This window comes from Salvelinus namaycush, chromosome 27 (genome assembly GCF_016432855.1).
Source record: "Salvelinus namaycush isolate Seneca chromosome 27, SaNama_1.0, whole genome shotgun sequence".
NCBI lineage: Eukaryota > Metazoa > Chordata > Actinopteri > Salmoniformes > Salmonidae > Salvelinus > Salvelinus namaycush.
The window spans coordinates 38,567,780-38,639,868 of NC_052333.1; the positions used below are offsets into that span (position 1 = coordinate 38,567,780).

The window sequence follows — 72,089 nt, forward strand, 5'->3', positions numbered from 1 at the left end:
TCCAGGATTAGGCATAATTTCTGTCTGGGAAACTGGCCTTTAATTATTTGATATCTACTAAAAACAATGGCCAACCATCCCTACCTCTCTCTTTGAATGTCAGCCTGGTATGCTCTGAGCCAAGAGTGGTACAGCTCTCTGCAAGATTTGGTGCAAGGGACACTCTTCCTTCTGACTATGCTGTGCCTCCAGACTACAACTACGCTCTTCCGTTGAGCCCCCATGCACTTTTTCGTGCGTATTTTGTTGTCTGGTTTTGTCCCTGACACAATTGCTGAACTGCTTGATGGGATCACCCAGGGACTTAAAATCCATCTCTAGTGTGTCTGCGCTGCTTTGAGCGCTGCAGTAGAGTTTCAGTATCTCTCACTCTGAGCTGGAGGAACTCAGTATTTCTCACTCTGAGCTGGAGGAACTCAACTCATGGCCTGTTTTTTCAAACCTGTCAACGGCAAAGATAAAATGATTAGGTTGGGAAGACGTTTTCTGCACAAGGCTAGTACAAAGGAGGGAAACTACACAACTTAATACATGCACTGTCTCTGATTGCAAGTTGATATGAACAGTCTTAGAAAAGTGTCATTATCATGACAGAATGTAAACTACATTATTTACAATACAGCCAACCATACTGATAATAAAGACATAACAAAAATCAATGCAAGGCTATTTCAAGTGTGACCCGCATTATAATTTTTTGGCACATACATGTAAATAGTCTATTTGCTGTAACCAAAGAAGGCAGGTAATCCACATTCCTCAGTGGCAAAACAGTATTGCTTTGAGGTACTCCGGTTGATGGACTTCTGCGCATTTGTCCGGGTAAAGTGCCTTGTCTCCTCTTATTGGGATTTCACAGACAACCCTCCCTGCTTCTCAGGCAAATTAGCTGAAGACATAAGCACTAATCTCATTAGAACCTACAGGGACGCAAACAAACCAGTGTAGGAAAGAAACAAGCGTCATGTCATGTAGTTTTCAATCTTTGAATTTGGTTAGTTTGTAATGAACTGTCAGTGTAGGTATAGTTATAGGCCTGTGTTGCCAGGTGATATTTCTGTTAGTTCTGACCATAAGTAAAGAGTGAGGGGGCAGACATGAAGACCGCATTGAGGCATGAATCACGGTTGTTTTCAATGTCAGCAAGGGGATATCCGCTTTTCTTTAGAATAGATGCCATTTGAAGTTGACAGTGACTCATTGACGCAGCCTTGAGCCATCAGCCGTCCACTACTTTGTACCCAAATAGCACAAAAGTCACTCAATCCCCACCACCCTTGATCATGTCTATACATTTTGACTGATGGAAATAAACTGTACAAAATCCAATGAAACGTATTTTCTGGGTTATTTTCTGTTTCTATAGCTAGACGTTTATTAAAGGTTAATTGTTCAGTTCACCCAGTGAACTTAACCTTAGTTTACTGGCACACATCTACAGATTCTGTATAGGCTTTGCTCTAGTTTTCATGGTAACAGATGGGGAAAAGAGAGGGAAAGCAGGCAGGGAGGCAAACAGACAAAGGTAGTGGCAAGATGAGTTACTGAAAGATGGATGAGGACCCATGACAGTAGGTACACCTGCATGGCTGCCAGAGCTGATCCTCCTGTCCTTGGCCCCTTCCCGTGGGTGACACGGCAGACTTTACAGAGAAGTGGCCATGGGTGAATCTCAATTCATATTTTCTTGGAAACCCTTTTCTACTCCTCTTCAAAACACATCGGAGGGGAACATCCGAGGGGAGGGACCATGGTCCTTCTCCTCTAAATAGGGTTGAGAAGGTAATTTGAGAGAGCCCATGTCCTAACACTACTCATCTACAGACTATTTAGGTAGCAGCAGAGTTGATGGTACAACACTACTAAATAGAGCAATAGGCCAGGGTCAGTCAAGGGTTTCCTGACATCCTTCTATATCGTTGGCCACGAACACACTACAGTCATTAAATAAATCAGGGTTCAAAGACACAGTCGAGTACTTAAGACAAAAACGCCTCCCCATAACTCAACCAACGGCGCTACAAGCCTTGGCAAAGGAGGACTTAACTTTAATTTGACAGAATCATACATCGTTTTATACATTTAAATCTTATACAAAAAAAAAAATGAATGTACAGGGAGGAGATAATAATAATAAATACTGTAAACCGGGTGCTGCTGTGTGCCTGTGGCATCGGGATGCCATACGTTACTATTATGACCCTGTGTGTGCTTCATCTCAGACCACAGGCCTGATACTATCACATATGTAAAAAGGCAGTCTGCAGATTGTGTTGTATGGGGGTCTGATTGTTGTGAGTGTCTGTCATTTCCCCAGACTAGATGAAGAACAGCGGAGAAAACATGTCCAGTTGTGAGTACTATTATTACATTAATATGGCATCAATCCCTCTCCTCAAAAGCATTGCATACGTAACAGAGATACAGTAGATATATTATATCAATAGGAGAGGCTATATAAGCAATACATGTGGAGTGGCAATCACTCATTGACGAAACGTGCCATTCGATTGGCTAACATTAGCCAAGATCGATAGCTGTGGCATGGACAAGAGTTTCCAAATAAATACAAGACAGTGCCCCTCTTCTCCAAGCATTTCACCTCAAATGAAGCGGTCACGATATTGGCTTTCAGAGCAAGGCTTCTCTTGCTCTCACTAGTGTTCCACTACACGAGGCCGGTCCTTTCCTTTACATGCGGAAGACTGGAGCTGGGTCTGGGTAATCTAAGGTTGGGCTAAAAACTCCTCTCTTGGTCATTTGCCTTCTGTCGGAGCAGAAGCCGAGAGGACTAAAAGGAAGGCTGTCTTTTTCTGAAGTCCTTCTGGTTTTCTAGCTGCCAGCATGAGCCTCTCTCCTAACTGTGGGGGCAGTACAGTAAGCAGGAGGAAACGGGTCCATGCTGTGATGAATGGCCAAAGGATTTCAGACAGACTGGTAAGGTCCATCGAATTTGGCCGTACCGCCTTAAGTGGTCGTATCGGTCTGCTCCACCTGAAAAAAATAAATCGCTCTATCGTTAAGAGTCTGTGGAGGTCCCGGGTCACCGGCTGATGTCGCGGTTGCCCTCCCAGGTCTTCCCCCCCACCGCATCGCCTGCTGTCCCCGATTCGAAGAAAGGGTGTCTGAGGGAGTCTGCCAGGGCCAGGCGTTTAGCGGGCTCGTATTCCAGCATGCTCTCAATCAGGTCAAACAACCGATGGTGCTCCTCGGCTTCCGACAACAGGTACCTCTGAGAACATACAGAGATGTGATCAACATAATGAAAATCAGGAAAATGTGAATACTATATTTGGGGTTAGGGTTCATTTCAATAATGTCTAAATAGAGGTTGATATCAGAAATCCCTAGTTAATCTGACATGAGGGGTTGAATGGGAAGGAAGATAAGTAGTGGGGTGCTACACAAGGAGGGAAAAGGAGCTGCTCTCTTACCCGTAAGGGTTTGCAGTTCTCCCTCACGTATCTCCCAGCTGACGAGCTCTCGTCCCAGTCCAGACGTCCACGGTAAAAATATTTCTGCTTCCTGAGTTAAAGGGGAGAGAGAAATTATTGCAAAGATTGAGGAAGAGCGGCATATATAGATAAAAACAGTGTGTGCGCAGGGGCAGCAGCATGGAAGAGTTGCCATAGGGTTCAATACCCACATACAAAGATCACCAACAGGCCCTTTGATGTGGCATAAACCCACAACTTCACTTTGATGCTCTGCGTCAACAACTAGACAAAGCAACACTATGGGTGTGTGTGATGGATGACTGTTTGACCTGCAACTACACAGATGCACCTGGTCGTGTGTGTATGTGTGAGCTCTGACCTCGTCTTGCGTATCATCCTGGAGGGCACCGGCCCCAGTATTCTCTCCATCATGGCCAGATGCTCCCTGTTATCATGAGTCTGAGGGAGGGATGAACAAACAAGACAGCAAAGGTAAATCGCTTTCAGTGTATAAAAATGGCTATACATGTAGATAGTGGATATCAGCAACAAGACCGATGCCAACACACACCATTATCAGGGGCCTCATCTATCGCAACAATTTGACTGATAGCACAGAGTAAAATGTGGCCATAAATGCTGAGAGCTTTGAATAGAATGAGCGGAATAGTATGAGAGTGCCATCACCTATGGTGTTAGCATAGCCAGGCAGAACTCTGAACACGGAGGACAACGTCAACCAAGGGTTGATCCCAATTGGATTAGCAGCTGTGCCTCTCTGCTGCGCTCTCTGGCACAGTGTGTGTGTGTGTGTTTGCTTATGTGTGCGCGAAAGCCATTCTGGGCTTCGTTCAGTCCTTCCTGTCAAACCTGAATCGACCAGACACGGAGAGTAATCTTGGAAGGCAGCTGTCGCCACAGACAGCATGGGATTGGGAAGGGAAGGGTTTTACCTGGAACAAGGTGAAGCCCAGGTAGTACTCGAACAGGATGCAACCGATGCTCCACACATCACACGGCTGGCTCCAGCCCAGCTCTACAGGACAAAACACCGAATGGGTGAATGTTTTTGGGGGTGGTTTCCCTGACACACATTAAGCCTAATACTGGACTAAAAGTATTGTCAATTGGGATTCTCCATCTGAATTGGTGCTGTGTAGGCTGGTGGAAACTAACAAAATGATGAAAAAGCTCAATGTAAGACCCTAGGCTCACACGCTTGCTCCAGTGCTTCGCCTTATCAAAAGCAACAACCAAAGTTTCGGCAGCAGCAGCTTTCTGCCTCCACATTGGTTGTGACTTCACAACTAGCATCATAGATCAAGAGGGTGAAGATTTAGTTTCTTTAAATAGAACAAGGACTCATACAGGCCACATAACAGACCATGGGGTAAGCTTACACATTGAGCTTTGAAAGTATGTGAAAAGACAATCAACTCAGCTCAACTCTGAGCAAGCACACTCGACTAATTGTCTCATGTACTGCAAAGTGAGCACAAAGCCAGTCAACTGTGCTAAGTGTCTGACTGTGGGTTGCTGTTCAGTGTCCACCTGACTGGAACCGAACTGGCAGATTATGGCAGTTCAAGGCCACTGCCAAGGAACACCCCCTCTGTTTTAGAATAGCCCAGACATAACCCAACCAGACAGACTATAGCAGTCAATTGTCAATGTAGTGGCTACACCACCCTTAGTTTTGATTAGTCCTCATCCAATTGTTCAGCTAACTGGCCTGAAGGAAGATAGGGCTAACTCTGGAACGTCACTCACCTAGTATGACTTCCGGGGAGCGGTAGTGTCGTGTGGAGACGATGGTGCTGTGGTGCTCGTGGTCAAATGTGGCGCTACCAAAGTCCACCACCCGTACGTCCGTGCTCTTCACTGTCCGCTCGTCGCGCTTCTGTAGGGAGGAAAGTGAAAAAGGACATGGCTTAGAACCTTATAGTTTTGTTAAAAATAAAAAAGGCAGAATGCTACTTTTTTCCCAAACCTCGTGAAACGTGTAAAGCAAAAACTTTTAGACGATTGGCCAGTGAATGACATCTTGATTAGTCCATTCCTGATATCTAGTAACATTGACATGATCTATTTTCATGCTTCTGACATTAAACCATACCTGTATCCAAACAAAATGATTCCCATTTGTTTTGGTACATTTAGGCCTAATCGTCATTTGCACTTCAGGCAATAGCTGACTGCATTTGCGATGACACTCAGCCTGTGTCCCAAATGGCACCCGTTTCCCTATATAGAGCACTACATTTGAACAGGCCCTGGATAAAAGTAGTGCACTATTAGGGAATATGGTACCATTTGGGATGTAGCCTCTGAAAGCAAAACAGGCTCTGCAGAACGCCTATTATCCCGAGGCCCGACTCCCCGTCTCACCTTCTCTACGTTATAGGTCATCGTGAAGTCGGAATTGACAAACAGGATGTTTTCTGGCTTCAGGTCTGTGTGCGTCAACTTGGTATCATGAAGAACTGTGAGGGGAAAATACCAGTTAAAATCCCAACAGCCATTCACATTCAATGGGGGTCAATGAAAAGAACACTCTTCTGATAGGTGTGTTTGAACCAACGATGCCCTCATGTGGCTAAAGGCTTCTTATTGCAAACAATGGTGGCCTTATATTCCAAAATCAACAAAAAGGAATGAATGAAGGATTGTGTCACGGTAGTGATAGGGGTCTATGTTGGGCATTGGTTGTTGGAGTGAGACTGTTCAAATTGTTAAAGAGAATGTGCTCTTGATAACTCATCTGGTTAAACAAAGGCAATAAATACAAGATAGTAGCATAATATCGGTGTGCACTTACACTTGACAGCCAGGCTGTGGAGTGACAATTATGACTAGTTGACTGCTAGTTTCTGCACTTATGTCGGGCCGTTATTGTGAAAGAAAATGTGTTCTCAATTACTTATCCGGTTAAATAAAAGGCAATATATTTTTTATATACAAGTAAATATATAAACTTACACTTGACGGACAGGCATAGCTGGTAGGCCATGTGTCGGACCTGGGCGATGGAATAGGGCAGGTAATTGTTCTCCTTGAGGAAGTCGAAGGTGCTGAGGGCCAGCAGCTCGAAGGAGATACACATGTGGCCGTGGTAGTCGAACCAGTCGTACATCTGCACACACAGGCTGGGAGGAAAGATGAGAGGGGTTACATAACTAACAAAGTAAACATAGGTCAATGAAAACAAAATGACACAGGGTCCTGTGTAATTTCTTCAGGATCAAAAAAGGGGGCTTAGGTGGTGGGTGTGGCAATGGGCGTGGTAAGCCAGGCTGAATTTCTGAGGCCACCCCATCTCAGTGATGTAGAGAAAGGTTTGCATTTATTAAGCCAACTTCATGCAAATCTACAGATTTCTCCATGGAGCCGAGAGATACTTTTGCAGTTTAAAAGCAAATTTCCTGCAATTCTACACAGTTGGCCATGGAGCTGAGAGAAAATGTGTGTAGTTTTAAAGCTCAACGTGTTAAACCTAATAAAATCAATACTGCTAAATTCATTGTTTTTGGAATTTTCAAGTCTCCTTGATTGTCTAGCTTTTATTTTGGTGATTGTTAGTTCTCAAAGTTTATATTATTTAAAAATATATAGGTCCATTATCTTTTCTACATACTTCATACCTGATTTTAGTCATTTAAGTTTACACTGAAAGTGTTTTTCCATTCCTGAAAATGAATGTAATTATACTGTTTGGAGAAAGTATTTCAATTGGAGAAAAATTGGAGAAAAATCCCTGGTAATGAACAATACACCGTAGTGGTCTGAGTCAGTAGTAGGCTACTCACTGTTTGTTTTCCGGATCTTTCTCATTGATTCTCTCCAGCACATTGATCTCCAGACGAGCTGCTTCCTTGTATTTCTCCACATTTTTTATGATCTTCAGAGCAACAGCGGCCCCTCCCCTGTAAGACACATACAGTATGAATGACAAAGACGTAACTAACCACACCACATGATGAATATAGACACAAAACACGAGGGAATACCTTGCGGTGCAAAGCTGTGATTCCCTAAATTAGGTCCATCTACATAACCCGAGTTAGTGCTGTTGCTTGGGAACCCGGTGTCACAGGTTTGGTAGCTAAAATAAGATGGATACCCTAAGGATAGCTTTTGAAAACAGATTTTTCAGTCTCTTTAACATGATACATTTGTCCAAATTTGTTGAGCCATGAAATTCCACCTTATTTCATACAAGCAAACTGTATTGTGATGAGTACATTCTATTCCCTTGTCCTTGCATGTTGATTATGCAACATGTTATGTTCCCAAAAAGAAGTTTGGCTTTATCGCGTTCAAGTTCAAACTTGTATTGTGCTTCAGGGGGCAGAGGCAGGGCATTAGCATGGAACAAATTTGCATGGGGTATCATTGCCCTGCCCGCTAAACTCAGAGCCCATAGAGAAGCACACAGACGTCTATAGTGAGCCTAAGTGCAGGCGCTAATACACCCATAGCAAACGGCCACGGCATGATGGAATAACAGGATCAGCCGAAGGAGGAGGGCTCTAACTCTAGAACTACTATTTGTAAATAGTAAACACCTAGTGCAGGTAGAGGGAACACTTTAAGAAAAAAAATAGGACTCCGGAGGCTTTATAAAAAGGGCCACCAGCTAACAGTCAGAGCAGTTGTTTTCATACGGATACATACCGACGATGGTCAATACATTGCATCACCCTCCCAAAGGTGCCTTCCCCCAGAGTGCTGACAATCTCATCTGGAAGACAGACAAAGAGATGGGGGAAAAGAGTGGGAAAGAAGGGAAGAGAAGAATTAGACATGTGCACCGGAGCAGGGACATCAAGGCAAAAAAAGTGACAGGCGTTTCAATACTAGCACCCATCCCCCTTTTCAGGTTGTGGACAAATGGGATGCCAAAAAGAATCTTTACTTTTACACGGTCCTAGATAACCTATGATAATTGGGGTCCACACACTACCAGAACAAATTATGGGACAATTTTTGAGTGCCCCCCAGCAGCCTATAGGAAGGAAAACCAAAAGTATATTCCTACAGATGTTGTGGTGGTGTGCCTATTTTAGAGCAAGGGCGTCGGGGGGAGGAATGTGTTGGGTTTTACTGGTTAACCTATGTAATTGAAAAACCCACTCAAGCAAAACTTCTGAAATAAGTGTAAATGTGCAGACTAAGCAAATGAATGTGGTTTCAAACTGGAAGAACATACAGGTCATGCCAGGGATACGAGCTGGAAATGGTAAAACTATATGTTAAGTGGGTGTTATGAGATCATGGATCATAATAACTGTGGTTTTTTTAAGCATACAAATCATGCTCTTAATTTACCACTACAAAGACTTCGATCAAGTGTAGCATTAAATAGATGCAACACTGTCAAAGGTCAAAAATGCAACACCGCAGACAACTTAAGGCCCTATGGATGTTTACTAGGTAGGCCTCATGTTAGTTTTGAAGGAAAGGGCTAGATATGAGGGGTTGCAAAACTATTCAAAACATAAACGTTCCTAATTGCTTTTCCCACTTAATGTATTACAAAAAAAATGATTTATTTTAGACCTGGACTTTAAACTAAAACGCAAGAGACAAATAAGAAGTTGAGGAAATGTTGTGTTAGGGGAAAACTCTAATATCTCTGATATAAAACCACAGCTAGATAGCCTCAACACAACGAGCAGTATTTATCTAAAAACCGATATCCTCAACATTTTTTGGTGTGCTATCCACCCTGCTTTTTGAGCTAGAGCGAACAGCATTCTACCATGGCATCATCATCAGGCACTCCCCTGTCAGTGAATGCTCTATGGTTTTAAATACTCATATGGAGAAGGGTTACGATAGAGTAGTGGCAGTGAGTACATCTCTCTTGCAGGACGTCCCCACTCCGACAGATCAGGTGCCCTTCCTCGTCGTCCCTCACACTCAGTGCCCGCGTCCGGCTGTCACTCCGCTGTTTGCAGCCCCCACAGCATTAGCAGGTCACGACACGACCGACAGGGGACAGGGGGTTTTCGGGGGCAGCCGTAGCCACGGCGATGGAAGGCGGCACAGGTAGAGGAGGGAGGAGGAGGGTGATGTTGTAGTTGACGTAGTGGTTGTAGGTGGGTGTGGTGGTCATAGGGCGATTCGTATGACACCACGTGAGGAAATATATAACGATAGGGATATAGTGCAAGGGAACAAGTCAAAGATCACATTTTGTCCTCTGCTTCTCTCCCCCTCTACCTTTTAACCCGTGCTATTACAAATAAGGAAGCAACCTGCATATCCATTCATGAACAAAAAGCCAATTCAGAAAATACCAAAAATATCTACATCAAACTATGATATTGCCCACTTAAAATGAAGCAGAGTACTTCCCAAGAAAACAAATAAAATGAGAGGATGATAAGGCAATCAAGCAAAAAATAGTTCAAGATTAAAATCATCAGTGATACATAGATACATGCCAGCCTATGGTCCTCTCTCTCATTTATGTCTACTTAACGCAGAAGGCGAGAATGTGGATGATGCTTTATCCACGTGGGTCCAAAAACAGTCAATGTCTCACTACACAACTCATTTTATGAGAAGACTGTAGAAGGTAAATCTGGATTTAAGACAACACAGCTACTCAAATCCTGCTGACAAAAACAAAACAAAAGATTGTACTACTTACCAAGTCCAGGAGCTGTGGACAAGAGAAGGTAATAGAGAAGTAGAGAGACAGAAAGACATGAGAAGAGAAAGATAGAAAGGAGCGGGAGGGTTAAAGGACAAGCTCGGGCCGGGCTGTACTCACCGAGGAGGATGGGCTATAGGACCTGGTTCTACGCCGCCTTCGTTTGTGCTTACGCCTGCTGCCCTTCCTTCGGTACGACTCCTCCCGTTCCCTCTCGCGCCCCCTCCGGTAGTCGCACATGCTCGGTGAGAAGTCACGTGCGTAGTAACCGCCGTCGGCTACTGCTGCTGGTGCACCTCCATGTTCCCTTTCCCGGTTTCCGCGGTCTCGTTCGCGGCTCTGGTCCAGGCGCCGGTAGCCCTCACAGTAGCGCCGGTCGTATGGCCTGCGGTCTGCCGAGCGATTATCGTAGCTGCAAAAGAGGCGCCCAACACAATGGGTTAGAGCAGTGGTGTCTCTGACCACCAACTCAGGTTACACGTTATTCAATGAATGCCATCAGAGCCCTTTGATACTGGTACATGAACCTATTGAGTTTAAAAAACATTTATACCAGAAACTATCATAAGGTATAAAAGCTTACATACCAATTATTTAGTTTGCAAGTACATAAATATAACACAGCCATACAAACAGACCTCCTGGAGCGAGCGTAGCTTCCCTCCTGTCGGTTTCCCCGTCCCCTTCTGTCCCGATCCCTCTCCCGGTCACTGCTAGAGGAAAAAGAGGGCGATCTGCGGTGCCTCTGCTTGCGTCCTCTGTCTCTGTCCCGGTCTTGATAGCTGCTCCGGCTGGCCCTTTCTGAGGACGGGTACCGTCTCGAGTGTGGCATCTGTGACAAGACATGTTACTTGGTATTTCATTGCCGTTGGTGAGGGGTTGGATTGCACTCAGTAAGGAAGGGATACAGAAAAGCTGCATGGTGGGGGGAAAGGAAGAAATCTAGTCAAAGAAAACCAGGTGAGGATCCATCCTCAGCTCTCCCATCAAGCCATTAAACTCTGGAACTGTTTTAAAGTCACCATTGGCCTCATGGGGAAATCACTGAGCGGTTTCTTTCCTCTCCAAAAACGGAGTTAGGAAGGACGCCTGTATCTTTGTAGTGACTGGGTGTATTGATACACCATCCAAAGTGTAATTAATAACTTCACCATGCTCAAAGGGATATTCAATGTCTGCTTTTTTTATTTTTACCCATCTACCAACAGGTGCCCTTCTTTGCGAAGCATTGGAAAATCTCCCTGGTCTTTGTGGTTGAATCGGTGTTTCATTTGCTTGACTGAGGGACCTTAAAGATCATTGTATGTGTGGGGTACAGAGATCAAATCAAATTTGATTGGTCACATACACATATTTAGCAGATGTAGCAAAATGCTTGTGTCCCTAGCTCCAACAGTGCAGTAGTATCTAACAATTCACAACAATACACAGAAATCTAAAAGTTAAATGGAATTAAGAAATATATAAATATTGGGACAAGCAATGTTGGAGTGGCATTGACTAAAATACAGTATAATCCATATATACATATGAATTGAGTAAAACAGTATGTAAACATTAAAGTGACTAGTGTTCCATTATTAAAGTGACCAGTGATTCCATGTCTATGTACACAGGGCAGCAGCCTCTAAGGTGCAGGGTTGAGTAACTGGGTGGTAGCCGGCTAGTGATGGCTATTTAACAGTCTGATGGCCTTGAGATAGAAGCTGTTTTTCAGTCTCTCGGTCCCAGCTTTGATGCACCTGTACTGACCTCACCTTCTGGATGATAGAGGGGTGAACAGGCCGTGGCTTGGGTGGTTGATGACCTTGATGATCTTTTTGGCCTTCCTGTGACATCGGGTGCTGTAGGTGTCCTGGAGGACAGGCAGTGTGCCCCCGGTGATGCATTGAGCAGACAGCACCACCCTCTGGAGAGCCCTGTGGTTGAAGGCATTTCAGTTGCTGTAGCAGGCAGTGATACAGCCTGATAGGATGCTATCAATTGTGCATCTGTAAAAGTTTGTGAGGGTCTTCGGTACCAAGCCGAATTTCTTCAGCCTCCTGAGGTTGAAGAGGCGCTGTTGTGCCTTCTTTACCACACTGTCTGTGTGGGTGCATTTCAGATTGTCAGTGACGTGTACGTTGAGGAACTTTAAGCTTTTCACCTTCTCCATTGCGGTCCTGTCGATGTGGATAGGGGCGTACTCCCTCTGCTGTCTCCTGAAGTCCACGATCAGCTTCGTTTTGTTGACAGAGAAGTTATTTTCCTGGCACCACTCTGCCAAGGCCTTCACCTCCTCCCTGTAGGCTGTCTTGTCATTGTTGGTAATCAGGTTCTACCACTGTTGTGTCGTCTGCAAACTTGATAACTGAGTTGGAGGTGTGCGTGGCCACGGAGTCATGGGTCAACAGGGAGCACATGAGGGTGCTGAGTACGCACCAAAATTAGGTACTCATTTAATCACGGTAAACACCAGTTGTGGAAAAAGTACAACAGCTTAGTAGAAAATTACTCAAGTAAAAGTGAGTCACCCAGTAAAATACTACATGAGTAAAAGTCTAAAACTATTTGGTTTTAAATGTACTTAAGTATCAAAAGTAAATGCAACTGCTAAAATATACTTAAGTATCAAAAGTAAAAGTATAAATCATTTAAAATTCCTTATATTAAGCAAACCAGACAGCACCATTTTCCTTTTTATGGATAACCAGGGGCACACTCCAACATCATTTACATACGAAGAGTGTGTTTAATGAGTCCGCCAGATCAGTGCAAGTAGGGATGTTCTTGATAAGTTGTGTGAATTGCACCATTTTCCTGTTCTACTAAGTATTCAAAATACTTTTGGTTGTGAGGGAAAAATGTATGGTGTAAGAAGTACATTATTTTCTTTAGGAATGTAGTAAGTGGTCAAAAATATAAAAGTACAGATAAAAGTACCTAAAAATATTTTTACACCACTAGTAAACACTTATTTCACAGAGTGAGGCCATGCAACTGATGTAACGTTAACTTGTTAAAACAAGACATTTAAGCTTTTCATTTTTAATTAATTAGTACAAATTTCAAAAAACATAATTCCACTGACATGATTGGGTAAAAATCTAAATTGAACTTTAAATTCAGGCTGTGTAACAACAAAATGTGGAAAAATTCAAGGGGTGTGAATAGTTGAAGGCACTGTTAAGTTGGGGATGGCCTTATAACTAACGTTACCTAGCAAGCCAACTAACGTACTGTACCTAGTTAGTTGATGTCGCCTGACTAAATGCAAACGTTAGCTAAGTAATGACGTGAGTTAATCACTGTGCCAGTTTAGCTAAGTGTGATAGCTAAAGACATGGGATTACCAAAAATGTGCAGTTCGACAACTAGTAAACTAAATATCTTGATAAATGGCAATTTGTTGACTCAGACTAGCTAGCACACTACTAGCTACGACATTCAGTCGAATTGGCTGGCAAACGTAAGGTGTTACTAGCTAGCCGACGCCATGATATTTCGCAGAAATGCAGGTACACGAATTGCTTTCGTGAAGAATTGCATAAATTGTAATTTTGTTCAAATAAATATGTTTGGTTAACTATTTCTGATATTTACCTAACGTTTGCTAATAGTTATTTAGATCAGCTGGCTAGCTAGCTCCCTAATGCTAGCATAACATTGGCTAGCTAGCTAATTTGACCGCCATTTTACCTAGCTACTCGCGTTCGTTAGCTTTGATGTTAGCTGACTATAATTGGACTCGCGTGGATCAACATATCATTGAAACCCGAATACAATGTAGTGCACACGTGTATTTCCATATTATTTTACCGTTATATCAGCCAGGCCTGTATGTTTATCCCACAGGAAATCCGTGTTTGCGCTTCAATTCCTAGTTTTCACTTCGCACTATTGGTTCAGCTAGCTAGCGCTCTAACCTCGTACAAACCATCCTGATATCGCGAGTTTACACTGTTTCGCTTTAGGGAAACAGAACGTAAGCTCGCGAGAACAGGATGGTTCGAAGCTACGAGCACTGCTCCCCACAAGTAAACAACCCCCAATTAAAACACTCTTCCAGCCGCAGCCAGACCACAGCGCTACTGTTCTGTCTTCGGCCAGATCCTTCTTCAGGTGCGAGCTGGTGCCTTTACATATGTTTAATACCTTAAAAGTTCTTCAGAAATAACTTCAACATTTGTGAATATAGTTTACTAATATATTCTGGCAGAACACATTTGCAGAATAAATTAGGAATGCTATAAAGAACATTTAAATACTTGAATTAATTTATTAAAGCACAATTTAAGAACTGTAATATGAACAAAAAAAACTCAGTGCATGATTAAAATACAAAAAAGTTCATTTTTTTATTGAAAAAAGGTTAAGACTACCTATTACAGTATATTCATACATTTACTGAGGCGGTGAAGCTGGAAGTAGTAGTATGGGCTTTCATAACTTTTCCCTGCACTCTGGATCACAGCGACAATTAAGGACTCTTGACGACCTTTTCACACCAAGCTCACATTTATAATCCCACGCCAGCTCTGTACCAGCTCTAATGCGCCTGAAAAATAAAAAGACAATATGATGAATATACTGAAGTGCATATTATAATACACATTTAGTCCACATGGGCATGGGCATTTATTATAGAGCCAAAGGCATGAGCAGACCCCATATTAATCCTGGCTTGGACTCTCAAAAGACCAAGCAATAGATATCATAACAGAAGGTCACTAACTTGCTGGCAAAGAACGCCACCCAGGGGAATCGAAGGTCATGTGTGTCCACAAAAACATTCTGCGCAAACAGGTTTGGTTGGCAGCTATGCTGTAGAGAGAAAAAAAGGAGAAGGTGTTGTCACGAGAATTTTCAATCCCAATGATGATAACTTAACAATTATCTAAGCTTTGACCAATCCGAGGTTTGTAAGACCCTGGGTTTAATAATAATTAGGCTAAGACTCAGCTTCTGCAAAAGGTTCGTAAGCTTTATTCAGAGAACGTTCTAAAGTAAAAAATGCAAAGACAATCATTTTATAACTCCCACCTCCACCTACTTACACGCACACAAACAGTAGGTGGGCTGCATCTTTCCCCACGGTGTGCACATTCCTCGTTTATCACTATTCTACCAAGCTGGCAGTTCCATGCCGTTTCCTTCCTCCCTAGATTAGAGGGACCTTGACAGGGCCTCTTTCCTGACGTAAGTTTTTCAGAGTTCCAACCAGGTCAGGTCATGTATAGTTCAATTGTCCTCTGTTTTCTCAGTCACACATTTCTCACGCTTAACTTATCTCAACCAAACCTTATTGGATTTTAGTCTAATTATTCTAATACATTTTACATAGTCTAATAATTACATTTCAGGGTGGAATTCTTTAGTCTTCTTTAGACTTTAAACATATAAATTCCCTTATCAGATGTATAGTTGGCGGATCTCTGAGAAGTATGGATATAGATAAAATACAGTCAGGGCATACTATCCAACACACGATATCCTCTGAATATTCCTCCTCATGACTCACATTGAGGTAACGACCCACATTCCCCTCTAGCTTTGCATCGATGACGTAGCATGACTCCTCCCCATCAAAGAAATGCCTAGTGGCGTTTGAGGCCTCCTTGTCAATTCCCTCTGCTGTACCGTCCTGCTGGTCAGAAGATTTGGCGTCAGAGCCCGATTTCGTCGCTGGGTCTATGAGAGAAGTGTCATTTGATTAGTCTGGAAACCAAAAAAAATATCATTTTTAAAAAATCAAAAAAATAGTGGAGAATTCATAAAGATGTTTGTCAATTTTTGTCTGTGCTTTACTTTCCTACAGTATTTTGAGAAACCAACATTTATCAAACCAAATAAGAATGAATCCTCTACTGAACCTCAGTAACCTTTTTAGTTTCCCTCCATGTTTGTTTTTTCTCTGAGTATACTTTTCTGTATATACGGTTTCCTCTTACCCTCCTGTAGTATTTTAGCATGCCTGCGGGTGACGTAGCTCCTCTCCATAGAGGAGACGTTGTGCCTGAAGTCATCATCAGAGCCGCCATCATCTTCACTGACATCATAATCCTTGTCCTCATAATTGTCCTCATAGTCACTGGGTTCTTCTTCTTCATCATACGAGTTCTTCATACGTAGCGGCTCTTTGTCGTGGTTTCCCTCTTCCTCATCACCACCACCTTCATCACAGTCATCATCATGTTCACTTTTGTCTTCTTCTATGGGCTCTTCTGAACCTAATGTAGAACAGAGGCCACAACATTACAGAGATGATCAGTTCTGTTGTTTCTCTTTGCACTCCGTGATCTCGGTGTCCCCACTGGGTATGTGCATTTACAGTTCATGAATTGACATGCAAATCCAGTGTATCTTTTTCACATTCATATAAACATAATACACAGATAGGGTAGATCTGATGCTATGGCTGCAGGTGAGGCCAGGCTCTGCATGTCTGTACCTGACTCATTGTCGGAGCAGCGGGCCTCACTCTCGTAACCCTCCTTGCTCTCAGCTCCTTCTATGTGGTTCAGGTTGACCATGTACATGTTGCCCTCTGTGCTCAAACTCTTCTTGTTCATGATTATCCCTAAGGGGAGAGATAGCAAAGGAAAAAGTTGTGAGCATTGTGTGGAATATAACAGGAAGAATGACATTGCAATAGTAGAAGGAGAGAAGAAGAGGGCAACACTACTAGAGGGCTTGTATTGAGCACTAAAATGATATATATATATATTGCAGAATAAGACTAATAGTGTATGTAATAGGGCTGTTCCCGACAAAAACAAATCTTGGTCGACCAAGAGGCGTCTGTTCTTTTGACCAATTGATTGGTAGAAATGTATAAACATGTTTTTCTCCATATAGACAGCCTATGTGTTTGAATCAAATCAACTATATGCACTGAGCTTGTCTGACGCTTTAGGCAAACTGTTTGATGAAATAATTAAGACACACAAATTACTAGAGGGAGTCCGACCGCAATTGATTTGATTGTGCCGCCTGGCTCAGACTTGCTGCGCTGTGTAAAAAAAATAGACATTGAGTGACTGACTAGCACCCGTGGTCTCTCTCCTCCCTGCTGTAGCGACCACCACAGAACATGAAAGTGTTTATCGCACTGTCTGATAATTACAAACGTTTGACTGAAAAGTTCCAAAATCCCTCATTTTATTAGGAAAAACATGACCTATTCCCTCAACCCTTGCTCTCTTTAGATGACACATGTATGCATCGCATGCACGTGACCAAAGACCTATTCGCACGGGACTAGCATTACTAGAATGTCCGTTATTCCAGATAACGATTCGGACGGGATTGTTTTTTCCCCCCAAACTGCCCCCAGTAATTCTCTTTTTTTCCAATAAATTGACAGTTATGAAGGAAACCTGGAGGTTTTTATTCTCGGCGTGAAGATACAGAATTTCAACATGTCCAGGTGATTAGGCCACACTGATAACTCGAGCTTGGTTCCCAAGTTCCTAAACCATATTTCCTTTAGTGTCGCCATAATATCTGAATTGATGAAGTGTGATCATAATCATTAGGATATTTTAGTGATCTGCAGTACGTCCTAAATGCCCTCAAGCATTCAGAGTCAGCTAAACAGTGCAATTGCACTTGAGATGCATTTTAAGGCTATGGATGAGAAAGTTAACTTATCATTTCCAAACGTTTAGGTCAGTTGTATGCTGCTGCTTTGCCATCTAACAGCAAGGGTTGCATTAAATATGCTCAATGATGCATTTGGCAATATTCAATTTATACGCACAAAACATATAAACAAAATCATTGACTGTGAAAGTTGATAGGCTACTTGTAGGCGATTCATATATCCCTTATGCGCAGCACTTCGTTCAATTTATCGAATCAGTTACTGTTTTTGTTTTCTAAACAGGATGTGCTTTTAGGCCTACAGCTCGATGGTGGTTATTCAAGGTTGCAATACTAAGCCTACTAATGTTAATGACATTATTACTATTATAATAATAATAGCAACAAGGAGATCAAGAAAAAGGAGCGCTATTATTATAAATATTATTTTTGGGACAATTTGGTGTAAACACTAAATTAATTATAAATAATACCAGAGAGGCTGTGCTAACAAAAAAAAAGTGTAAACTCTTTATTACAGCAAAACAAAGATTAAAAACATTTTTCTATCAATTTGTGAAATTGTTTACTTGACATGTTGTTGCATGAGGCTTGGTGCTCACAGAATCAGTAGTCTATTAAACAAAAACAGGATCTGCCTTATTTCTGTAGATATATTGATGATTTATAAAGCCAGGCACATTTAACAGGTAGGCTCTTGATTATAGACCTAATTGACTATAGACCTAATTAAGTTGCGGTTTCCTCTCCTCACTTAAGACAATTAAGGCAAGGGCTGTTTTCTCATCTCTTCATTCTGCTGCTGTCTCCACGGCATTGTTCTCAACACCAATATGCGGGTTAACTTTGCTATTATTGATAAGGGAATTAGATGCTTAAAGGTAATGATTAATGAACCCTACCCTGAAATGTAACTAATTAGTGATTATTAGTTTATGTAGCATGTATAATGAATAATTAAAGTATTCAACGTAAGTCTAACAAGGTTCAGAAGAGACCTGTTAGGGAGAGAAATGTGTGTGTATGTGTGTGCCTAAGAAAATACAGAGAACAATTCAACTGTGTTTGACCCAACTTGGCTAGAACTGAGAAACTTATGATAGGACAGGGAGTCCTTCTCAAGGTTCCTCTAATCTCGGGGGAATGGAACTGTTGGCTGGGTAGTGATAAACAGTGGTGAGAACTCTGGGGAAGGATACAACTCACCTATTGTTCGTGTGTATGTATGTGCGTAGGATATCTACTGTTTGTGTGGAGGTATGTGCGTAAGTGGGGAGCAAGTTATAAAATGGATGTCCTTGTATTATGGACTTCAGAACGTTCTCGTGAATAAACTGTACGGACCTTTTGCATAAGATGAGTCTTTGCCTAATTATTATTAAACCCAGGGTCTTACGAACCTCGGGGATTAGTCAAAGTTTATTGATTGTTAGTTATTATCATTGTGATTGAAAATTATCGTGACAATTATGCACATAGCAACATAGTATAGGAAAAGGCACCAATTCAACAGCGCGCTGAAGTGTTTCAGAACCGTGGACAGCGGCCGCTATCCAATGAGGGAGAAAGCGCATTTTTTGCTACAGTCGACCGAGATTTCTGTAGTCGAGCAAACAGCCTATCGACCAAACAATTGACCGGTCGACTAAAGGGGTCAGCTCTAGTATGTAATCAACAGAAGTCATACTTAACAGCAGTCTGTCTGTGTTGGGTTAAATTAGATTCCTAGCTCACTCACCAGTGTAGGTGCAGACGAAGGTGCCCTTGGCAATGTCATCCAGGCAGCGGATTCCCCAGCTCTTCCCCATGGTCATGAAGAGCTGTAGCCGCAGCTGAAGGCCATGCTGAACCACCCGGTTAGAGCACACCCGTGGGTCACAACGGCACAGTGCGTTGCACTCATATATACTGCAGACAGAGGGAGGTGGTTGATATAGAAATAATAATAATAATAAGGGCTTTTCAGACATTGCTCTCAAAGCATGTCACAAAAAACAAATGCAGAGAAAGAGCTGAGAGGAAGGAGAAAACTGAGACCAACAGTCAGATGGATATTGCGATTGATGGATCATTTCCATCTGTCAATTAACAGCCTCACCCTGTGGAGAGGCGTTTCTCCAGCCTCTTGTGTGTGTAGCCAGCGTTGACGTCCTCAGGGCCCGCTGGCAACAGGGCTGTGGCCTGGATGGTCAGCTGGTGACAGGAGCATGCCGACCTACATCAACACAATATACATGTCCATAAATACATGTCAAAACAACCTCTACATACCCAAAATACCCCTGAATATAATCCGATTAAGACATCGCCATTGGGTGAATGGATATAGATGAGCTGTAATTTGACATGTGCCACAGTAGGAAATGACACACCTCTTCATTGGCTACTACCTTTACCTCTTGGTACATACTTAGCATTACAGAAATCAAGGAGTATCAAAAACATGGCACCATGATGACACACCAGGGGTTAAAGCAACCACAAACAAATACCATGACTGGAACTTAAGTTGATCTTAGATCGATTGTCTGAGGGGCCAAGTTAACCTCCCCTTTCATGTAAAACAAAACATAATGACCATCATGCTTTTAGGGATAGAGGGATATTTTGTACATCTATTACACTGCTTGTCCAGTCCTTTAAAAAAAGGTTAAGGAAATACATTGCAGTGACGGAGAACTTTAACCCCTGTGACACACACCTGTCCCTGCAGCCGTCGGTGCAGTCGCAGCCCATCAGAAAGTCTGAGCTGGTGTTGATGGAGACCCCACTGGCTGCGACACGCTGCTTGTTGTAGATCACCGAGAGTGGCCGGATGCTGTTGAGCTCGTTGATGCAGGACAGCGGCTGGTTCTCTCTGCCCAGTGTCAGGTCTGGGATGTTGATCTTGTAGGGCCGGGGCTGGTGGGTGGTGGTCACAGACACAAAGGGGTCCAGGCAGAACATGTCCAGGAAGAGGAAGTCACAGCGTGTCTGTTGAAGGTAGTCCTGCACAGCAGTCATGTTGCTCAGGCTGAGGCCACACGGCGACCGGTAAAATATGTGGAAATACGTCTGAGAGAGACAGAGGGCCGGAGGAGGAAGGAGGTAAGAAAACCCAAAGAAAGAGCATAAACATACCAGAGTTTTGAATTACTACAGGTATGAATCTTGGATGACAACAGAATTATACATTATTTTTCATCTGTTACTATGGAAATGTATCAATTGCTCTGCTCCAAATTCTCCAGTTAAGAAGAGCACAGCATCAGGCATGACCTAGCACCCCTGGAGCTGAGTAATCACTATAGGTAATGGCAGAGTTCTGTATCATGAAGTATGATGTTCCAGACAGTCCAGTTAGCTAGGTGCTCACCTTGTTACTGACCATGGGTGAAATTTCCCCTAGGATCAGCTTCACCTCCCCCAATCCTAACCTAAACCATTAGAGGGGAAAATGCCCAACTAACCCATGATCAGCATCTAGGGGCAACTTCACCCTACACCCACCTTGTTATTGATCCGGTGGCGGCCCTTCATGCGGCGGAACTCGCAGAGCAGGGGGATGAGCAGCGGGTTGCGTCCACGGTGCTTAGCCTCGACCTTTGACCGGATGCAGTTCAGGCAGGCGGGGCAGCAACGGTGGGGGGTGAAGGTGACCGAACCTTTAGCTGTGATGACAGACGACTCCTTGTCGGTCGTACGATCCTGGCCAAAGGGCCTCCTGACGTGACCAGGGAGAAGATGACATGGGTTTGAGGGAGAATGAACGAGGGAGGAAAGGTTGACAGCCTGAAACAAGGATCCAAAGGTTAAATAAGGGGTACTTATTGGCCCTACATATTGGCCCTGTCTGTAACCAGTACAAGCTTGTGGTGTGAAATGGAAATGTGATTTTTGAATATCCCACTCCCCCTGAGACACCCTTGGAGAGTGCACAGTCAGGGATCAGCCATTATTGACGGCGACACTGGAGCAATTAGAGTTGGTCGCCTTGCTCAAGGGCAGATCGACAGATTGTTCACCTAGTTGGCTCGGGGATTCGAACTAGCAAGCTTTTGGATGTGGTGGTTCATTTCTTTACTATCAAATGAGGAGAGACAAACTATTCACACGAGTCAGAGTCATACTTCAACTAAATCTTTAATAGTGACAGCTTTGCAATAGCGATGTCTGGTCGACGAATCACCGTCTCTGATGATTCGTTGAAAGCGGCGAGACAAAAGTACAAAGGTCTTTTATAGTCAAGATACACCCCCTAGTCGACATAAACCACAGATGTTTTGAACGGGTCAAGGTGAGACGTTTTAAATGAGAAAGGAGTATCCCGTAGCCAGATAGCATTCGCTATAAATTACCATTCAGTTTGGTCCATAAGACTAGGTTCCAATCTCGTTCCTGGTACTTCATAGCACAAAAACACCAACTCATCCAATGGCATAAATCAATTGTCAACTCCAGATACTCCCATCTCAAGTAAAATCCCTTCTTGACCCCACTCCTGGACAAGCTCACTGAGGGGAGTGAGCCTCTAGGTCATACGCTAACCCAGGATAAGTGCAACATCAGAGATGACTTACAATGTTTCCAGACACTACCACACACATCCCCCAATGCCAAAGGAGGGAGTGACTGGCGCACAGACATTGTGGAGACAAGTAATTGGTTCCCCATTAATCACGTCATCCCTTCACATGGTTTAAGAATAGGTGGACACATTCACATATGAAGACAATGTTCCCTCCTGTCCTCTTCCCTTTCTGATATTCTGCATAGCACCAGGGACATGTGAAAGACAAGCCTGACCTCTCCCCTCTCTGGGCCCCAGGTGACTGAGCCTGATAAGGGAATTTATATGTTTAAAGTAATGACTAAAGAATTCCACCCAGACACATATAAGACTATGTGAAATGTATTAGAATTATAAGACTATATTCCAATAATGTATGTGTGGGACAAGTTAAGAGGGAGAAATGTATGGTTGAGAAAACAGAGGCTGGTAGACTACACATGATAACTCTGAAAAAGCTGACACCTGGAGGGTCCTTCCAAGGCCTCTCTAATCTATGGAGAGGAGAGAACGGCGAGAAACTGCCAAGGCTGGTAGAAAAGTGATAAAACTGTGTGTGTGTGTGTGTGTGTGCGCGTAGAGGGGGTTATAAAAGACTGTTCAAATTTTGGTTGACTTTAGAACGTTCTCTCAATAAAGCTGACAAACCTTTTGAAGAAGCTTAGTCTTTGCCTAATTATTATTAAACCCAGGGTCTTACAAACCTCAGGGATTGGTCAAAGCTTAAATAATTGTTTAGTTATCATCATTGGGAGTGAAAATTCTCGTGACAAGCCCCATCTGAGGGAAGAGGTGCAACTGCCAACACGAAGGGAGTCCGAAGGGATACATTCTAATAACAAGTATATCACATAAACATATTATGCAGATAAGATATCTTAATTATCTATGTTACACAACTAATTCTGATTCTTCCACCACATGGGTTACTGGCCCAACGCTCTAACCCAGGGGTGGGCAACTCCAGTCCTCGGGAACCTGATTGGTGGCACACTTTTTCTCCATCCCTAGCGAACACAGCTGATTAATCAAATTGCATTCTAAACTGAAAATCATGATTAGGTGATTATTGGAGTCAGGTGTGTTAGCTGGGGTAAAACTGTGACAGCAATCGGGCCCTCGAGGACTGGAATTGCCCACCCCTGCTCTAACCGCTAGGCTACCTTCCACCCTAATAAAATTGAATAATAATGTATGCAGGAAATAAATACTCAAGAAATTCGTGCAAGACGCACTTTTGAAAAGAGTACAGAAACAGTATAAACACAGACATAAATTCTACTCACCCTACGGATGCTGACTGTTTACCAGCAGCTGGCTGGCCCTGGCTGACATTGTTGGAAGTGACCTGCGCTGGTATTACTGTTGACGAGGGGCTGACGTGAGGTTTGTTGGCAGCAGCCGTGCTAGTCTGGTGGATTGTAGTAGTAGTCGAAACTGCTCCCCCTGGGTGACGGACAAAGAGTGTGCTCGCTAAATAAACGCATTGTCCAGACGGCTGATGTAGATCATTCATTCAGATAAACACAAGGCTGTCGATGTGTTCATTATTTATCCACAGGGCACAGAGTAAAAAGGAGATGAGACAGACACTTACCACTGTTGGGCCGTGTCACTGTTGGTTTATCCTTTGCCTCCTCAACACGTTTCTTCATGTTGGCCATATGCTCCAGACGCAAAGAGCCTCGGTACACCCATTCCTTATGTTCGTCATCCTGAGAACACCACACAGACACACTTTAGCGCACAGTGAGACATACAGGAAAAAAAGGCTTGGCATTTTGTGTGTCAGTGAATAATTAGACTTTAGTTAGGTAAGCATAACCAGAATACCAGGAACAATATACTGCAAGTCAATCACTATCAAATGTAATTCATGGTTACGGATTAAACAGTTGTAGCTTCTCACCTTGAAGAGGACGCACAACAAGCTGCAGTCAATCTGCTCTACTTCTGTCCTCCTCTGGATCCCCTCAAACTCCACGTTGATGGGCTGTCCTGGTCTGTACTGGGCCATGGGCGGGTTGGGATACACCTTGATGTATTCCTTGATGAACTCCCTGTTGGCCTCATCCTCTATGTCCTCCCACACCTCCGGCACTGCAGTCGATAGAGAGACAGGAGGCGTAGCTTGTGTGAGTCTGTGTGCTTTTCTGCAAGAATCTCACCAACACCTGCATTGCAGATTAAACTTGTAGCACGACAACAACCCGAGTAGAAGTTCTGCTGCTCCGTACAAGCCAATTAATTGAAAAATGGATAACTCAAATGACTTTGGTATATCTTGTTGCACAGGTGGATTCACCCAACTACAGCTGGATCTGAATAAAACATCCTACATTTGGTAGGAGGATCAAACAAGATTGGAGCCAAGAAGTATTGAGTAAATATAAGAGAGACATTTTTTTTTTAAGCCCGAGGCTGTTCTTACGTGGTCTGCAAACAATGTGGAGATCCGGCAAACCGACATAGGAAGGTGTGCCGTCGTCAAAAAAGACCAGGAACCTGAAACACAAGGAGCGCCACAGAGCTTTACTAAGACATTGATGGATCACATTCAGCATGATGTTTACATATAACATCATCCAACCAATCACACATAATACTATCACATATGGCTGCTACGCTGGCTGTTCTACCTGATAAATGCACACATTCCGTGATTAGAAGGGAACAATTTAAAAAATGCAGAGGAACTGGCTTCGAGGTCCAGAGTTGAGTTCGAGGGGTGTAGGCTATATTAAATGGATTTGTGTTCTAAAGGTCCACATCAGTGGCTTATAGGTTATGGTGTAAGCCATGAGGTGCTAAACGTGTTTATGTTAATTAATGCTCAATTACTATGAGACCGGCAGTTATTTGCACGACAATCGAAAGGCTGACAAAATGTAATGAACGCCACAGCCCTACTCACACACACTCTCATACCTCATGCGGTTCTTTCGGTTGGGGAGCTCAGCCAGAATGCCAGAGTAGAACCAGGACTGCTCGGCGTCCTTGAACTTGGCCACCACGCGCACGCCCACGTACAGCCGCTCCAGTGAAGCGGTGTGGTCAAAGGCTATGTGGTGTCCTGACAGCATGCTTCTCCCCTTCTCGCTAAAGTCCACCTTATACCTGCTTCCACTCTCTGTGGAGCGTCAATGGTTGAGATATAGAGAGCATTGAGAAAACAAAGAATTCTGTAAAGGACATGAACTGATATAAAAGCATAGATATATGACTAGATATGTCAAAGTGACTTGAAAAAATAAAATATTATTTTGCAGCTCTGTGCATACAATGCAAACACATCAAGCATAGACAAACCTACACCATTACAAACGAATACAATGAGAATAGAAATAAATCAGTGGGTGTGTGTGTTCTTACCTGATGGTTTGATTTCTGTAATCTTGCCTGAGTGCCAGGTCTTGGTCCTCCTCCTAGCCAGGACCTTCATATCAGTCTTGATCTCCTCCTCTGTGAGGCCGGGAGGTGGCTGAGTGGCAGGGTTCGGCGCATGGGTCGGAGCTTGCGACACGCTGGTCACCACAAATGGAGTGGACGTTTCTGTCAGAGAGAGCGAGAAGACCACCATGAGAACTAAAGATTTTCCTTAAAGATATAGCACTGACATCAAGTTGCAAGCAATTTAGAGAAGACCAATAATGCAAAACAAGGTCAAACATTTGAAGTCCAAAATGCAAAGCACAAGTCACCTTTTCTGGTCTCTTGTTGTTTTAATGGGACAGTGGAACCACTTTTGCTGGCCTCCTGTAATTTTGGTGGGGAAGCTGTGCTACCTTTGCTTGAGTTCTGCTGTTTTGTCGACGCAGAGCAGTCACCTGCTCTGGGCTTTTGTGGTTTCGATGGCACAGAAGGATTTGTTGGGGCAGGAAGCGAGTCTTCCCTGTAAGACACAAGTTGATGCTTGGTTCGGACAGATTCTCTTCTCTTCCTTTCACCTTTTCTCGGCCGTCCACGTTTGCTGGACTCTGGACGTTTTGATGAGATCTTTTTTGATTTTGATGGAGTATACTCATCGCCGCTGTCTTCTTGTGGACTTGGTGGTTCAGACTCTGATTCAGCAAGGGGGGTTGCTGGGGTATCATTAGAGTTTGAGGCTTCATTTGGGGCAACAGTTACAGTCACAAAAGGGGTGGTCACAGCTGGAGAGGATGGCATGCTCTCCATGTCATCTGCCATGTCATTGTACTAAGGAAGAATGAGAGAAAAGCATGTCAGGAGCATGGCCGAGACCACACATGTAGAAGTGTGTGCGTGCGTGTGTGTGTGTGCATTTACATCCTATCTGGCTAAGTTCTCACATTTTCTGTGTCACTGTCTGTAGCTGGGACTTCTCCAGGAGCCGAATCGGAAGCAGCAACTGAGAAAACGATAGAACGGAGATTAAACAATAAAGCATAACGTATTGGGATTGAGGATCACATCCCATCCCCTTTGTGTTCCCATTGAAACAACATCTCCCTCAATCCCTTACCTCCGTCTGTGGCCATGGTGTTGTCGTTTCTGTCAGCGTCCCCATCATCGATCTCAATGACGCTTTGCTGGCCCACTCCTTCATCTTCAGAGTCTGTGTCTCTGTACTCCATGCCCAGTTTGCTGTACAGCGCCTTCATAACGGTCTCACACTCCACCACAGACCTGTGGAGAAACAGTCAAGACAAAGGTTGCGGTCCCGAAGCTAACAGCCCTCTTCCCGTCCTCCCTGGAAGCTTCTTCCCCACGTTCTGCCGCACGTTTCTTTACCTCTACGCACATATTTTTATGGTCACCCTACCTTCACATTTCTCACCCAATCATGAATTATAATTCTTAAAGTTTTACTGGTGAAACATCCACGCAGCATCTGCATGCCAACCATTTGATCTGAAATCAGTTTCATGGGAATATGCACTTAGATCTTCCTGAGTTATGTAGTGTTGTTTTGAAGTACAGTATTGTTTAGAATTATTATGTACAGTGAGCTAATTTTAAAGCAGAGGGTTTTAACAAACTGTAGCATACCTGTATTGTTTCAACCAAAGCACATATTTTGCCTAGTGCTTAGTGCTGTTGAGTTGTCCGCATGAGAGAAGTGAGGTTGTTTTTGTCTTACAGTAACGTTATACTATGCTATTATAGTCGGTTCTGTGTAGAATCGATCATTATGTGATCTTGTGATTTTTAATGTAATTGTCAGAGTAGCCTGTTCTCTGGGCAGCCGAACGAGTAGAGCAGAGACTGTGCATAAAGTAGAGAATCCTACACATGCACAGAAGCTTCGGATCTTTAGCTATCGGGAACCGCAGCCTTTGGAATGTCAACAGTCAAATCAGTGCACAACAAATCCACGAGTCCAATAGCACTGCTGCAGACAACAGTCTCACATGTATATGCTGCAGTGGAGGCTCCTCAGGGGAGTAAAGGGGGGATCATCCTACTCAATGAATTTCTGAAAAATTAAAAGTGAAAAATTAAAAAGGTATCCTTTTTAGACCATACTAAATATATTCACGTCATCAAATAACTGATTGAAACACTTATCTCCCGAGTGGCACAGTGGTCTAAGGCACTGCATCATAGTGTGCCACTAGAGATCCCGGTTCGAGTCCAGGCTCTGTCGCAGCCGGCCACAACCGGGAGACCCATGGGGTGGCCCACAATTGGCCCAGCATCGTCCGGATTAGGGGAGGGTTTGGCCAGCAGGGAGGTTCTTGTGTCATCGCGCACTAGCAACTCCTGTGGTGGGCGCAATGCACGCTGACACGGTCACCAGGTGTACAGTGTTTCCTCTGACACATTGGTGCGATTGGCTTCCGGGTTTAGCGGGCATTGCGTCAAGAAGCAGTGCAGCTTGGCTGGGTTGTGTTTCGAAGGACGCACTGCTCTCGACCTTTGCCTCTCCCGAGTCTGTACGGGAGTTGCAGCGATGGGACTAGACTGTGAACTACCAATTGGAATGCAGGAAATTGGGCCTTAACAGCCCTCTCTGGGGTAGCTGCAGGAAAACTATTGTCCATCCTCCTCTGAGTACATTGACTTCAATAGAAGTCAATGCTCATGGTTCTTCCATAGACTTACACAGTAATTATGACAACAACTTCCGAAGGACGTCCTCCAACCTATTGGAGCTCTTGCAGCACGAACTGATATGTTGTCCACCCAATCAAAGGATCAGAGAATGAACCTTGTACTGAAAGCATACGCTACAGCTAGCTAGCACTGCAGTGCATAACATGTGGTGAGTAGTTGACTAGCCAATAGTTTAACAGGTTTTAACAAAATCATTTATTTAATATTTTCTTTCACTTACTAGCTAATGCAGCTAGCTAATTTAGCCTACTCAAACAGAGAGGAATGATATTTATGTTGGCTAGCTGGCTAAGGCTATCCAACACAAACTCTTCTGAGTCAAGGTAAGCTTTTGGTTTTATAGTACTAGATCACTGGTAATTTTCCACAACTGTCCAGTACCCTCCTCACACATCGCACAAAGGAGTGATTTATTACTGGCTCCTAAAAGACCCAGCCAGGCTGAATTCTTGTTCCATCTGTTGAGGCTCTAAAGATCTTATCACTCCCCTTAGACCCATAGACTGTGAGAACTGGTGAGAACCTGTTCTTGTTTGTTCAATGCTTTAAGAAAGTGGAACCAAGTACCTTTAAAAATATATATATTTAACCTTGATTTAACTAGGCAAGTCAGTTAAGAACAAATTCTTATTTACAATGACGGCCTACCCCGGCCAAACGCGGGCGACACTGGGCCAATTGTGCGCCACCCTATGGGACTTCCAATCACAGCCGGATGTGATACAGCCTGGATTCGAACCAGGGACTGTAGTGCTTTAGACCGCTGCGCCACTCGGGAGCCCAAAGGGAGTGCCCAACATGGGGAAATTGTATTCCTCATGTAAGCTTGCCTCCCCTTTGGAGGGATAAGCAGCTCTCTGTATAGATGTATATATTTTAAAGTGTGATTCTGTAAACTTTTGAGTTCCTCTCCGGTTTATCCAGAGAGTGATCTTCCCTGCAAGTGCTTGAATAAACTATGATTGGTGATAAATAAGTTCTGCCTGTTTACTGTAACGAGTTTTCCTCAACAGAGCAAAGTGTTGATGCCGTTTGTATGTGGCTGCTATGAAAGTGAACTGTGTGTGTATTCATTAGAGGTGTGCCGATCGTCACACTCATATCAGTTTTATCACAGTTGGTACTTGTAATTGGATCTACTTGTGATCGGAAAACCTGGAAGTGCGCTTTGAAATGCCGCTAAAGCCTATACCTCAAGTGCGCTATCACTCAGAGCACATCGTTATGTTCCTTCACTCATTCACACACATTGTTCAAAGGTAAACGACCCTGGCAGGTGAAACGGCACATTAGGCTATTAACTTAGTCCTATTCAATTAGCAATGAAATAGACTAATAAATACCCTAATGCACTGCTGTCTACTTCTGCCTGAATTTATTCGACACAGATTTAGATGAAGCTTGGCTAATTTGCTTGCCCCATATATTGTTTCACTTTCGAGAGGAGCAAAACTTCTCTCCTGACACTTATGCCACAACATTTGTACAATCAAAATAAAATATCTACATTTGTAATTTTGATCTGTCACTCTGTAAACATGCCTGGGTGAGAATAAATAATAGCAAGGAAGCATGGGCTTGGATCACAGCATAATGACAGACTTCGTCAGCAACGGAATAATTATACAGACAGACAAAGTAGGCCTCCTAAACAATGCCAAGTAGACAGACAAAATCAACCATATCGCCCCAGCAAAGTAGACAGAAAATAGGTATATTAAACAACAACAACTAGCTACGGATTCTGATTCATACATGATGTTTGGAGAAGGGGAGACTTGTGCCACGTAACGAGTGACAATGCGAGTGAATGAATTATTCCCATCACGGATAATTACAACACCGTTAGAATACTTGTTTTGTCCGAGTACTCGGCACACCCCTAGTATTCAATCTGCAGATAATTTTTTTAGACCTACCTGAATTTTTCCAATAGAAACTCTCGTTTGCAACTGTTTGGACTAATGATTACACCCTAGATCAGCTAGATGTAGGAAAGAGTGTGCATGGCAGTATTGAATGTCACTGTCTGTCGCCTTGATTACTCCAATTTGTCTCTCTCTCTGACCTGTGCACCTACGTTATAAACTGTCATTCGTAGGCTAGGTTGTAGCAACCTCATGATGGGTATAGGGAAAACTAGAGTATCAGCTAGTAGCCTAAACCTTTCAATGTTACATTGAGCTGGGTTAATGGAATATGAATGACAGACATCCAATAAGCTGCAATAAAAATAAGATGCAAGCATTGCAGACCAAGAAAACAACACTTATAGGCTGATCCCAGATCCGTTTGTGCTCTTACCAATGCCACTTCTCACGGTCAAGCCACAGCAGATCTGGGACCAGGCTAAACACTTAAGCCAACAGGCTGAAAAACACTCACTCGCAGGCAGTGTTGAAAAGGGTGCGGGTGCAGAGGGCCTGCTTCTCCTTCCGCTGCACTAGGTTCTGCATCTGGGCCAGCTGGGTCCTCCTGAGTTTCACCAAGTCTTGATTCTCCACCTCCTCCTGTATCCAGTCCTGAAGCTCCCCCACGGTCATCTCCATCTCATCATCCCCACTCTCCATCACTTGGGAGACTGTGACACCTTCTTTCTAATGGGTGCTCTCAGGTTTTCAACAGTAGGTCTGTGCTCTGGTCCTGTTGACAAAACATTGACAATTTCCTTCCGCTTTTCTAAGAGCTCATAGCATGGCCTGCAGTTAAATGTTTTCATTATTTGTTTAGATATTAAATTGGCGTTGTAATGTAAACATTGAGCGATTTGACTGAACAACAGATCGTCAATGGCATATGCGCGTGCCCAACAAATCAACACATTTGGCACATGAACTGTTACACAGTTGTTGATAAAACACCACAACGCCTTTCATTAGTTCAAAGAGGTATTAAGTGTAAGCTATTAACAAACTATTTCCTATTTTACTGTAATGAAAAGGTCTGAACAGCGCAACGACGGCGAAGAAAGTGATTGTTATGAGCTAACGTTAGCGAGCTAACGTTAGCGTAGTCTGATTAAGCAGGCTGTGTAATAAGCTATTATTTGTATACCAATTAACGCGAATTGTGTATTACAGCCTGATTAAATATACAAACGCTACCGTATCTTGCCTGATTAATCAGATTGACGTTGGCGGATCTAATGCGACAGTAACGCTAGCTAGCTTAGCAGATTTAAACTCAACTCGATATTTAGCTAGCGTTAGTAGCTATTTACTAGTACTATGCTAGTTAATCCAAATGTCTTACAGGTAACTATAAACTAGTATAGCTAGCTACATGTCTAGCTAACTATGGTTGAATAACTACATTTCTTCGGTTAACCAAATTGTGTTGCAAAAAACATGTATTTTCTCACCTGAAGCTTCCCGCAAAAACATTCACTGTCCACTTCCGCGAACGACGTTAGCCCAGTCAGCTAGCTAAATTAACGTTAGTTTTAGCCAGTCAGCTAGCTAAGTGAACGTTAGCTTTAGCAACCAAGGCAAGTCACATGTCACAGTGTTCCGTTTTAGCCTATTTTTTTCAACATGCTGCAGTTCTTAGACCTTTTTGTTTTAAACGCATATATTTAAACGCGTATATAACGTTAGCTTTGTCCAATTTCCCATGCATACTCTTTGGTCGAAGTAAAAGCACCAGGGTGTGCAGGCTAACTAACTATTACTACCCCCACCGCCATGATTAATTGGAAGACGCTTGCAAACAGGGTAGTGGATGGTAACGTTACCCCCGTGTGCTCTCCTACGATGGCGCCATGATGGTTTGGAAGACGCTTGCAAACTGGGCAGTGGGTGGTAACGTTACCCCCGGTGTGTTCTCCTACGATGGATAGATGTGTGCACTGCAGACAGAGTGTAGAATGTGAAGCTAGAGTAAAGATGTACTGTAATATACAGTATTTGGTTAAATGTATCTAGTTAATAGTGATGAGTCGGCTATAAGAGCTGGCTCGAATATCAGAAGAGCCGAATCTTTTTATAAAAATATAAAAACATTAAGATATTAATAATCAAAAGATTTAAATGAGTAGAATGAACTAATTAAAAGAACGAAAAATTAAATAATATAGGCCTAAATGCTCAAGCACACATTCGTTCTGACTGTGATCAGACTAACAGCCCCACCTGTTGTTCCTGTCAATCAGACACTGGGGTTTTATAAGGTTTTTTACATGTGTCATATATACATATATTCATATACATAGCTCATAAATCAAGCACATATATTAAACATGATTTAGGTGGCCTAGGCTGATTTAGAGCCTGCTTGTGTTGATAAAACGTTCACTGGAGACAGGAGAACAAGTGGAGACATAGGACGAGGTGGATATTTGTATAATAAGGCCGTTTTATTCAAGTGTAAAGATATCAGGCAAAAGCGTGCACGGCCCCTTTCTGTCTGATTCTTATGGAATCGTCGGAGAAGAGGGTAGTTTAAACAGTTGTACAGTTTTATATAGGCAACAAGCAAAGTAGGTTGATCTGGTAGTCTGGCCTTCCGATTGGTCTATCTGGGTCGTGGGTTGTCCTGTCCGGGCCTGATGTCGACATTCCATTGGCGCTTCCCACAGTTCTTTGTCTTGTGCTCCAACCTTGAGTTGTGTGTGTGTGTGTGATTGTCATGGGGGAGGGGAGTTGTGGGTGTCGTGTATATGTCTAATGAGTCCAGCATATGTCCAAGAGAAAGAGGGGGTGTGGGCATATTGTGTCAACTATAGCTAATGTTGAGAAGTTGTTAAAACAAGTTACCAATATCTAATACAATTTCTTACAAATCCCCCTCTTCACGTCTTATAGACGTGAATAAACTAGTTAAAATTTGTCAGAAGACAAATTTTTTATTCCCCCTCTTCACGTCTCACAAGAGACGTGACATAAAAGTAAAAAAGACAAAGCTATGGGATAAAATTTGTCAGAAGACAAATTTTGATTCCCCCTCTTCACGTCTCACAAGAGACGTGACATAAAAGTTTCTTAGTCCTCAAATAGATAGACAGGTCCAGCTTCCCCATCATCAAGCAATGGGAACATTTGGGCCCTTTCCTGAATAGGGTCTATGGCGGCAGTGATAACACGGCTAGCAAGCGTCCGCGCACATGGAATGCAACAGCATCCACAAAGTACAAGAATGCCTGCAAATACGGAAATAGATACTAGGATAGAGGAAACCAGCGTCTTATATTTACCAAAGGCATCCATCCATGAGTCCCACATAGAAGTGTCCACTCCAGAATGCTGTTTCATCTTACCATTAAGGGTACGAAGTCCCTCCAATGCTACAGTCAGACTCCCATCCGTAGCTGTGTTATTGGGAATGAAAGTACAACACTGCTCACCAAACATTGCTCAGACCCCCCCGCGTTCAGCCAATAACATATCAACCGCGATTCTATTTTGAAATGCCATCAGGGACGTAGCTGCCAATTGTCCATGGACCGCCTCGAAGCCTTGTTGAGTCCAATTGCCCAGTTTCTGGACATTAAAATGAATATAGTTAATTCTGTCCACATTTTTATTAACTGTACACCACCAACAGACAGAAGATTCAAACCCAGCTGTCACTTGGTCCACCAGTTTATATTCATCTGGCACCCCCTAGGGACACCAATAGCATCAATGTAAGTTGAGTCGTAAATGAGCAAGGACCAAAAAGGAGACCACTCCAATAACTACATCTGGAGTGGCCAACCACACATCAGTAACCCAAAAAACGAGAATATGTTAAACCCTCAGGTCCATCCCTCTATACAACCTGTACCAGGTGGGCTCGTCGCCACCCGGGAACTTCAAACCTTCACAATAGGGAGGACAAACATCACTTTTTATTCATTCAACATCATCATCTACAGCAAACCAAGGGTCCTCCTCTGTCAGCCCACTCTCCTGCGGAAGCTTGTTTTCGTATCAGCCTCTCCAACTGGAGCATCAAGCAACGGCATCATACCAGAGGCCCCTTACACATCTGTAACAAACTTCTTCAAACAAGGTATGATACAGGCAACACAGAAATGAAAAACAACAACTAGTGTCAGAAATCCAGTAATCATCATTGCAGTGTACTTACCAAAACAACCACCCAGCCAGGGGAACAGTCCACTCTCCTCCACACCTGCAAGACCCTTCATCTCCACTGATAACCTTGCCAACCCACTCAGAGCTTTTGAAATGCTCCCATCCGGACTAGTATTGTTAGGAACAAACGTGCAACACTGTTCTACAATCTTTTTACATACACCTCCCTGGTTGGCCAAACTTATGTCCAGTGTTAGTCTATTGTGTCTACTGGTTTTAGAGGTAGCATCCAATTGTTCAGCCATCCCTGTAAGTGCTGTGTGGGTGTGTTTAACAAATCATCATTAATTATAGTAGATATAAATGATCCAGACCTTTTGTTTTAGCATCAACAATAGCTGGGCCAATGATGGGCATCAGATGCCACAGGCCATCATTCCTGTTTAATGTCTGGAATTCGTGGGGGACCCCTATTGGGACCCCCAACAGGTTGGTGTGCATGTTATCTGTACCCTCGGACCAAGGAGCGTCACGTTTCTGCCGTCTCCTGGGTTGGTCCCAAGCCTCTGTGTCATGTGCAGCTCCCAGAAGTTAATTAGCTATAACCTCAATAATAGGCAATGGTGGTATCAGACTGGCCAAAACACATGTGCAATGACAATTTCCTTTCAAAAATGGGGTCAACCGCCTGGCAGGTCCACACATCCACCATACATCAGCAACACCTCTAGTTAATAGTGGCATTAGTGATGCAGGTAATAGTAGGGAGCCTCCCATAGTCTATACCCCTACCTGTACCAGTGATATAGCTGTTATATCCCCCTTATGCCTTAACTCCCCACGGTACCTTCTGGGGAGGGACTTCTGGGAACACAAGACTCAGAGTTTTACACAGAGTTGAATTTGGCTTGAACTTTCCAATATGCACATCCAACCTTCCCCATTACTTAGGACAAATGGGTGAGCAGCCAGAATAGGTCTGGCATGCCCACATACGACACAGTCCTTTCTATTAAGTGTTTTGTAGGCCAACCACATATTCTCCCTTTCCTCATAACCAGTTTCAGTCCCCAAATGTTCACTATCTGAGCTGTCTTTTATATTTATTATCTGTACCGGATTGGAGAGCTTAGGTGGTGGTGTGGGACTTGGTCTTGAAGTGGTGGAGGAGGCCGGCTGAACCCTGGTCTGTTGGAACTTGTGGTGGTTCTGGCGGTACTGTGATAGTATCATCCCCATCGTATCCCAAACAGACAGCTCAGGACCCCAAGCAGTCCTGTAAAGCCCCACCCTCTCCCAGAGAACACATCATCAGCCAGAGATCAAACAACACTTTCACTTCTATGAACGTACACAGTGTTGAGAGGTCGGGGTCAGGGATTCTTCATTAAGGAGTTGATCCCCGAGCTCTATTAGCAACGGTTCTTCTCCTTAACTCTGTGATCATTCGGCAGTGTCAGTGTGTCTCACCCTCCAAGTGCGATATGCCCCCAGGTCGAGTGATTCACCTTCTCCCTTAATTCACCTGCAATGCATAAACTCTTGGACATACAGGTTTGGTTAACAAACAGTTTCTCATTTGTTCTTTCTGATTATATATTTAACTTCTATGCCTATTTTTTAGCTAGAAATTTTTTATTAAGTTTATTATCCAATAGGCCCCATCCTATCCTAGACCACAATGTACCCTCCCCCGTTTGATACCTGGCTCTGGCCAGGTATCAACCTTACCTACTCTAAATAATGACTTAGTACATCATATTATAGGAACGTCCCTTTTATTCGCCGCATATCCAATTCTCCCTTGGGCGTACATTCATATCTATTCTTTTCCAATTCTCTGTCAAGTGACTTATCTACTTTGAAATGTATCTGTGCTGCTTATATATGTTAAACCCTTTCTCTCCTATCTTATTTCACAGCCTACCTTGCTCATTTCCTGGTCCACCCTCATCACCCTGCTCTCAAACCTTCAAGGTCTCAACAGTGCGGGGTAGACCCCTCTGTCTGCCTTTTTTTTTTATAATATTCAATAACAACTATGTGTTCCTTTGCAATATTAACTAAGTGTCTCACTGTTTTGACTTTTTCTGAAATCATGGATTTAAAAATAACAACATGTCTTATAGTGTCAATCTCTAAAGTCCTTACATAACCTTAATTAACCTATCTCTATCTTCTAATGGCCAATACAAATGCTAACCTTATGGTCAATAGTTATAAACTTTATTATAATCAATTTACCTCAAAACTAGTATCCCAAATGACACAAATTCATTATTCTCACTACATTTCCCCGTGAGTGATCAAGTCACCGGAAAATGCAACGAAAACAGAAAATAGATCAAAAGGTTACACCTACATTCGTGTTCCATACCATATCCAGACATACCAAAAGAACCCTTTATCTTCTCAAAGTCCCTTGCCTAAATAAAACTCAGAAAGTAAAACTCCTATTCCAATATGAGTGTATTCCTTTAAGATATTTTGTCTCTGGGAACACGGAAACCCTTATCCTAAACATTTACTACAAAAACAAAATTATGTCACCAGCATTCAACCAGGCTCCCCGTCGGCTGGGAGACCGTTGAGTGCTGCAATACTGCCATCTTCTGTCCATTCTCTGCACAGCTCTCCACCCACTCTTATTCAACCTTCTCAATTTGAGCCATATTAGTTTCTTATTTTAACTGTTGTTTTACAAATTTTTGATTTTTCTTGATCTGTTATTACCTAGTTAGACTAGAGTGTCCGTGACATACATCCATGGGGATCCGGTTATAGTTATTCTATTAACCATGTGAAAGTGCCCAGGGACACCCCAAATATCAATAGGAATATCACAAATAAGGGGCCAGATATCCCTAGCCTTGCCCAGGGAGGGAGAAATGTCCCTCTAACTGGGCGAGGTTTCTTTTTGCAGGGGAGGCGGAGTTTGATGCCGCATCCCCTGAGTCAGGAATGTCTTAATTTAAAATCGAATTTAGCTGTTTAATTCAGCTCTGACTTCTGTCAGTGTTCTAGAAGGGATTGGGGCTGGAGTGCAATGTGTGAGGTGGTGCCAAGGTGCGCCTGATTTACCTTTGACCTGGACTGAGTGTGAAGTAACCTCCCTCACTTCGTACAGTCCAGTCCACCTGGGTTCTAGCCACTTTCTCTTGTGGACTTTAACCCCACCCAGTCACCAATTTTTACCTTCAGTGGTGCCGGATCTCCCGTCAGCTTCCCCGTTGGACCTTGTGAATCTGTGTGGAGAGAGCTGCAGAAAGTTCCGTCAATTATCAGACATTACAATTTGTTGTACATCAAGGGCGGGCATATGACCTCCCTCTCTTGGTGGACCAAGCATGACTCCTCCAGCCATTGTCTCATGAGGAGAGAGGTGGGTGCCTGCACCTGGAGAGGCTCTCATGGCCAGCAACGCCAGGGGCAGGACTTCAACCCAAATCAACTTCAAACCTGCACATACATTTGATTGGCGCGTTCCACGAGACTTATGAGATTGTGGCCTGTACACTAACCCAAACTTGTGCACAATACCCAATCTTTCCTCCACCTGTCTCAGGTGTTGGTTACTGAAATGGGACCCGTTTGTCGGATCTGATTTGCCTTGGAACTCCATACCTTGGTATGAGTTCGGTTTGGAGCCACTTAATGACCGATTTTGCATCCTCCCTTGCTGTTGGTATTGCCTCAACCCATTTAGAGAACCTGTCTACCATAACTAACAGGTACCTTTTTCAATTTTTCACATTGTCTTGCCCCATATCTGTGTAATCTATGCTGATGTCCTGAAAACAAGCATTTGGGACTGGGTATGAACCCATGGGCGTTTGATATGGTTTCTTTGGATTGTGGCTACCACAAATGCTACACTCGTCACAAAACAAATCTGTCATGTCTTTCATGTGGGGGTGCCACCAGATGTGGGACACCTTTTGTAAAGTCTTCAGTTTGCCTTCGTGTGTGGGCCCATGTGCTTCTCGTATTAGTTCTGGACAGAGGTTTGCAGGGGCCACTAGTCTGCCATCATGGCATCTCCACAGTTCATCAGGTCCTTTGGTGGCCCCTTTCTGTCCCCATACTGAGTATTCATAGTGTCCCGCTGAAAACTGGAGTTCTTTTATGTGTTGCCCTGTGAGCTCAGTCCGAGCTGGTTGGATCTGAAGTATCATTTGTCTCGGGGTGTATCCACCAGCTTTCTTGGCTACTTTGTCAGCTGCACCATTTCCCTCGCTGACTCTGTTTTTCAGTTGTTGATGTCCTTTACACTTCATGATGGCCACCTTCTTAGGTAGTGAGACTGATTTAATCAGTTTTTCCATCTGTGTCTTGTGTTTGATTGGCAGGTTTCCTGTGGTGGTGAAGTTGCGTCTAACCCATTGTGGTCCATCAGTATGGACTGCTCCATGAGCATACGCTGAGTCGGTGTAGATGTTTACAGTCTTTCCTTCAGCTCTTTCCAGAGCTTGTGTCAACCCTATGATTTCAGCTAACTGGGCTGATGCAGGTTGTGTGATGATGTCAGATTCCAAAGTCACATGTGATCTATCCGGAAGCTGCTGCACCACTGCGTATGCTGCTATGTTCCCTTCCTCTCCTCTATAGCAGCATCCATCTGTGTATAACCATAGGTCCGGGTTGGTGAGTGGTTCGTTCCCCAGGTCAGGTCTCAGTTTCAGTTCCTGTGCAGCTCTTTCTGCACAGGAGTGGGGTAGACCTTCTTCAGCATTGAGTGCGTCTGCCATGTTTTTGTCAGTGTTTACAAATGTGATGTGTGATTGTGTGCATTTATTCTGGATTTTCGTTTTTCTTTCAGCGCTGAACGTGAATTCTTTGCTCATCAGATATGCTGCAACCCCATGGTGGGTGTGGATTTCCAATGGATGGCACATTACCAGGTGGGCTGTTTTTTCAATAGCTTTTGCCACTGCAGCCACATACCTGGAACACGTGGTTTGTCCTACTTCAATGTGGTCCAATTTGGAGGAGTGATACATCAACACTCTTCTCTCCCCCTCTTGTTTCTGAAAAAGGATGGATGATGTGAATCCTTCCTTTTCAGAAACATCCAGATGGAACTTGTTTTTTTAGTCAGGTGCTGTTAAGGCTGCTGCCACTTAGAGATCTGTTTTCAAGAGTGCAAAAGCCTTTGATGGTACGAGCCCTCTCCATGTTCAGCATCTTCAATCATAGATCTGGCCAGTGCCACTGACTCCCTGAGGTCTCGCTTCACCTCCTCTTCATCTTGTCCTGTTCTGTTCTCACCTTCATCGTCCTTGCTGTGGTTCCCTCTTAATGAGGCCCCAGAGGAACATTGTCCTGGTGGCGACCATGACCCTTCAGAGACTATTTGACTATCCCCCCGTGTTCTGTTTCTGAACCAGTCTGGGTTTGGAGTGGAAGAAAACTGAATCAGCTCTCTGTCTTCTTTCTTCAAAGGGCCTGGTTGAGACCCACCACCCCGTCCTTGTGGGTAGGTTGGTAGAGACTCACCGTGTCCCTGTAGTGAGGCGGAGTTCGAACCCCCCCCACGTCCCTGTGTGTATGCTCTATCCCTTTCCTCCCTGTCTTGATGATCAGGCCTCTCTTCACACACGAGTTGCCCTTCTTGGATCCCCAAAGTCATGCTTCCTTTTAGGTGTCCTTCATGCACCACAAACACCGGTGCCTGTACCACAGCAGGGGTCAAAAACGGGTTTTGAGGAAGGTGAGTGAATGGATTTTGAAAATAGGGAGGTGGTGTTTTTTCTCTCCCTGTGGCAGTTCTGGGTATAGATGGGTGGGGGCCGATGGGGTTGCTGTGGTGGTAGGTGGGGCATCATTATTGTTGGGCCTGCCCTCTTTGGTGTCAGTTGGTGCTCCAGTGACCACCCCCATCGTATCAGGTTTCCTGTAAGGGAGTGCTCTTCTAATTTCTTCAATTGCCCAAATTCCTATTTTCAGCTCAGCCTCTGCTCTTTCCCTATGCTTTGTTCCTTCCTTTTTAAATAAGTGACTCTTATTTTTTTCAACTTCACTTTGTATCCCTTCCTTCACTGCTTCCTCTAATTCTCTCTCCATAGTGAGGAGTTGCCCTTTTGATGGGCCCCCCCCACTAAGGTAACCTTCTTGCGTCCATTTTAGCCTCACTTTTTCCCAGATTTTTTTAATGGCTCTATATTGTAGTCTCCCCCCTGCTCTGTCTTCCATTCTCTGATCTAAGTATTCATTGAATTTGTGTTTGGGGACGATGGTCGTGGCCATTTTGTCGTTAAGCTATGTCTGGGTCTATTCTATTTTGGTGCGCTTAGCCCGTCACTTGATCGAAACCAGCGATGTAATTTCCGTATCTTCAGTAAATTATTTTTCCGTTTTCCAACAATATTTCAGCTATATCCTTTGGAACAGTATACTAATATATTCACGCGCTCCTGATATAATTGGAATGACAATTTTAGGTACTACTATTCAAAAATTATTATTGCTTTTCGCTTATTCAATTAATTAAATACTTTGGCAAAATATTTCAGAACTGTCCTTTCGGTACAATATACTAATGAATTCAAGCGCTCCTGATATAATTGGAATGACAATTATAGGATCTTTTATTCGAAAGCTATTATTGCTTTTAACTTTTTCGATTAATTTGAACTTTTTCGATCAATTAAATACTTTGCCAAAACATTTCAGAAATTTCCTTTGGGGACAATATACTAGTATATTCTAGCGCTTCTAAAATAATTGTCAAATTAATTCTAACCCTAAAGGATTTACCAACAGCACGAGAGGGAAAAATCAGGTCAACTTCCCAACAGAAAATAACTGCTTCACAGTAGACTCGGCGGTCACTTCAACACAGCCTCAACTCAGCATATGGCTAATTAGTAGCAATCGGCCTCGTGGAACGTTCAATCACTCACATTAATTTGGAGAGTTTCAGGTTTAATACCATTACTCCTGGTTCAAGCTTAGATTTATCACCGATGCTCCTAGTTGAAGAATATTTCGACTAGTCCCAGATTACTAATGCAACTTGAATCCCGATACGCCAAGCTTAGATTTATCACCGATGCTCCTAGTGGGGTGCCATTTCCACTAGCCCCAGATTACTAATGCAACTTGAATCCCGATACGCCAAGCTTAGATTTATCACCGATGCTCCTAGTGGGGTGCCATTTCCACTAGCCCCAGATTACTAATGCAACTTGAACAGACTACATTACATTTCAACACTTCATCAAGCTCACAGATCACATTTCATTTCAACACTTCATCAAGCTCACAGATCACATTTCATTTCAACACTTCATCAAGCTTAGATTTATCCCCGATACTCCTAGTTGAAGAACAATTCAACTAGTTCCAGATTACTAATACGACTTGAACAGATCACATTTCATCAAGCTTAGATTTATCCCCGATACTCCTAGTTGAAGAACAATTCAACTAGTTCCAGATTACTAATACGACTTGATTTTATACTTCGCAAATATCTTTACACAATGCCTTAGATTCTAAACAATTCCACATAAATTTAGCAACAATTCACACTCACCTCAGTACTTCTGATCATTGAATTTAGATATTGGCTATAATACAATATACAGATTTTGATTAAACAGGCATCTGCTCACCTTTTAGTTTCGAGCTCTTTTGATCAGTTTCCTGGGTGAGTTGAATCGCGATTCTCCTTCAAAAAAGGTCACCTCTCCTTCTGGAATCTTTCTCCCACGCGTCTCCTGTCTGATCAACTTTCTATTGGACCGAAATCAAAGATGTCTTAACCATCCTCTGCTACCAAGTTTCTGTTGATAAAACGTTCACTGGAGACAGGAGAACAAGTGGAGACATAGGACGAGGTGGATATTTGTATAATAAGGCCGTTTTATTCAAGTGTAAAGATATCAGGCAAAAGCGTGCACGGCCCCTTTCTGTCTGATTCTTATGGAATCGTCGGAGAAGAGGGTAGTTTAAACAGTTGTACAGTTTTATATAGGCAACAAGCAAAGTAGGTTGATCTGGTAGTCTGGCCTTCCGATTGGTCTATCTGGGTCGTGGGTTGTCCTGTCCGGGCCTGATGTCGACATTCCATTGGCGCTTCCCACAGTTCTTTGTCTTGTGCTCCAACCTTGAGTTGTGTGTGTGTGTGTGATTGTCATGGGGGAGGGGAGTTGTGGGTGTCGTGTATATGTCTAATGAGTCCAGCATATGTCCAAGAGAAAGAGGGGGTGTGGGCATATTGTGTCAACTATAGCTAATGTTGAGAAGTTGTTAAAACAAGTTACCAATATCTAATACAATTTCTTACACTTGTGACCATAGGATTAAATCTTGCACAACACACCCCATGACTAAGGCACAAGACTGATGATGCATAACACATGGTTCCCCATTTTGTCACAAAGACACTAACCGCACAAGACAGTTATAGAGCGCCAAATTAAACCGCCTGACTTAAGTAATTGCTCACATCCCTCTAATCAGGAAACCCCCTAGCCCCAGACAGTAACGGCCAGTTACAGTTCCCCTTATCTCATGACTCCTGGACACACAAACATTTCATCATCGCATGAACACACACACTTCACTCCCCTCTCTACTGGTCGGGTGCCAAGAGCAGAGGACTCTGCTGTGCACCAATGGGGCTACTGCTATGGCCGGAGCAGACCCGCCTCCAACTCTTCAGGACCAGTCAGAAGACCAACACGAAGAGACTCTACCTACATTGTTCCATGTATAAAATCTGCTGTAATCTCTGTTTAGGCTACCCTTTTTCAGCTGACTCCTTAAGAGCCATATGATTAGGTCCGTGTCACGCTAAACTGCAGGACAAGATATCTTTGACTTTAATAAACTGCCTTTTGCTATACTTGATTCCACTCTGTCCAGCGTCTTGATTTGGTCTCTCTCTCTGGTAGTTATTCATCAACACATGCTTAACTAACTATAAGCTAGTAGGGCTTCTTATGCATTCAAGTTTGAATTACTGACTCATGTGAACCTGCATTTTCCATTGTTCTCACTCTTACCAGTGCTCAGGGCCTAACCATGAGGCCACAGCCTATGCAACAAATGTATCTGAGCATAAGATATGAACAAGCAGTGTGAAATGTGTGTGTGTTAAGCTGTACTGTGTGACCGAGACTGTGCTAATCTTAGAGAGGCACAGGAGGGGTGTAGAGGGAGGGGGGTGAATCAGGAGACTGCTGACTGTGGTGTACAATAGACAATAACAGATAAACTATACACACGAAGAACATATGTGAGGTTCTGAGTTATGCACTATAACCCAATACTATAACACACGTGATTGAATATTAGCAACTGTATTATATGTGATTGAATACTATAACACACGTGATTGAATATTAGCAACTGTATTATATGTGATTGAATACTATAACAAACGTGATTGAATATTAGCTAACTGTTGGCCTGGGCGCCTGGGTGTCTGTGTGTGTGTGCTGGAAGTAACAGTTAGCCCCAGATAAGAGTGCTGGGAAGCTGTAGTTAGCCTTGAGCGAGAACAGTGGACATTGTATACAGGTGCAAATATCTCAGACAATGTTACAAAACTGTCTGACCTCAGTCTCTGGGGTGAGGGAGCGTAATCTACACAGCAACAGCGACAGGACACCAGAGAGCGCAAAGGGGCTGGGACCAGCTTATGCGCCAACACCAACGATAGGCTGGGTGAGTCTAAACCACGCCCAGTCTCTACTCTGACAGGCCGGCTCGGAAGTGGGAACTAATCTCTGTCACGAGTATAATATACTATCTTTGTCAGGAACAAATCAGTTCTCTGTCTTATCCTGCGTGATGAAACATTGAACCCGTATATACGGAAATTGCATTTGCCATTTATTAACTTTTGAATTAAACAATTATTTTAACCAAGTTCAGGTGTGATATTGTTCCTATCTCAGTTGAACCTTCGCAACCTTAACAACACGCAGTGTCAACCAAAGATGCTGAGGGAGGGCTGAGCCAACTCACTCACAGTCACACACTTAGCAGCCGAGGAGAGAGGAAGGACAACTGTGAAGACAACAGCTGGAAAATGAGTCAGAAGCACAGCAGCATGTTATAGTGTAGAACTTGCCAAAACAAAATATCATAGAAATCCGGTTATACGCACAACCTACATCGGCATATGGGAACTGTGCACCCAACTGTGAAGCTAGCTGTAGAGGAGCTTCGAGAAACTAGCGGGCCTGCTAGTGATAGTGGTGGAGCCAGCACCTCCACACGTGGAGATGTATCCACCCAGTCAAGTAGGCCTATTCCGCGATCAACAGCAACGCAGTCTTCTATGGACCAGTTTATGCCAAAGTCTATGTCTGTAGCAAAACCAGACCAAATTGATATTGCATTCGCTAAAATGATTGCCACCGATTTCCAGCCATTTTTGATCGTGGAGGACAGAAGTTTTAGAAATTATAGTTTCTCTGTATGGGGTGATACCCCCTGGTGTTTGGAGTTGTGGAAATAGAGGTGAAAGATGATAAGGAGACTCTCTCGTTGCCCTTGTAGTAGTTATTGTTACATATAGAGACAGATATGACACTATTGAGCAAAGACAGGTACATTAGACCACAAGAAAAGAATAGCAGACATGAGTGAATGGCCACAGGCTGGAGGGAACAGGAAACCAAGACATAACAGACATAATGGCTTAGGGTAAAGAGGAAGAGGCGACACTTAAAGTGCATTGTCTATTGTAGAGGACAGGAAACCAAAGCAAGGCCATGAGTGCATAGGACAGCTGGACATACCGAGGTCAGAGGGACACGCAAAGGAGGGTGCCAGCCAAATGACCAACAGATGGACTATAGGCATAATACATATATCATTCTTAGGACACGAAAGGGTCCTGCCACCATTGTAATCTAATCAAGAGCGGATACAGGCGTTATAGGGCATGAACAAGCAGGAAGTCTGAACTGAAAGATAATGGTGGCAGATGACCTGAGGGAAGTAACTTCAATAACATGTGGAATGGACTCATATGCTGTGTGTGTATAAATACAGAGCCAGTGCTCTGGGAAAGTGTGTGTTCCGCGGACCATCCCGTCTTCTAATGTAATTGTATTAAAAGCCTATATTGAATTCACAAGTTCTTGTAAGTGTTATATTTTGAAACGATTATCCACGACATAACTTAAAAGAATAATGACATTGACATAACAGAAGTAACAGTGAACGCTAGTATAGAAACAACAGACTCACGCACAATCAAGATGTATGGTGGAAACAGGAAGAGAAGAGAGGAACCAGCCGAACAATCTAAAAAGAATGACAGGGTTAGAATCTCTGTTCCACCTCAACTCATAACAGAAGCAGGAGAACAGAAGTCTATCTCAATCATAAGGATCAAACCCTTACCGGAGATTGCACTCTGTGGATGGACACATCACCAAACAAAGGGTGAATTCGTTTGGGACCCGAAAGGATGTGACCTGACATTAATCAAAGAAAAAGATGAGTGGGTGCTCATCATGAACAAGATTGAACCAGTGGAAGGTGAAGAACATATAGTTTAAATAACGAGAACAAGATTGACTGAAGGGAGTAGCACCACAGTCATTAGAATCGGTCCTACGCCAATACATAAACAGGAAGAGCCTGTGATAACTAGAAAGACAACAACAGTGGAAGCTGCTGCAAGAACTACAGTAGCTACCACTAAGATAACATCAACTGCCCTTACCAAGCAGTCCACAAAGAAACCTGAAGCATCAGAACCAGGAGGGTTCTTTACTGACATTTGGAACTTTTTGACAAACTCTAATGATCTACCTCAAGACAAAAACATTGTAAAAGCGACAGATATCTCCGAATCAGAACCACTCAAGGACACCACACGAGAAGAAGTAGTGAAGAAAGAGTGGTACGAATGGGCTAAGTATGCGGCAAACAAACACAGAATGGACAATTGTATTTTGTGTAGCAAATCACCTTTGTCTGATCTTTTGATAGTACCTGAACTTGAATGTGTTAAATGTAAAATGTTCAATGTATTCAGAGAAAATACCACATTCCTTTGTGTAACATAGAATGCAGGTTGGCAACACTAAAGGCAGAAGGGAATTAAATGAAAATATGTTGGGAGAACATGAATGTGCAACATATGACTAGAACTGAATTGAATGATCCTCATAATGATAGGTTTACTATTGTAAAAATAACAAAAAGTAATGTTTCTACAGCTATGGAGATAATGGGATTGATGTGGGAAACACTATAGTTAATTGAATAAACTATTTGGGTGTTAGAAACTGCAGGAGTTAGTAAATTTGATAAAGTAATGATTGTGAATCACTAAGGTAAATGTGGTAATATAACTCAAGTAACATTATCTCTTAAAATGTTAAAGAATCAGGATTAAGGAATAGCTGATAGTTTCTGGATGTGTGGGCATACTACATGCTCATTGCTTCTTCACAATATAATGATTGATTATAAGTGTTTTATTTTTTACAGACTAGATCTTTTTACTCCTATCTATGTTATTGTTTGGAGATGTTTGGTCTAGTTGGGTTTTGTAAGTGTTTTATGTTTCAAATTGGATCTTTTTCTCCTATCTGTGTTTAGGTATTGGAGATGTTTGGTCCAGGTGATTTGTAAGCCTTATTTTGATAATGTTTTTGTCAACTGTTGGTATTGTCCTCCACTCTCTATATGTCCTTTTAGTGTAGTTTTTGAGGCTAATTAGCCCCAGAGGAGGAATTTGTAGTAGTTATTGTTACATATAGAGACAGATATGACACTATTGAGCAAAGACAGGTGTACATTAGACCACAAGAAAAGAATAACAGACATGAGTGAATGGCCACAGGCTGGAGGGAACAGGAAACCAAGACATAACAGACATAATGGCTTAGGGTAAAGAGGAAGAGGCGACACTTAAAGTGCATTGTCTATTGTAGAGGACAGGAAACCAAAGCAAGGCCATGAGTGCATAGGACAGCTGGACATACCGAGTTCAGAGGGACACGCAAAGGAGGGTGCCAGCCAAATGACCAACAGATGGACTATAGGCATAATACATATATCATTCTTAGGACACGAAAGGGTCCTGCCACCATTGTAATCTAATCAAGAGCGGATACAGGCGTTATAGGGCATGAACAAGCAGGAAGTCTGAACTGAAAGATAATGGTGGCAGATGACCTGAGGGAAGTAACTTCAATAACATGTGGAATGGACTCATATGTTGTGTGTGTATAAATACAGAGCCAGTGCTCTGGGAAAGTGTGTGTTCCGCGGACCATCCCGTCTTCTAATATAATTGTATTAAAAGCCTATATTGAATTCACAAGTTCTTGTAAGTGTTATATTTTGAAACGATTATCCACGACACCCTCTTAGGTAAAAGAAAAGGAACTGGAAAGGACAGGGGAGACAGAGCAAGGTGCAGGAAGGAACCCAGAAAAGTTGAACTGTTATGAAAGATTATGTGGAAATAGGAAGACAAGTGTGAATGGTTTTGGTAACGTGGGTTATAAATAATAGTGATATTTGAGACGCTATACTGGAATAAGACATTAAGTCATCTGTATTATCCAGTAATACATTTGCAGACATTATAGTATAGATTCTAATACAAGGTATTAAGTGCCATGACTAATTCATTATTGTCCTGGAAAGTGGATAGCCCTACCTTGGAAAATAGTTTAAAGAAGGAGTGGATTATAGAAGGGACGGGTAAAATAATTAGCAAAGAGGTTACTAAACCTAAAATGAACTTTAAAATGTTTTAGTTAGTTTATGAACATTGTGATGGTTGGCAAAACAATCAGAGACAACCACAGGGCCCTGTGAACCCATGGGTGGGGCCTAATCAGGGATACTAGGGATGCCTGGAGAATCCTACAGGGGAGGGTCCGTTTCCAATGATATCCACGAGAGCTGATCAAGAACCTATGCTGCAGGTTCAAATAGAGAACAGAGGCACACATGATGATAGATACTGGAGCCACTTACACATGTGTAAATCCAAATTATGCCTCTCATCTCCCTATGTCTGGCAAATATGCTAAAACTATAGGATTCTGTCGTGGTAATTTCCTGTATTACTAAATGAGGAGAGTTTACAAACCACACACCAGTCAGAGGTATACTTAAACTTCATCTTTAATTATATGAGCTTCACCATAGCCTTTTGACTCTCAGATCAATTCAGTGTCTATAAATGAATAGTGCCTACAAAATAATACCAGTATCTTTTATAGCCAAGATACACCCCTCTCAACTTACATGACGAACCACAGATCTTAGGAACAGTTCACAAAGAAAGACTTTTACTTGAGAGAGGAGTATCCCATAGCCAGATAGCATTAGCTACAAATTATCGTTCAGTTTGGTCTCTAAAACAAGGTTCTAATCTCGTTCTTGGTACCAAAACATTACCTCATCCAATGGCATATATCAATTGTCAACTCTAGATACACCCATCTCAAATACACCCCCTCTTCTCCCCACTCCTGGACAAGCTCACTGAGAGGAGTGACTTGTGCACAGACATTTTTGAGCCAAGAGATAATTGGTTCCCCCTTAATCATCCCTTCACATGGTTTAACTTCTCTGCGCTACGGATCCCTTTTACGGGATCATTTTCCTTAAACAACCGCTGAATTGCAGGGCGCAAAATATTACTCAAAATATTTATAAATCATGCAATCACAAGTGAAATATACCAAAACAGAGCTTAGCTTGTTGTTAATCCACCTATCGTGTCAGATTTTGAAAATATGCTTTGCAGCGAAAGCAATCCAAGCTTTTGTGAGTGTATCAATCAATGCTACAACAGCTAGCCCCAAATTAGCATGGTCACGAAAGTCAGAAAAGCAATAAAATTAATCGCTTACCTTTGATCATCTTCGGATGTTTGCACTCACGAGACTCCCAGTTACACAATAAATGTCCTTTTTGTTCAATAAATATTACTTTTATAACAAAAAAACGACATTTGGGTTGCGCGTTATGTTCAGAAAACCAAAGCCTCGTTCCGTTCAACGAAAATTCCAAAAAGTATCCGTAATGGTCGTAGAAACATGTCAAATGTTTTTTATAATCAATCCTCAGGTTGTTTTTAACAAACATAATCGATAATATTTCAACCGGACCGTAACCTATTCAATAAGAGAGAAAAAGAAAATGGAGAGCTACCCCTCTAGCGCGCAGGAACTAATCAGAGGACACCTGACTAGTCTCGCTCATTTTTCAAAATAAAAGCCTGAAACTATGTCTAAAGCCTGGTCACAGCCTGAGGAAGCAATTGGAAAAGGAATCTGGTTGATACCCCTTTAAATGGAAGGAAGACGGGCCAGGAAACACAGATCTTTTTTTTTTGTTTGTTTTGTTAAATCACTTCCGGGTTAGATTTTCTCAGGTTTTCGCCTGCAGAATCAGTTTTGCTATACTCACAGACAATATTTGGACAGTTTTGGAAACTTTGAAGTGTTTTCTATCCTAATTTGTAAATTATATGCATATTCTACGATCTGGACCTGAGAAATAGTCCGTTTACCTTGGGAACGTTATTTGAGAAAGAAATGAAAAAAAATCTGAGCCCTAGCGTTAAGAGGTTTAACAGATACATTCACATATGAAGACAATGTTCCATTCTGTTCACATATGAAGACAATGTTCCATTCTGACCTTTTCCTTTCTGATATTCTGCATATTACCAGACATGTAAAAGACATGCCTGACCTCTCCCATCTCTGGGCCCCAAGTGACTGAGCCCTAGCTGAGAAGGGAAAAGTGCAACTGTCAACAGTATAGTCCAAAGGGAGACATTCTAATGACAAGTATCTCACATAAGCATATTATGTATATAAAACATCTTATTTATCTATGTTACCCAACTAATTCTGACTCATCCCCAACAATTCTCAGGACAAACACAGCTAATTCCAGTGACAGCCCAGTTCGTTTAATAACAGCTGATGGCAGATCAGCATACTCCCTATTCTGGTGTCAGAACAAACTCTGATTAATTTAAGGGAAGAGATGTAGACTAGTGAAGGTAACAAAAGACAGTCATTTGGAAAATAAGAATTTCGAATTTGAATTGATTAAGAATTGGCTGATTTTCTACATTAGGCACATTACAAGTTAATCTTAAAATAATAGATGTTTAATGAGTGTGAAGCAGTGGTTAGTGATAAAAATATAGTCATTGATAAGGAGGATTGATGTAAACGTGATGAGTGTTGACAGTATGTGAATGGTAATATGTTATTAGTACCTTTTTATAGCACTCTAACGATGCGATATTTTAATCATTTGAAAATCTGAGGATTCAATACAAGGTTAAAGGATGAGTAGATGGATTGAACCTTGAGATTGTAAAAAAAAAAAGATTAGCTGTGTTTGAAAGCAAGCAGGTACATATGAAGTAGAGGTATGAGAATCATTCTTTGACAGTTTTTGATTATTGTTGCTTGGTTTTATAGTTAGGTAACTCTAGTGAATTTGAGCAGGAAGCTAATGTATTATAAAATTATAATCTGTTTCCATTACGTGGAGCAGTGTCCAGTAATGCAAGCAGAATTAAATAAGTATTGACTGCCAAGCTGATAAGACAGCACCAACTTTTTGAAGGTTCTACATTTGTTAAACAACAGTTTTGTATTTTACTAAACTAATGCAACAGGTTAAACTGATAGGATTACTGGAAAGGGGCTCTGGGATTGTTTATTTTAAAATGGGGTCAATTCCACTTAATGGAACACTGTATTATCTGATGGGTCCTGAATAGAATTCTTGCTTCCAGGACTGATGGAAGTCCAATACAGTATGTATGTTAATTAAGGGAGACATAGGAGACCATGTCTCAAACCACTTTTTATTTGATGCCTAGGATCAAATATCACAGATTTTCTTCAGCTGAGAAATTGACTACATTTGCAACAGGAAAAAGTATTAAATTTAGAATGGTTAACAGGAACAATCTAAGGTGAAACAGATATTAAATGTGTTGATTGGAAATTGGTCTATTAACAATACCAGAATATTTGTACATGATTATGATAGTGAGAGACCAATCATATAATATCATATGGGTGTGTATTGTGACTAAGGGTAGTGCATGCTAAATAAAGCATGGGAAGGCCTGGCCATTTCTGTTGATTCTGGACATATGGTTTAACACACACATACACCAGCACATACACACCATTTACTGGTTATGAATATGGGTTAGTGGTGTTGACACTGTGGGATTTATTTTGTATGGGGTCTTTTCAATTCAGTTTCAAATTGGGTATGCAGAAGGATGGGAATGTTTTTGAAAGGTATTTAAATGGTTTCAGGAGGGTCAGGGAAAGAAAAGGGAAAGGAAATATTTTAATGGTGTCGATTACTTTCCTATGAGACCTGATCAATCTCATTAGAAATGATCGAAACAGGTGGGATTCAATTCTAAAATGAATGAAAAACACCAGTCTCTATTCAAATCGTACCATTACTTTCAAATTCTATTATTTTGTTAGGAAATTATAAAGAGTTGTAATATAAGCTGACTAGTTATTCGAATATGTTTATTTTTTAACATGTTGTTATTGAATCACGTGTTCAGAGGGAAAATTACCAGTTCCCTGGGGTCATGGTCTTTGGGTAAATATACAAATGTACTCTGTTCAGTCTGCATATAGAAAGGAAAATATATGTTAACAAGGGATGACAGTTACTCCAAATGGATTGTGATATATGTATTGATGATTTCATTTTTTGTTTTTGTTTCGATACAAATTTCACCAGATTGGGATTTATGGAGTATGGGATTCTAGGAGGGGTTAGGGCGATAACTTCATGATCTGGTAACTCTTCTGAGAGGTCGCCAGTAGAATAAAGGAGTTATCATGGAAGGTGACGTCAGATTGTGTCTTAATGCATGGTAGGAATAATTTGACCACAAACAGTGTGTGTACACCTCAAAGCCCTCCCTAACCGGCTGGAGAAAGAGCGACAAGTGCGTGCAATACGACAATGACTTTTAGCACTTCTGAGTCTACACACTGCCAACAGTTTGGACTAAAGTATGCATTGAGTTACTGATCTTTCATTACCAGGCCACTCATGACAGGAAAACAGGGACAAAGGGGGCTGTAATGAGAATAGTTATTACTTGTACTAAAAGTTGTATTTTTTATTTTATAAATGTACATTTTAATAGGGATGATGTGTGCTAAATATAGAAGTTTGAATTTGAGTTAAAGTAAGCACTAAGGACTGTTATTCTGAATTTGGGCTGGATAATTTATAAAATGTTTTCGTTATGATTTGGATAAAGCAAGAGAGAGTTGCTTTTGAACAGGTGAGGGTTATTGGCACTGTTTAAATGTATTACGCCTCGGGAAGCTCTGGAAACTTTATCTCTAAATTGTTAGAACTTACTGGATGATAGCTTGGGTTAACATAAAGGTTTGTTTCTTTTGTTTTATTATGTCATTATAATTTTAATGTTACATTGTGTCGTGTCTTTGACTATGCCAGATTAATTGCTATGACATGCTATTCTATAAAATAATTTCTCCGTAATTAATATTACCTGATTGAACTAATCATGTAAATATGAATTAACTAGAGAGGGACACCACGAAATAATATTTATAGAGCTGTTATCTTTCGAATAAACTCTTAAAGATTTAGTAATATTTTCCTAAATAGCAGTCACATTAATCGTCATTTTATTCAGTCTCATCTGAAAGTTGTAAGTCCTTGATTATCTGCAAGAATCCTGGCTAACAAGTTGAATCAGCAATACAAAATTGGGTTTAATTATTTATTTACTAAATACCTAACTAATCACACAGAAACACACATACACAATTAAATCATAACTTGATCACAAATTACGTCATACAGAAAAACGTCCCTAGCGGGCAGAATCGATATGACAGCTTGTTACACAAAGGAAAGGGGGGGAGTCCTAGTGAAAGAGCGGGAGACTTGACATAGGCGAGCTGTGCTATCGTAAATACAGTATCTTATGCATTCTAAATTACCGCCCATTTGAAGAGGAAAATGCAATCAATATTTACTCTGAGCTGCGCTTCAGTAGGTTGGTGGTAGATGGCCCGTGTCATCACCCGAGTCCTCTGTCCTTTGAAAAATGTCTCTGGTAGTCACGGGAACGTTGTGTGTATTAGACGGGATACTTGGACTGTCCTTCCGAACCTGCGTTTAGCTGTTGCTAACTCAAAGGCTAGGAGATATCACTTCTGTAGTGAATACGAGTTCAAAGTTCATACCATTCACAATCAAAGTCCATGCTGATGTTGGCTTCATCTATAGTGATTATCTGAACCATTCTGACACTGGATCGTCATCCTAGCGCACCCGGAACAGAAAGTTATATTCTTGTTCTTTGGCTTTTATAGTGGAGGGAGAGGGGTGTGTCTGAAAAGTCTAACCCATGCCTCTTCACAGGGGCGGACCACTGTGAGCAGAGGAAAACTTATGAAAGCACAGATCTCTCATTTGGAAGCTAAAATTACATTTCATCTCTTCACAAATAATGTCATATTCAAACATTTGAATTAAACAACAATTCCATGTGAATCCGATATCTCTGACATTTAGACTTTCCACAGTAGAGTTTGTCATTCTATCATTGATGAGAATGTGTCAGAGGGCAACCGAACTGACATAATATACCTTAAGTACCACCGCATATGTTCAGTTGGTCGGATCACCAGAATATAGTTCATTTCCCCCAACTTCTGATGTTACCAGAACCTCTATGTTAACCCATGGGTTTCCTTATGTCACATCAGTTATAGTAGGGAGAGAGAAAAAGGGGGAAAGAGGTATTTATGACTGTCATAAACCTACCCCCACTGCCAACGTCATGACAGTCCCCCCATGTTGGGTTCAATCTTGCGATTAACCTGCATGTTGCAAACCAACATACAAATGACCGTGGGTTGTCCTGGTTGTGGACCATCGTTGTGGTCCCCATCTGGTGGTCGACCCGGGTAGGGTTTCTGCGAATGAAGAAGTCTGCTTCATGGCTGGACAGCAGATGTCCAGTTGGTGATCGCTGTTGCAGTCCCCCCTCTGGTGTGGTCGACCCGGGTAGGGTGTCTGCAAATGAAGAAGTCTGCTCCATGGCTGGGCAGCGGAGGTCCGGATTGGGATCGCCGTTCCGGACCCGTAGTCTGGTCGTCCAGACTGGAAGATCTGGGCAGTAACTTAGGCAGATGTTAACAACGCACACACACTCATGAAATATATCATTACATTTCCTCCCAAATGAGCGGCGTTGTGGCACTAACTGATGGTTGTATGGGGAAGTTGTTTATGGCTATCACTTTCTACATGCCGAAGAAAATGAAACAAAATGAATGAAAGCATAAACAAAACAAAATATAGTTATGCCACCTTAACCATCTAATTGGACTGTATTCTATCTACGTCCATGGTCTTGGCAAAATGACCCTATCATGGCATTGTCTAATGTCATATCTAGGGCTCTTCTAATTTGCGGGGTGTTGGTTAGGGTACTATCCTAAGTTGATAACTATATGATACGTCTACAGCTGTAAGGCACTAGTTTTGGGCAGTCTACAGGGATGACCTATGGACTTCTGAGAAGAAAACTGGTGAGTTCTGTAGCCGTAGAGTTAAAGGCCTCAAAATAAATGTTCAACTTTACTAAGGCTGGTATTTTGCTCGGACCCTTAAGTGATCCTAGCATAAATCCTAATTGGATGTTCCGTTGTACATGTGCGTTTATGCTTACGCAAGCACACATGCCAAGGGAAGGAAACCAAGTATTCTGGCAGATTACCACTTGTTCAGAATGAGTCTGACGTACTCAGGTAATTTTCAGGTCAATGCCTGGAGGTCAGTCAGAATTGGTGTCGAGGGAGTCTGTAGTGGTTTTTCTACCAGTCACTGTCTTCCACTATTGTAGTGGAGGTAGGTATGAAGAAGTCTACTTCATAGCTATGTTATCCACGGAGGGCTAACCTCATGACGGAAGTACTGTGAGTATTAGACCAGTCGTACGTGGTGTGATCGTGGTTCCTGACTTCTAATAACTTTTCTCCTGAACGGAGGGTTCTATTTATTAGTGGCGTGTGTAACCATTGGAAGAGTGCAATGGAGATTCCCTTCCCCGTGCTGCACTCTGAGTGACTCCTATGTTGCTATTATCAATAGCAATTTAACTTGTGAGGTTACTAATCCTCCTACTGAGTGTTGCTGGACTGACTGTGGTATTGGTACTGGTACTCAAGGGGTCCAGTTGTCCTACCGATTTATTCTGAAATGTTATCCTACAGGAATACATGATTAGAGCATTTTACTAGTTGTCTTGTAGTGACTACTACACAAGGCAAGGAATGATTATTGTTGCCATTTGTTTTGGAGGTGGACAAGTCCACTGGACTTCCTTTACGACCAGTGTGGTACACCTCAGTACTATCTTAGATGTGTTCTAAGAGGCCCCTAGACAGGGATTATGTCTGCTCCTCACTGTTCTCAAAGGGGAGTTTACAACTAGATTTGATTTATGCTCTGGCGGCCTCGTATGGTGTTGTCCGTAGTCTCAACCCCCCCACCGGCCTCGATAAGGCTCATCATGGGTCTGGGCTACTATTCCCCCCCTTTGCGTCTCGGGACCCCCCCACCAGCATGTGGTGTTGGTATCCGAGGCGCAAACGAAAGGTTCGGACCCTATGTACGAGTTGTCAGTGGCCGCGTTATTATGAGAATGGCTGCAACCTTTCAACCAAATCTCCTGGTGTTTGTGCTTCAACACCCTCAGTGGCTGTCGAGGTCTGTCAGTCATCACCGCGTCCGCGCGTGGCAACCTCTTCAGTACCTGCGAACTGAGACGAGGATATCGGTCTGTGATATCGCAAAGTGTTTCACCAGTGGGAATCATCGGGTCAGTTGCTGGACTGACGACATTAGTGTCGTTGTAAGGGTTGACAGTCCCCAACAAAGCGGAAGGTGTATCATCGGAAGAAGAGTATACTCTGCGCATCGATGTTTCTCTTGCTGAGACGGCCGCAGTGCTTGCGGAAATGTCTGAAGGGCAAGAGGAGTTCATCTCAACTACCGTATTGCACGACTGCACGGAGGAGGGAAGTTGCTTATTAACAGAGACAGCTGGCTCGAAATCCTGAAAAGAATGGTCAATCAGGTTGGCTGATGGAATGTGTTGAGATATCGTAATATCTCCTTGGATCGGATTCTGCCCCAAGAGGGTTTTAAACGTCTTTTTCCCAAGGGGTGCTTTTGACAGATATCCCTCGTGACTGACTGTGTTGCAGCTAGCGTTAGGGGAAGACAGTGTGGTCAGTGGAGAAGGCACTGTGGCCTGTGACCATACCTGGTTGGTTTTCCCATCCATCAATGGGAGTAACCGATCCATCAAGTCTGCTCCAAGTAGCAGGGGTACAGTTTCGAGGCTAGTAACATACACAGGGTGGACGAGCGATAAGTCCTTGAAGTGTAGTTTCAGCATGACTCTCAATGTGAGAGGCGAGGTAGTCTGAGTGACCCCTCGAAGTGTAGTGTCGCATCGTTCCACTTTTAACCAACGTTTAGTTGGCTTCAAAGCCCTTTTTAGATCATCAAACAATGTTTGAGAGATGAGTGATATTGTCGCACCCGAATCAATTAGCGCATGACAAGTTAAGCAGTCCTCCAGGACTGTTTCCAGGTATGGTCGTTTCGATTCGTGTTTAGTGGACATGTTCCCCACAAAGTGGAGTGGTCTTTCGCAACAACGTGATGTGTCAATTCTGTTCAAGGTGGAAGCAGATTGACTTTTACGATTTTGAGTGGGCTTGGCTTTAACGAAGCGTTTGACCTTTTTCTTCGCAACCTTTGTATCAGAGTTTATAGACGAAGCCCGTGGGCTTGTTTCTTGGTCAATCGGGCCCTGGATAGGGTCTCGAGTGAAAGCAGGAGGGATTTGAATTTTAACGTCCTTGCTATGGGTGTTAATTCCTGCGGACCTGGAGTCCGCTAATTCCCTGTCTAGTCCTTGTGACTTATCTTTTACCCTTTTCTCAAATGTTTCTCGCTTTAGTTCTTCACCTAGTGGAACTTCTGGAGAACATTGGTCTACGTTTTGATCATCCTTCAACCCTTTGTTACCCTTGTGCTCTGACACTTTGTGTGGGTTGGGTGCAGGAACGTAGTGAACAGGTCGATTGTAGCGGTAGTCGTTTTGATGGCGACGTGCTTTACGGTTATTTCGACCGCGGAGGTTATTGGAATCATGGTTTCGTGGTAGAAACTGTTGTTGTGCGTCATCTCTTAACGCTCCAATACCTGATAATGCACCCTCTGACTGGAGTGAGTGCTCCTGGTCAAACTTCAAAACCGAGTGGTCAGGCCTCTTGGCGTTGCGAGCTTTTGATGCCTCAAAAGCTGTGCTTGCAAGCTCTCTGAGTTGTAAGATGGGCAAGCCAATGTGGGCTGCAGTGCCCAAGTAGGTAATGAAGGTGGGATACATGTTCGACAGGAACATTTGTTTAAATGGTAACAGGTCTTCCATGCCTGTTTCAGTGAGTAGGCCAAAGTAAGCTGAACAAAGCCTATGATAGTAAGCTTGTGGGTGTTCATTCCGAGCTTGTTTGACCGTGTTAGCCAGTGAGCTATCGTGTTTGCGAGTTGCAGAACCACTGAATTCTAATTTCAAAGCTGTGGCAAGTTTAGCGTAGTCATTTAGCACGTGTTGCTGTTGTAGGCGAATGAACCTTGTCACGTGTCTATTCGACGTTCGCTTCAACAGGTAAACCCTGTCAGAACCCGTAGCGTTCGGGTAGCCATACAACGCGTCCTCTATGTCAGCTAGGAACGTCTCAGTATCGTTTGGCTGACCTGGAACGGGGTCAAAGGTGGGGAAATACTTGACGAGTTTGTCAAGGTATTCCGCGTCAAGCGGGCGGAGAGGGTGGGCTTTATCCTGTGGGGAAAGTGGGGCCAAAAGGCCAAGAGGAGAAGCCATGCTTTGGCTTTGTTGGCCAAGAGGCGCCATATTACTCAGTGCCGAATGGCCAAGCGGAGAAGACTGGGGGACACCTGACGGAGGCAATGTCTGAAACCTATCGTCTTCACTCCTTTGAGTACCGGGCTCCGGTTGCTTGGATGGATAGTCACGCTGTAGAGCGTGACCCTTCTGGACTTCCTCCAGATGGTACCTAAGGGTGGTATTCTGCTGCATTGCAGAGTCCACTTGAGCGCTTAGAGTACTGATTTTGGACACGTGAGTGTCGCACTTGCTCCTTTCGGTCTCAAACTTATCTGTCATGGTTTGCAAATAGAGGTCTTGAGTACGGAGCGAGAGATTCAGTGATGAGATTTCTTCCGCTTGCTTAGAAATCAAGATTTCCATCTTCATCACCCGAGTTCTCTCATCATTCATTTGTTCAGCGACTTCAATGAGTTCTGCTGATTTGTCATCCAACTTCGTCATTGTGTTCATCAACTGATCGTCTTTGGTCTGCAGAATTTTGAGTAGAACCGTGTTACTCTGAGTAACGTTCAATAAAACTGCCTGCATGTTATCAAATTGCGCGCTCCTATTTGTAGATAACTCAACAGATTTATCTAGTTTGGAGTGGACCACCTCGTATTTAGTTTTGGCTAATTCGAGTTGTTCCTGGAGACAACGATTTTGTTGAAGAGTTTGTGCTCGTTCATCGTCATAAGTATTTGCAATTACTTTCAATTGTTCATATTTCAAACGCAGTTCCTCGACTAGCAGAATGTTTTCATTTCCTGCTTTTGTCAATAGTGGCTCAGTTCTCTCCGCCTGTACCCCAATGCTAGCCATGACTGGCACGTGCTTCAGCGGTGCACGGTGGTATTGAACCGATGCCACATTCTTATGGCGATACATTAGTGCAAAAGTGGGGAGAACCGTCACAAAACCTGTGTTTGATGGTTGATTTTGGAGAGCGTTCGCAATTTCGGCTGTTTTTTCACTAATGGCATAATTAGGGTTGGTATCGCTGCTGAGGTCAGAGATCGATCCTTTTATGGGTGGAGGTTCACTACTTAGCGGAGGAGTGGTGACCCCCTCCTTTGATAGCTTGCACATTATTAGAAAAGTTTAGAGGAAAAATGTTCCCTAAATTTATTCAAATTTTGGGTTTGGAATTAATTGGAAGCTGCAAAGACAAGTTTAATCTATTTATAGATGTTGACGAACTACCAGTACTGTACCAGTAATGTGGAAGTTGGACGTGAATGAATTTGCAAAAGCAAATTGAATTAATTAATCAATGCCAATGATTAATCCTACCTGTGTAGGCTATCTGGGTATTAAACTTTAATTAACATGAGATGTGGCTTCATCTAGGTTAATATGATAAGTTTAGAAGTGTCTCATTTGATTGGAAGAACATTAAATTATGTTCAACAATTTAACTTATTGAATGAGACGATAATCCATAAAATCTCTGTTGATTGGATATCATAAGTGTGAAACAGTAGACCAAAAGTTGGGCACATTCAACACTGTGGCACTTCTCCCTAAGGCCGAAACCACATGGGATTCCCGCTGGGGCGGGGCTTCTGTCAATACTGGATTACTGAATGGGTTTTGAAAAACCCAAATTTTACTGATTGATCAATTTAATGATAAATCAAACCTGTATAGGCAATTTGTGAATTAAACTTTAATTAACCTGAGAAGTGCTTAATCTAGGTTAGTTTGGAAAAAGTTTGCAATGTCTTATTTAGAGAACTCAACAATTTGGATATTATTTAAAATATCTATTTCAGAATGTAAATGGCCAGATTTACACTTATTAGTTCAATTGGATAAGACATTGATATTCGTCTGGATATCATAAGTGATGACTTGAGTGTGACCTGAATAATTCTTCATGAACGACTATACTGGCACACTTCAGCGGTCACTGACTTCACACGCTGTAATAAAGCGGAACTACCCGGTGCGGGACTTCTGTTCCGCTAGGCGGAGGAATTTCAGCGTGGCACCAGGAAGAAAAAAAAATGCTATTTTTTTTTCTTGTTAGCTTTAGCACCTCGTGCCAGCTAACCCTCCTTTGTGCCTGAAAATGTAGCACGTAGGATTCCCTTGGCAGGGAAAAGGTTTTACTAATAACGTATTATGTTCAAACCCTTTTCGGTGTTTTTTGACGATGTTTTAACCGGAACACACGGCAAACATGAAACGCACCGTGTTCTCTTCGCGTTGAATCGCGAGAGAGAGAGAGATAATTATCGCTGGTCACGCTATATCTCCTGAATTTCAATCGGCTGGCTCTTTGTCCTCGCTCGAGAAATTAATAATGACCTCGCCCAACCGCGTATGAAACGCGCCAGGCAGAAATAGCCCTGCGTTTGGCCAAACGCACTATTTCTCAGATTTCTATAATTAGCTTTCTCAGCCTCATACAAGAAATGTATTCGCTTACGTTATCCACTGACTACGTCAGAGAACAGCGCGGGGAACCTCCGCGCGCACACAACAATGCCTGTCTATCACTCCAAAAATGTGTATAATAAACTTGGTATATTATGTAATCTGCTTTTCAATTTTATACAGGCCGAATCAAAATGAAAACCTCATTCTATCTTAGACTCCACACAACGGGGCACCAATATGTCGTGTCTTTGACTATGCCAGATTAATTGCTATGACATGCTATTCTATAAAATAATTTCTCCGTAATTAATATTACCTGATTGAACTAATCATGTAAATATGAATTAACTAGAGAGGAACACCACGAAATAATATTTATAGAGCTGTTATCTTTCGAATAAACTCTTAAAGATTTAGTAATATTTTCCTAAATAGCAGTCACATTAATCGTCATTTTATTCAGTCTCATCTGAAAGTTGTAAGTCCTTGATTATCTGCAAGAATCCTGGCTAACAAGTTGAATCAGCAATACAAAATTGGGTTTAATTATTTATTTACTAAATACCTAACTAATCACACAGAAACACACATACACAATTAAATCATAACTTGATCACAAATTACGTCATACAGAAAAACGTCCCTAGCGGGCAGAATCGATATGACAGCTTGTTACACAAAGGAAAGGGGGGGAGTCCTAGTGAAAGAGCGGGAGACTTGACATAGGCGAGCTGTGCTATCGTAAATACAGTATCTTATGCATTCTAAATTACCGCCCATTTGAAGAGGAAAATGCAATCAATATTTACTCTGAGCTGCGCTTCAGTAGGTTGGTGGTAGATGGCCCGTGTCATCACCCGAGTCCTCTGTCCTTTGAAGAATGTCTCTGGTAGTCACGGGAACGTTGTGTGTATTAGACGGGATACTTGGACTGTCCTTCCGAACCTGCGTTTAGCTGTTGCTAACTCAAAGGCTAGGAGATATCACTTCTGTAGTGAATACGAGTTCAAAGTTCATACCATTCACAATCAAAGTCCATGCTGATGTTGGCTTCATCTATAGTGATTATCTGAACCATTCTGACACTGGATCGTCATCCTAGCGCACCCGGAACAGAAAGTTATATTCTTGTTCTTTGGCTTTTATAGTGGAGGGAGAGGGGTGTGTCTGAAAAGTCTAACCCATGCCTCTTCACAGGGGCGGACCACTGTGAGCAGAGGAAAACTTATGAAAGCACAGATCTCTCATTTGGAAGCTAAAATTACATTTCATCTCTTCACAAATAATGTCATATTCAAACATTTGAATTAAACAACAATTCCATGTGAATCCGATATCTCTGACATTTAGACTTTCCACAGTAGAGTTTGTCATTCTATCATTGATGAGAATGTGTCAGAGGGCAACCGAACTGACATAATATACCTTAAGTACCACCGCATATGTTCAGTTGGTCGGATCACCAGAATATAGTTCATTTCCCCCAACTTCTGATGTTACCAGAACCTCTATGTTAACCCATGGGTTTCCTTATGTCACATCAGTTATAGTAGGGAGAGAGAAAAAGGGGGAAAGAGGTATTTATGACTGTCATAAACCTACCCCCACTGCCAACGTCATGACAATTGTATTGATAAATAGAGATGTCTGGGTGATAGAATACAAGTAATTGCATATAAGGTTTATAGTTTGTGTTTCGTAATAACACCCAATGATGGAGATGAAGGAGACGGCATGTAGACCAACATAACATGGACATAGAACGTAACGGATGGACGTTTTTCCCCCAGTTTTAGTTGCATTAAGAGTAGTGGGAAGTTATTAAACAAATATTTATTTAAATTTTTTCTCTTTTCTTTTCAAGTCAATGTGTTTTAAGGTTTTGTGGAACATGAGAGTGATCATTGTTCCAGAGGAGGGATTGATGTATATTGACTTAATGATTTGAGAATGTATTAGTATGTTTATAACTGTAGTAGTGCATTAGGAGTAGTGACTAACATGTTATGGGTTAGATGGAATGATATGTAGGTTGAATATTCTTCCAACTCATTAATCTCTTTCCCAATTTCTAACAGCCGGCAAACACTTGATAGATTACAGGCAGTAGTTATTCTCACGGCAGTTGCCGAAGGGATCGCAATTGAAGGAGATTATAGGCATGGGCCATGTTCGTAGTAGCAGGGGTCACTTTAGTAGCATTGTTGGGATATCAGTTTATGAGGACTCATGCCACATGGATTGGTAACTGGTAACTGGGAGACTAATGAGAGTACAGGGGATGCGGTTAGTCAAATGTCACAAATGATGTTGTCAGGAAATAACCCATGTGTTACAGTGTGTATATCCTCAGGTGACAACAGAGATAACCAAGGGCATGGGCTGAATTCCAGAAATTGAGTGAATATCCAGATACACCAGGAGGGGGTGTTGGGATAGATTTGGTCTGGTCCACACATACGGTACTCCTTACAGCACCTGCAGTGGTAAAGATCGTCATGTTTCTCTTTGGTGGGTGCATAATTCTCACAAGAAGTAAGGTCCAGCTGCATAATGGGTGAGCTTGAAGACACCATGTAATGGGTGAGCTTGAAGACACCAAGACGGAGGAAGCGGAGCTAAAGAGAGAGAGACTAGATTCCACTGTAGACATACATGCAGACGGGTTAAGTCTAGGAGCTACTTGCTTTATTGGTTAATGCATCATATGAAAGTGGATAGATGTTAGGGTAATTGTACTCTAAACAACATGTTGAAGGCATTAATGTGAAAGCATATACAGTGGTGAGTTACCTCAAGAGGATGTAACGTTGATTAGGGATACGCACTTGCCTATCAGGTGATGTGCCTATTAAGTGGCAATAAAAAAGTTAAAATGACATGGCTTGGGAACACCTCTCAGAACCTGGGGCCGAAAGGGGAAGACTGGGCGAAAGCATGAGGAAGCTTCTTTAGGGCTTTTATTTTTGTGGAGTCCAGCAGAAAAGTATCCTGGAGGCATAGAGTCAGGTGAAGAGAGAGTGGGAATTGTCATGGTCTCAGACTTCGGTTTTCATGAATATACTTATGCATAACTTACCACATTGTTAATACTGTTATGTTTTGTGTTTTTCGTTGCTTTGCAAGTCTTATGCTATCACTCTCTTAGGAATCAGAAGTAGAAAGTGGAGAAACTAAAAGCAACTCAGCTGAAGTGAAGGAAGTCACCAGCTTCAGCTGGAATGGCATTTTGTTGTGTGATCTGAGATGGAAATAAGATGGTGTATGGTGTAATCATAGAACAGAGGCAATAAGTCTCTGAGTTTGAAAACCTCATGGAAACAGCCTGAACCAGGACCAGAGGTTCCACGTCCGGTGGTCCCAGGGAACCAGGACTACATCCGAGTGTTCCGGAGGAAGTGGAACAAGCCAAGGCCAGAGGGTCCCTACGGAGCGGTCCTAGCGACACCAACAGTCGTCCAGGTGAAAGGAAGCAACATCTGGTACCATCTAAACCACTGCACCAGAGTCCCGGCGGGGAGAAGGAGGCGACCACCAAGCCATGAGAATGCTGATAAACCAGGCGGGTGTCTGGGGGGAACGGGAGCAGAGGAGGTCAGTGCGCCAGGTAGGAGCCAAGATGTCGATGAGCCAGGAAGAAGCCGAAGGAGAGGTGGATCAAGGAGCATCTTCTAACAGCCAACAGATGCTCTCTCCTGAATATCCAGAGAGTTCAGGGATGAGGAGGAGTGACATGCCGGTTGCTCCTGATGACATACCTACTCTGGCAGATACCCCTGAGAGAGGCGCTGTCCGAGGGGACGGAGAAACAACGACAGGAGAATAGGAAGGAGACTTTCTTACCATTGACTTCTCTGCCCTCACATGGTCTTTCTAACAGAGTGAAAACCAGGACAGATGAAGAACGGTAGAATGGCCTTGACAGCAACAGCGACAAACCTAGAAGAAATTGTAAAATCACCTCCCACATGCACTAGTACACTAACTAAGACAATAGCAAAACCACAAGAAAGTGGGTTGATGCAGAAATTCTGAACATCTGTTAGCAACTGGTGTAGCCACAATGAAGAAACTACCCCAGAATCAAACATTGACAATTTTTTTTGAAAAGTAATAACAAATGGCTGGTATAAGTGGGCTCAGTGGGGCCAGCCAAAAAGTATACACATAGTATAACAAAGTGTAACCATGTACTCAATGTAACAGTTGCTGAATTATAAATGATGTTAGACCTTCTGAATATCTTTCCACCTAGACATGTACGTGACATAGGGTTTGTCCTCAATCTTCTAACAGATTTTTCTTATGTCAAAAATAGTTGTTAGAGAGGTGTCTCTGAGGAAGGGCAATATGTTTAGGTATCATATTGAGAATGACATTATAAGTGTTTAGGATGTTTAGTTTATTGATTTTATTGTTTACTATTTGTCTTGTATTCAACTGAGATAACCTCAGGTAAGGCTAAGAAATGCACATGCTTTAACACTATATGTACAATGAGGTGTTTGGTCCTGACTCACCAGTGTGAATGAGAAACTGGAGCTAAGGTTGTTGAAATGAATGACAGGTAGATTGCCTCAATAGCATTACAGAAGGTGCTCCCCTTCCTGGACATTTTTGTTGTGTGGAACTGTGACAGTTCCATAGCGAGGATTATGTGGGAAGATTTTCCAGTCATCTGGTGATTCTCAGTGACTATACTGTTCTCTTTGAAGTAGAATGAATAATCGATATAAGTTTAAATATTAGACATATATAAACAGAATGAAGGCTGAGCCCATGTGAGTGTACAAAGCTGGATCAACATCGAATTGACCATTGGACATGTAAAAAACAGAACGTAAGCAGAATCTGTGTGGATTAGGCAAGGTAAACCAACAAGACGTGTCTGGTCTGGGCCATGTCTGATCTTGTAAAAGCTACTGGACACGCACATGGGTTAATCATACATAGACAACATCGGCCTGAACTTGTGAAGACCTTTGGACAGGAACATTAGTTAATCAGTAATAGGCACCAGTAGGAGTAAGCATGTCACGCCACCAATATAATCTATGCCCCAATGTCTGAGCCAATAAGAGAATGAAAACTAAGTAAGACAACAAGATTTGTAAAGTGGAGTGACAACGTTATGTAAGGGTATGACTGTATAAAAACCAAGCACTAAGAATGAAGATTCAGTTCTTCCATGGAATTGCACAGATTTGTTACTCTCTGTAATAAAGTCTATTTGAATTCACAAGCTCCGGTATCTGAGAAGTATTTGATTCAATATTTTCCACAACACCACTGACTGCTAGACATCAAGGGTAACCACTTCTTACATGTCGGTTACATGTCACTTCATTGAAGATTTTTCGATGTCTAGCTGTCTTCTGGACTGCTTTGAGTTCACCGACAGACACACCTCAGAGAACTTGGCAGAGGAACTGTTGAGAGTGACCAGAGAATGGCAAGTAGATGGAAAAGTGGTCTGTTGTGTTAGTGACAATGCAGCTAACATAACCAAAGCCATGAAAATATTAAAATGGACCCATCATCCATGTCTTGCCCACACGATCAACCTGATTGTAAGAGATGCTCTGAAGGTGATGAAGCCCACTGTGGACAAAGTGAAAGCAGCTGTGGAATACTTCCACAGGAGCACAGTAGGTGCTGAAAAACTAAAGTCTACACAACGCCAGATGGGGATGCCTGAGCTGAGGCCTAAACAAGACTGCACTAAAAGGTGGAATTCAACATTTTATATGTTGAAGCGGTTTCTTGAGTCAAAGGATGCTATCATCTCTACCCTGGCCATTGTCAGTGCATCTGTTGATGCTCTGACCAAAGAGGAATGGGAGGTGGTGGAGGAGGTTTGCAGAGTCCTGGAACCCTTTGAGCAGGTCACTGTGGAGATCAGTGGAGAGAGGTACAGTAAGCAGTTATTACTACATCATTATTTAATCCAGTATTATATATGTATATGAGCAGTAGATGAGAATGTGGTATCAGTAGACAAAACATGAACCTGAACTAATAAGTTACTCCTGTGTAAGGGTCTGCAGCGAATCACAGCCAGCCGCCAGAGAGAAGCAAATGTAACCACAGGACATGTGACAGAGTTGATGGAAACCCTATGTTCATCAATGGACAGAAAGTTCCACATAATGGAATATAATCACGTGCTATCAGAAACCGCTGCACTTGACCCCAGGTTTAAGAAGTTAGCCTTCAGTGATGCCAGAGTGATGGATGAGGCTCTTCAAAGAATAACCTCAGCAGCAGGGAGGGACAGCCCCAGCAGTCAGCTGGCTCAGGCACCAGGGCAACAGGAAGCATTGCTGTGTGCTGCTGGTTATAACATGGCAATAAAGAAGAGAGAGAAAAGAGGGACCAGTTTAATGTTTTAAGTGGGATGCTGCAGTTTTGCACATTGTTATTCATTTTTCTTTGATATGGTGCATTTTTCTTTGAATTGTTACATTTATATGCACTTTGTATACATTAAAAAGTTATACTTTAAATGCACATGTGTAATAGCATCCTTCTTTTTTACATTTATTTCAACTTGTGGGATGCTGCAGTTTTGCAAATTGTTATTTAATTTTTCTTTGAGATGGTGCAATATTCTATTATTATGTTGTTCAGATTGTATTCGTTTTGAATGGTTAGATCTATATGCACTTTGTTTATATATATGAAAAAGTTATACTTTAAATGCAAATGTTTAATAGTATTATTTTTCATAACAAACCAAAGCATTTTTAAATACATTGTGGTTAAGGTAGAGTATGATTTCATTTAATCATTTAATTAGAATTGCTTTAACACCAATCATAGTCAAACTATCGCAAACTGTTTGACTTTAAAAAATACCAAAATAAATATTTTAAGAGCCGTTTGGGAGACAAAAGAGCCTCACTGAAAAGAGCCGGGAATGAAAAAAAGGATTAAAACAATGAGATGTATCCACCAATTCAAAGAAAAGATAGGCGGGAGCTAGGCAGCCCGCCGTGCCGCTTTGTGGACAACGACTCCCATTGTTAGGGCGACGAGACATGCATCTTGTCAGTATATTCATAATCTTTGTAAAATCTCAATTGCATACTGTGGTGGAAATTCAACACCAGGGACACCTGAAGTCAACATTAAATGAATCACTCTTTGTTATCAGTTTATTGTTGAGGTTACAACAAACACACATACAAAGTACAAGTCTGCCACAAGCTCCGCCAGGGTGGTCCCTTCAGTACTCTTATATACTGCTACACAAAAATGCTACTACATAGGCATGGTTCATAGGGTTGGTTCCTGCAGGTGGCTCGTGGTAATGATTTGATTTGGATCTCTTTTAGTCCCCATTTGGACTAATCTTCCAAGAGTCCTTAAACATTAAAATACAATTTATAATACAAACACATTTTCACATATAACACACTATTACAAACATACATAATATACTAACATAATGACCCAATAAATACTCAATCTAAAAAATATAGATTCTTCATCTACTATAGTCCCACAACATATCTATGTATTATATTTAAATCGTTTTAAAATAATGTTTAAATGTATATATTGAAAGGTTTCTAGTTTGCTCAGTTAATTTATTTATTCCATTTCTTTATTGCTCTAAATCGAAATGTTATTTTGCCTATTTCTCTTTTCTGTCTGGATAACGCATAGATGGTGGACAATCTATTCCTATTATTTACGGAATGTCTGTCTCTTACCAACTGAATACCGTTGTGAATAGAACTTGGCCGTTTTAAATGATGTGTATTATGAAAAAAAATAAGCATGTTTTTTTCAATTATCATCTTGTCGATTGATGACCAACCAAGAACACTGCGCATGACTGCAAAAGAAGAACCATATCTCCATCTTAAAACAATCCTTGCTGCTTTGTTCTGTGCATTCTGCAGCCTCCTAACTTCACTTGATGATGCATTTCCCCAGACCACAGCACAGTAGTTCACCTGACTCTCAATTAATGCTTGTGTTATTTGCTGAATAATTTTTCCTGGTAAATATTTAGCTATCCTTCTGATAATGCAAGCTGTTTTAATATTTTTTTTTTACATAGATTAGTTATTTGAGACGACCATGATAAGCAGTTGTCTAGCTGCACTCCCAATAGTTTGGTTTCTGCCACTTCTTCAATTTGTACTCCTCCCATACTTAATTGTATCCCATGCTGTTTTGGCCTTTTCCTAGTTGAACAGACCAACATAACTTTGGTTTTCTTGGTGTTTAAAACAAGTTTGTTTTGGCAAACCCACTCCCTGATATTCTCCAAATCTCCTTGTAAAGCCTGCTGTACCTGATGAACCGATTGTCTTGCTGCATAAATTGTAGTATCATCTGCAAATATAGTAGCTTGAGTTTCAACTAAGGCATAGGGAAGGTCGTTGGTATATATTAAATAAAGAAGTGGCCCAAGGCAGCTGCCCTGCGGTATTCCACAGTTTAACACATGAGGGGAAGAAAATGAACCATTGATATAGGTGGACTGTTTCCTGTCAGTTAGATATGACTGTACCCAATTCAATGCTACCTCCTTAAAACCATAATGCATTAATTTTGTCAAAATTATTTCATGATCCACTAAATCAAATGCTGCACTGAAATCTAAAAATAGTACACCCACAAACGTGCCATTATCCATAGCATTGAGCCACTGGTCAGTCATGTCAACCAATGCAGTGGTAGTGGAATGGTTGTTGCGATAAGCATGCTGATTGGCTGTAATCAGATCATTCTTTTCCATGTACTCCCATATTTGTCTACTCACAATACCCTCCAATATCTTACTGAGTGAAGGGAGTAGACTAATTGGTCGACTATTGGCAGGAGTAATGGGTTCTTTACAGTCTTTCGGGATAGGACACAGTTTCGCATGCTTCCATACATTTGCAAACATCCCCTTTTCCAGTGACCAATTAAATATGTATCTCAGTGGAAGTGCAATCTGGGGAGCAGCACAGCGAAGCAAAAAAATTGTCCATAAGACCATAACCTGTAGATTTACCATCAGGTAATGACTTCAATAGGTTTAACACCTCCTCCACTGACACCGTTTGCAGACTAAAAGAGCAGATCTTGTTGCTCATAATATGATCATCAATCCATTGGACAATAGCTTGTTTGGAAGAATGTATGTCTACATTGTTGCTCAGTAATTTAATTTTCTTTGTAAAAAAATCTGCTAAATGATTGGCAATATCAACTGGTTTTGTTATTATTCTCCCGTCAACCTCCACACTAGATGGGCATGATGAGATAGATGTACCAAGTAAGCCCTTAACTGTGTTCCATACCTTTTTAGAATCATTTTTACAATCAATAAAAGCATTGTTGTAAAATAACTTTTTTCTTTCGATTCAATTTAACTGCATAATTACGTAATGTTCTATAATTCTGTTCATCAATTTCTAATTTAGACTTGGCTGCGAAGACTTTTGCCATATTTCTTTGAGAAAAAGCCTCACCCAGTTCATCATCAATCCATGGAGATGGACGGGCACCAACTGTACTCTTTCTTATAGGGGCATGATGGTCCATTACCTCAGTGAGCAAATCAATAAAACATTCTGTAGCGTGATTTAAATCATCCTCTAGATAAATCAGCTCCCAGGGTACAGCATCCAAATCATATAGAAATAGCTCATGATTAAATGTTTTTTTAAATTATTTTGACCACAATCCTAGGGGGTTTCTTTGGAACCTTGGTGTTCATGGTTATGGTCACAATATTATGGTCTGTCCAGCCCACTGGCATTGATCTGGCTTTTAAGCATTGCAATGGTATATTACAGAAAATCAGATCAATGCATGTGTCTGAACGATGACCCAACCTAATTGAAAATCTAGTAGTATCATTAACCATTTGTTTCAAACCACAGTTATTGGCATATCTCATCAATTTTGTTCTATTCTAATTATTGTGATCCTTCCAATTTATATTAAAATCACCCAAGATAAATACATCTCTGTTGCTATCTGTGGCCTGGTCAAACCCAGTACATAAGTCATCCAGATAGGACAACTAAGAGCTAGGAGGTCTATACACACATCCTACCAATATGGGTGCCTGGTGAGGCAGATGTACTTGAGCCCATAGTGCCTCTATTTGACATACATTAAGGTCATCCCTCCTCTTAAAAGGTATATGATTCTGAATATACAGTGCTACCACACCATTCCTATTCCTGTCCCTTCTCAGTAGACTATATCTATGATTCCTGTCCCTTCTAAGTAGACTATATCCTTGATTCCTGTCCCTTCTCAGTAGACTATATCCTTGAATGTTCATTTGCCCATCATTTACAGATGCATCTAAATGCGTTTCGGTCAAAGCCAAAATATGAATTTTATTTATGTTGACCAAGTTAAAAACCTCATGTATTTAGTTAGGAAGGCTACATACATTAACATGAGCTATATGCAGCCCGTTCCTTATCAAGTGGAGATCAATAGAGCATGTATTCGTTATAGTTGAAGTTGTCATGATACACTACAACACACAAACTCAGATTTGAACATTAAATTAAAATAGCCAGGGAGTTACTCTAGAGTCCTGATACAATTGCCCGTTGATATATAGTTTATCCATCACCATGGAGACTCGTTGATTCAGGCAACGCTTTTCCTTCATGATGGGATATAGTTTTTTTCTCCTTTCATTGATCTCGGTGGGGAAGTGACAATTCATTCCAAAATCAGTGTTTCTGAGTTCTCTCCCCGTGTTCTTCGTCATTTCCTTTTGCTTAAATTTGTCAAAACATGCAATAATAGCCCGTGGTCTATTTCCAGAGGCCTTACCTATTCTATGGACTCTGGAGAAAGTGGCATTGCGCACAACGTCAGTGGGCAGTTTTAGTTGAGTTGACATAAAGTCTCGGACTGTGTCCTCACAGCCTCTGCTGTTGTCATTCTCCGGTATTAGATTGTTCCGCATTGATCGACACTGTACATCAAGCAAGGTTTCTTTAAGTTGTTTGTTCTCCCTTTGCACCACCTCCACCTTGCTATGAATAGATTCTACAGTACCTTTCAGCGCCGTGTTCTCTTTCCTTAGATCATCAATCTGACGTTGGCTGAATTCTAGACTAGCACATAATGCATTGATGTCCTCTCATAATATATCCAAGATATCAAGTTTGGCAAGCCTTTCATTGATGGATTTTAACAAGTCAACATCCATATCGTTAAACTTCTCCCCACTCGCGCCCTCTTACTAGGTGATGGTTTGGTTCCATCGTTGATACCTATTGGCCAACCTGGTTTTGTTTTGTTGATTGGGTTGGTTGTCCTTAACAATGCTTGAATCCTCCGAAACCAGCGACATGTTTCTTTGAGTTCGTAAGTATCTCTCGTCAATGAATCGTTCAAGCTCTTCAATTGATTCTGAATCATCCAG

General features: G+C 42.2%; 2 protein-coding genes across 4 annotated transcripts; both read right to left on the minus strand.

Moving 5' to 3' along the window:
- Positions 1-703: 703 nt before the first annotated feature.
- Positions 704-14,008, minus strand: LOC120021973 (dual specificity protein kinase CLK2-like). Of its 3 annotated transcripts, none has more exons than XM_038965775.1 (13): positions 13,897-14,008; positions 10,737-10,930; positions 10,219-10,510; positions 9,297-9,387; positions 8,112-8,178; positions 7,244-7,360; positions 6,417-6,583; positions 5,826-5,920; positions 5,208-5,337; positions 4,391-4,473; positions 3,817-3,896; positions 3,435-3,525; positions 704-3,232 (listed from the first exon to the last, which is right to left on the minus strand). In XM_038965775.1, the coding sequence occupies exons 2-13, from the start codon at positions 10,928-10,930 to the stop codon at positions 3,044-3,046; spliced, it is 1,596 nt and encodes a 531-aa protein (XP_038821703.1). In that variant the 5' UTR covers positions 13,897-14,008; the 3' UTR covers positions 704-3,043. The 3 variants fall into 3 exon arrangements, with proteins under 3 accessions (XP_038821703.1, XP_038821704.1, XP_038821705.1); XM_038965776.1 differs by lacking the exon at positions 13,897-14,008 and adding an exon at positions 11,856-11,901; XM_038965777.1 differs by lacking the exons at positions 9,297-9,387; positions 10,737-10,930; positions 13,897-14,008 and having other exon boundaries at positions 10,219-10,328.
- Positions 14,009-14,332: 324 nt separating this feature from the next.
- Positions 14,333-32,029, minus strand: LOC120022441 (histone-lysine N-methyltransferase SETDB1-B-like). The gene is made up of 20 exons (XM_038966340.1): positions 31,671-32,029; positions 30,695-30,952; positions 26,715-26,878; positions 26,542-26,600; positions 25,933-26,428; positions 25,604-25,783; positions 25,160-25,361; positions 24,663-24,736; positions 24,141-24,331; positions 23,829-23,946; positions 23,518-23,677; positions 21,172-21,385; positions 20,384-20,736; positions 19,781-19,897; positions 19,421-19,590; positions 16,529-16,657; positions 16,029-16,307; positions 15,599-15,768; positions 14,813-14,901; positions 14,333-14,635 (listed from the first exon to the last, which is right to left on the minus strand). The coding sequence occupies exons 2-20, from the start codon at positions 30,877-30,879 to the stop codon at positions 14,521-14,523; spliced, it is 3,465 nt and encodes a 1,154-aa protein (XP_038822268.1). The 5' UTR covers positions 30,880-30,952; positions 31,671-32,029; the 3' UTR covers positions 14,333-14,520.
- Positions 32,030-72,089: the final 40,060 nt, after the last annotated feature.

Bases quoted from the DNA above. Each gene is read 5' to 3' on its own strand.
- LOC120021973 (XM_038965775.1), bottom strand. From the start codon at position 10,930: ATGCCACACTCGAGACGGTACCCGTCCTCAGAAAGGGCCAGCCGGAGC. The intron at 6,584-7,243 runs GTGAGTAGCCTA...CTTTCCTCCCAG, and splicing joins AAAGATCCGGAAAACAAACA to CCTGTGTGTGCAGATGTACG. The intron at 3,897-4,390 runs GTAAAACCCTTC...TCCCTCCCTCAG, and splicing joins TGGGCTTCACCTTGTTCCAG to ACTCATGATAACAGGGAGCA.
- LOC120022441 (XM_038966340.1), bottom strand. From the start codon at position 30,879: ATGGAGAGTGGGGATGATGAGATGGAGATGACCGTGGGGGAGCTTCAG. The intron at 26,879-30,694 runs GTGAGTGTTTTT...GTTTCTCCACAG, and splicing joins CTTTTCAACACTGCCTGCGA to GTCTGTGGTGGAGTGTGAGA. The intron at 15,769-16,028 runs GTAAGAGGAAAC...CTTCTCTCATAG, and splicing joins TGCTAAAATACTACAGGAGG to ACCCAGCGACGAAATCGGGC.